This window comes from Centroberyx affinis, unplaced genomic scaffold, assembly GCF_046629955.1.
Source record: "Centroberyx affinis isolate AG114_WGS23_722 - 3 ecotype Tasmania unplaced genomic scaffold, CSIRO-AGI_Caff_v1 ptg002510l_1, whole genome shotgun sequence".
In the NCBI taxonomy this organism is placed as follows: domain Eukaryota; kingdom Metazoa; phylum Chordata; class Actinopteri; order Beryciformes; family Berycidae; genus Centroberyx; species Centroberyx affinis.
Window position 1 is genome coordinate 169,011 of NW_027280732.1, and position 60,948 is coordinate 229,958.

At 41.2% G+C, this 60,948-nt stretch overlaps 2 protein-coding genes across 2 annotated transcripts; one reads left to right on the forward strand and one right to left on the reverse strand.

Annotated features, from left to right (window-relative positions):
* Nucleotides 1-26,746: 26,746 nt before the first annotated feature.
* LOC139656679 (CD151 antigen-like) lies at nucleotides 26,747-51,666 on the reverse strand. The gene is made up of 8 exons (XM_071534286.1): nucleotides 51,478-51,666; nucleotides 48,002-48,086; nucleotides 43,792-43,983; nucleotides 32,631-32,705; nucleotides 29,611-29,715; nucleotides 28,674-28,832; nucleotides 28,329-28,415; nucleotides 26,747-28,203 (listed from the first exon to the last, which is right to left on the reverse strand). The coding sequence occupies exons 2-8, from the start codon at nucleotides 48,083-48,085 to the stop codon at nucleotides 28,144-28,146; spliced, it is 762 nt and encodes a 253-aa protein (XP_071390387.1). The 5' UTR covers nucleotide 48,086; nucleotides 51,478-51,666; the 3' UTR covers nucleotides 26,747-28,143.
* Nucleotides 51,667-56,213: 4,547 nt separating this feature from the next.
* LOC139656684 (transmembrane protein 138) lies at nucleotides 56,214-59,964 on the forward strand. The gene is made up of 4 exons (XM_071534294.1): nucleotides 56,214-56,331; nucleotides 56,697-56,868; nucleotides 57,497-57,572; nucleotides 59,788-59,964. The coding sequence occupies exons 2-4, from the start codon at nucleotides 56,743-56,745 to the stop codon at nucleotides 59,898-59,900; spliced, it is 315 nt and encodes a 104-aa protein (XP_071390395.1). The 5' UTR covers nucleotides 56,214-56,331; nucleotides 56,697-56,742; the 3' UTR covers nucleotides 59,901-59,964.
* The last annotated feature ends 984 nt before the right edge of the window (nucleotides 59,965-60,948 follow it).

Sequence of the window (60,948 nt, forward strand, 5' to 3'; positions counted from 1 at the left end):
AAACAAAAGCCTTCCTCCCGTTCTGAACATCACACAGTCTGCGCCTGGGAGCTCAGGCTTTGCATAAAATGAGCATTGATAAATTTAGCAGTGCTTACGTAACTCACGCTCAGTTTGAATCTTACTGATGAGGCAGAAAAAGAGACTTATTTCATTTCAGAGTTCCTCTGCTAATGAATTTTGCAGTAGAGCTACAAACATGACCGACAGTGACAGCAGCACTTGACATGAAGCAGGCATGGGAGCCGCTAAGCTGACGAACTCATACTGTTATGGAAATGTTGTAGAAATTTAGGAATGTGAAGGAATGTCCATAAACCGCAGAGAAACGGTCAATCTGCATTTTGTTTTACCTGCATTCAGCTTTGACTGTCTTCAGTAAAAGCATCTGGAAGAGATTTCCAAAAAAGTTGAAATGCACATTGTTAATATTCAGAGAATGTCATTGAAGAATAGTTGCTGTACAAATAGCTTTGACAGTAAAAAGAATAAACTCTGTCAGTTCTGTAGGATGTGTTCTTTTCTCTTCACTGGGTCTAGAGGCAAGAAACGCTCAAATGCACTGGAGCATGATGGTAAGAGATACCCATCAAAGACTGCATTAGCCGAGGAGAAACTACCCTCCATCACTTTGGATGAATTTGAATAGCATTGTAGACATCCTCTTGTCACAAGCCTATACACTGCGCTATTTCAAGAGAGAGTTGATGCATTTCAGTCAAACGCGCTCTTGACCCGGCTTCTGCGCTCACTGGAGAGGGTAGAGGGGGGGGAAATAAACAGGACGAGTGTCAATCCGTCTCATCACCAAGAAACAATTGCCTCGTCCTGCACTGTTGCTGAGCTGCTTCCCTGCCCCTCAGATCGCCCAGCGACTTGAAGGGAGAACATACTGAAGGGCTGCAGACAATCTCTTCCAATGCTCCGCTGGCAAAATGACCATCCAGCCATGCCAAATGTGGATCAGGAGCGAGAGAGATGAGCATAACAGAGGCACAAGGGATTCTGGGTAATACAAAGCCAGCGATCGGCCTTTAGATACTCCTCTGTCCGTTTTGCTCAACGTGAACAGACACTCTGACGGTTGTAGGCCGATTGAGCACTAGGTGGATGGAGCGGCTTCTCCACTGCTATCTCTAATGACATAACACCAAGAGAGTAGTGTGGCAGAAAGAAGTGCAGGGAGCGGAGGTCTGAAGCGTCGCCCCACAGATACTGTTACGCCGGTCGAGCTGCAAATGAAACTTTGACGGGAGAATTATTAAAATGACAATCGTGCAGTATAGAAAAATGTGTGTTTTATTATTTATTAGATGCAGATGGAGTGTATTATAATAGCAAATAATAGAGAATATTTGTAAGATTATGCAAAGTTCAGCATAGTTCGGTTCATAATCTGTTTCAAAGCAACCATATTTCTTTGTTTGTGCAATTACAATTCTTCTTATATAGGCAAACAAAAACATTTTGGATGAATAGGAACTACTGAATCCATATTTCAGTATTTTTAGCAAGCTTTGAAAGCATATTTACCCTTATTTTAAAATAACAATATCTGTCTTTCCCTAACGACCGCTGTGCTCGAGGTACTCTGCACGTCCCTCCAACTGATCAGGTAAATAAATGATGAAAGAAAGCCGACGCACCTGTAGCCAGCCATAAAGCAACCTGGGACAGATGTTGTACCTTTCACACAAATTGCGTTTTTAATACACTCAACAACCCCCCCATATGCTGGATAAACTTGATTCCATGGAGTAAATGCAATGACAGGCAGCCAGCGCCTCCGCCACTCCAACTTTCTTCTTCTTGATGAATAGTGAAGGACGAGGTATGTCAAATTGAGGCAGATGGGATGCACGGTCCCTAAAGCCCACTTTCCTAATTAAAGTCTAATGATATGTGATGTTGGAATCTCCTCCCCTAGCTATTTCTCACCACATGTTTGGGTACATAAGACTCATGACCTCTGGCTCCCGCAGATGCTGCTTCCAAACGACACGGAGTGGCCCGCTGCCCCGTTTTCCTCGCTGTATGTGGATGGCGTTAAGTGAACACTCGCTATCGACTTCATGCTGTGTGGCTGCGCGGTAAGTGTTTGTCCCATTTTCGCTCACTGCAATCCAATCCAAGTATTATTACATTGCTATTGCAGCTATAAAATATCAATACCAGCGGCCTTTCCCTCATACATTCAGGGCAGTAAGAGTTTGAGAAGAGCTGAGTACGTTTACATGCACATCAATACTCTGATTATTGTGAGTAATCGGCTTAAAGCAATATTTCGATTACAACGTTTGCATAGTTCAAAGTAACGCAATTTCTCTAATAAGCTGGTTTACGTGGATTCATATAATTATTGGTCTATAGGTCTAAAGGAACCGATGTAAGAACCAACTTTCCCAGCACTTCCTCTCCTTTCTCGTCCGCGTCTTGTAACCTTTGAAGTGAAAAAACAAAAATAAATCTGGCAAAAGGGGCGTCCTGGTGGCTCGGTGGGTCAAGGCACATACCATGTAACTGCAACGTCCTGGGCTTGAATCATTTGTCGCATGTCATCCTGCTTTCTCTCTCCCAATCTTTCCTGTCTCAATACTTTATACTATCTAATAAAGGCAGAAGTGCAAAAAAAACTTTAAAAGAAATCTAAGGCCTTTACATTCAGTTGAAAAATTTAGCAGAAATCTAGGGTAGGTTAATGATTATGCATACTCTGCTTATGACCTCTGAGTAAGATCATCATATGAAAGCGTTTACATGACAATAGTCAGAGTATTGCCTTAATCGGGCCAAAATCAAATTATTAATCTGCATGTAAACATATCACTTGTTGAGTTGTTTTCATTATGTATTTTCATTCAGTCATTGTAACCTTTGAATAAATGCCTGAGGTTATAGAGAAGTAGGTGGTTGAGGCAGAATGTTTCATGTCTCAGTACATTGCATTTGAAAATACACAACAGTAAACTCAAGAAACTATTCTGTTTCTTTCCAGGAGTCTTGAGGATTGCGTCCTTTCAAGCCATCCAAAGCACCTGTAATAATTCAGAATTTTTTAAACTTACGTCATTTTCTTTCAATACAAATGCATGTAAATATTCATAAAGAGCGTCTCAGCCAAAAAAGTTAGCTCTCCTGAAAGTTTAATGTTTATGAAATGATCTACTGTGTACTGAATTACTAATGCAGAAGGTGCAGCAGAGAGTAGATTAGACACCTGGTAGACAATGTGTTGCCGTGTGTGAGAGGTTTCTGGGAGAGAGAGAGAGGGAGATAGAGTGAGTGTGTGTGTGTGTGTGTGTGTGTGTGTGTGTGTGTGGGAGGGGGGGTGATTGCAGCATGCTGTATGCCTGAAGCGAACATGACCCTCCCTGTCTAGACTTAACCAAACACCAATACACACCAAGTCCCCTCTGGCTGGAGGCTTTACAGCATGCACATAAACAAATGCAACCGTTGACTGGTTATTTGGAGATGCTGAGCTCTTGTTATTGTGTGCACATTTACCCCTTGTTTTATTATTTCTTGTTTCTACCTGTATTTGTCTCCTTTTTTTTGTGCTTATTTTCATATTCTAGTTGTGTGCGGCGAGCGGATTTCCCCATGGGGATCAATAAAGTCTCATCTCATCTTATCTTTTATGAATTTACACACATGACAAGATCATCAGTACCATGATAGATACAAACAGTGGTTCTGAAAGCGTGCAGGAGGCCTTGAGTGGGTCTTCAAAAAGTGAGGAATAGTTTGTTTTTCTATTATTTCACTTATTAGTTATCAAAACTGTAAGGTGAGGAGTCATCAGTTTTTGTATTCATAAAACAAAGACTATCTATTACAGTGGTTGGGATCCCTGCATGAAAGAAAATTGAGAACCTCAGATGCACAACAATTAACTTTTTTTTCACTTGGTTTTGTGTTAAATTAAAAACAAAATCAGATATTAGAAATATTCAGTGCTGTAGAGACCAAACGATAATTAAACAATGACTAATTAATCAGACAAGCCACACACAAAAAAAAAAAAAAAAAAAATAGGATTGGTAATTAACCTTATAATCCTGTGGACAGCACTAAAATGAAAGGAAATGTCAGAAAATTTTATTAAATTAATGATTAAATCATTCAGAAGCCACAAGGGGAATGAACTTGAACTGAGTCTTTTTCAAACATAAAACTCAATATGCTGAGTTTTTGGCAATGAACTCTCTTGAAACTCTCCTTTCAAGTTTGATAAATGCATATTTCTGTTGCAAGTGTTGTTTCATGGTTATGTTTTTGAAAGCACAAAGCTAATGATCAACATTTTAAATATGGCCAAAGAGCTTTCTGAACTCCAGAAAAGCCCTGATTTACACACAAAGTGTCTACCCAAGTATCCAAGATGTCTGCAATTTTTCCATTGTGCTATCTTACATTTCACAGCTAACTGTCACTTTATCTTATCTATGATGAATAGTATTGAGCAGAGGCCAGGTAGATAAAAGAGCAATAGAAGAGTACCAACCAAAATGAGCTGGCACTCTACAAAAGTTTGCGAAGGCAAGTTTCCTGCTGCCTTATGTTCACTGCTATTGATCATCAGAGGAGACAGACTACTGGCAGAATCCAGCATGGTGTGCTGGTCCAGGTCTCCTGGCCGGCCCTGCACAAGAATTAATGTCTCTACTGCTATATATGCATAGACCATCTAATGAGTTATGGACTGATCCTTGTTTGAGTTATGTTTCTAAAGCTTAAGCTGTTTTTCTTGTCGTCTCCCCAGTACGAATGTGACTGCTCACAGATAAGATCCCAATGCTTCATCTGGGTGTGATATAATGCAACACAATGAATATTTTAGTGTCACCTCAAAACATAGTAAATATTTAATGTAAGCTTTTCCAACAACTTTTGTTTCTGCATTACGTATACAGCATTTATGCACCATACATCCTTTAGGAATTAACACTGATACATTACACGTCCCAAACAATATATTTTAATGCCGCTGGCATCTCAAAGCACAGAGTTTACTGTAATAATTATTGCATGTTTTAAAACACACTGAAATTATAAACAATTCCAACAACTTTTGTTTCTGCACTACAAAGCATGCACAGCATTTATGCTCTACACATTAATTTCTATTGTAACCAGAGTGTACAAATGGACACACTGAACCACCCTAACTTCTATGGGTATCTATGGGTTATGCTTAGTGGTGCAGTATGTCTAAAATCTGCCCATTACCTCAAATGGTAGCTTGTTTTTCTCTGCTCATAGAGCAGCCGTCACAGCTGCTATCCACCCACAAAATCACCACAGAAATAGTTTTAAATTTCAGCATGTGTGGTAGCCAAGGCTGAAAAACTAAGTATAATCAAATAAATCCTACTTTATCCTACGTTCTTATAAGTGTAATTTGTGGCCAAATATGAGAGCCTCTGCCCTGCTCCATGACTACACATTACTATGAAGCTTTAGAAGGTTAATGTCATGAGCAAGGGAAAAATACTCTGTCCTCATAGGAATAAACTGGGTTGTCGTTTAGGGCAGAGGAACCGGAGGCAGCCACTTGGATATGAAAGCCTCTGATCCCCTGGTTTTACATTTGTATCATTTCACAGATAACCTGAAAAACAGAAATGAATGGATCTCAAGAATATGGGTGGATATAGGTTCACATTTTAATATATTTTGCTTATTATCGCTAGCTAACAGAGCCTCAGCTCACTGTTAGCTAACAAACTTCCCTGCTAAATTCAAGTTGTTGTTCCCAAGATTGCTAGCTAATTTGATAACTGTTGGGTCTATTATGTATTTAAGTAACATTATGCCAATCTTCCGAGTAGAATTTCCCATGCCGAATGTTCAAAATGGCCACTATGTGAATAAGGTTAATAAAAGAGGCATTGCAGAAGCAGTCTCCACTAGCCGCCATGTTGGGAGAACACCACGTAAATCCAGCGCAACTGCCTAGTCTGCTGTCAACACTGGAAACACCATAGTCAACTTTGGTTGTGTGGTTGGCTGTTTCAATAAGGCAGCAAAAACCGCAAAGAAATCATAGACTTCCAAACATTGCTGCCTATCCCTGTACTAAAATACATTACCCACACTGTGGTGGCAAAGTGCAAATACCAGTGCCTTGGTAACATCTGCAGTGCGCCACAGAAGCGTCCAATGAGGAACGTCGAATGACACTTCAAAACTCACGTCCAGTGCGTCTGGGCCTTTATCTGGTGGGTACTGCTAACTAGGAATAGCTTTTAATATAAGGTTTGCTATACAAGTAAGAGTCAACAAGAACTCAACTTAAGAGAAATAAATGATTGCTAGCATACACATCATCATCATCATCTACTGCTTTTGCTGCTAAACAACACAGGAGTCTCTTCCTATGTTCTGCCAGCTTCAGGCCGCTCCTACGCACCTGTCTCCTGGTAAAGGTGTGAGAAGAACCTAATATCTTCAGTTTGCTGCTAAGTAACACAAAATAAAGATCACAGATTTGTTTACACAGCTGTTGATTTACCTAGCAATACCTAGCCTATCTAGGTAGCTAGCAAGATTGGTAAGGCATGACTATAATGTTACCTTCCCTGAACTTTGACTAAAATTGCAATTTTTCTTAACACTAATCAAATAACAGTTTTTTATTTTAAAGAATGTTAAAGACAAACTGGGATGGGTGTCATAAAATCGCTTGTGTTGAAGTTTTTCATGTGTTCATGCAGATTCACCAGCAGTTCTCTATAATGACGAGGTGCTGGTGTCTCACTAACTTGTTGGTCTTCCAACAAGACGTCAGGCAAGGTTGCAATAAACAATGACAAAAGAAGTTTAATACAACACTGATTGGAGTGAGATGAACTGACACTGAATGACTGTCAATTTATTTGGACCTCCTACAGTGGAAACTCATTCAGCGTTCCTCACTCCCACTCCCTGGGCCTGGCAGTACTTGAGCGGTAGCCTGCAAAGCACCAAAGAGGTAAACAGCGCCTGTCAAAACCTGCTTTTAGAGGAGCTCAACAACAGGCAGAGTGAAGTACACTGTACCGACCGACTCCCCACTCAGTGACTAAACATCAGTGACAGGAGTGCCCACTGCTACTCCCAACATCACAGCACACTAATAGTGTGAAACATAGCTGCTGAAAGATGTAATAGGAGATGATAAGAAAACAGCTCAGGTGGTAAATATCATGGAAAAACCCACTGGAATACATATGGTGAAAATAGTTTTTTTTTTTTGTATGTATACATTACAATAACACATACAGTTTTTCTATAGTAGGTCACATTCAAACCGGGGGAAGGTATATGTGGCTGGCCAGCAAGGATTTTTACTCCCACAAGACTGTGCACCTGAACACAAATGATTGTTTGGAAACTGCTACAGCAAGCATATTTAGAGGAAAATGCAAACATTCACATTATTACAGTAGAAGATACGACGTCCTGTAAAATCTGCAGTAATCATTAACAACGTAAACAGCCTAGTGAGACTGAGATAATATTTTCAGGTCGAATCGTTCTCTTCCACATTATGCATCTTGATATGAGAGGTAGGCAATAAAAATTCATTCAGTTCATTGCAGGAATATGAACTCTATCAAAGACAAAGATGATGGTGAAAATACAAACTGAGATGTTGAGTGGGTTTGGATGTGTCATTATGTGCTATTGTCTGTTATTGTCTGGCTACAATCTTCATACCCAAATCCACCCATATATTCTTATGCATTTAAATAACCGCCTCCACCCCTTATGCCAGGAAAAGGCTTAGCAAATATTCAAGTCTCCCGTAGTAAAGCTACTCAGTAAATACTCCAGACTGACATGAACTACACCTTAGATAGCGTACCTGTTTTTTATTGAGGTTGGGCTGAAGATGAAAAGAATGCATTGTAGTTTGGATGGTTCACCAACGTTAGAAACGCTGCTGGTTGATGTCACATGGGCCAACCTGTTTCTTTTTCTTTTTTCATCTTTTCTCTTTCTGTTTGCCCCCTCGGTTATTCTCACTTTAGAACAAGGGTGAACACAGTAACTTGCATGAATCAGCATTTGGAAAGACAGGAAGAACTGCATTTTTTCCAGCGCATCCTTCAACAAAGACATGGTATTTGTTGCCTTGTTTTTTGCTAGTATTTTTGTAAAGACAGTTGTCATGCTGTTGAAATGAGGGATAATCTGTGAGCTTGCATTGTGTATCTTGTGTACTTAGTGTCTCTTGGACACAATAGATGAATTAGTTGCAGTCAACAAAAGCCAAGACTTGTCAATGGGGAAAACGCAACGTCACTAATAGGCTTTCAATGCATTTGTTTGAATGGGTCCGCAGCTGCTTGGATTTTCCAACCACAGTTGCTGTCATTTCATCCAAGAGGACATGACAGATATAACTTTCCAATGAGATAAACACTACTGAGGCATGTCTTTTTATAAATGAAATTGACATGCCGTAGAAAATTATAAATATCTAATATTTTCATATCATAATACAGCTGACTGCCTTAATCATACACCAAGGTTTGAGTAAACTAAAAACTATCACTTACTTATTTAAAGGTGCTTTGTAGAGCATTTTAACATCAATAAATCATTACCACATTAATTTTGACACATTGTTGTCATTACTGTAAACAAACAAGATTGGCAGCCTCCACCAGCCTCTACACTGCATTATGCACAGTGTGACACTGGGTCGGATCTGGTGAGAAATCTACTGGATTGCTTCATGACAGAAAGTACACAATTTTATTCCAGTTCCGCTAGTTTCATCTTCATATTAGCTTACCTTGTCAGAATGAATATTGGGTGTTATCAAGGCTGTTATCACCTCTTATCCTTCTTCTTGCTCTTCAAAACAAACAGAGCGTCACCAGGAGAGGGGAGGGGAGGGGGGGCGAGTAGCAGCATCCTCTTTGTTCAAAGAAACAGTGGCATTCATGGGAAACAAAATGAAACACACGTAGCAGCTGCACTAGTCAACTTTGCATGATGGCGGCCCCAAATGGCAGCAAGAGTTTTGAGACAGTTTTGAGGACTTGAATACCCAGAAATCATGCAACGTGACATCAGTAAACTCCTCGGGCCTAAGTTATTTCTTCCTCTAGGGTGGTGGAGTGGAGGTGGTGAAGAGGTTTGTTGGTGCATCCAGCGACAGAGCGTTCGCTTCACTTCCGGTGTGCAGAGAAGTTTTTCCACCAGTCACCTGACAGCAGAAATGAATCAGGCGAAAAAAGGAGAATCTACACCGTCTCAATTAGTGGGGATTTGACGCTCCTCTCTGTTGCAGCCCCACCTCATGATGTACGCTGATAAGACCGGTGTATTTTTACATAAAAATCTTGCCCTATGCAGCTTTAAACAGTTTCGTATGGCAAGAGCATCTGCTCAACTTCATCTGTGCGTCACAGTGGGACTTTAAATGCAGAAAGAATAAACTTGCAAGAACTAACTAAAGCCAAGGGGCAAAGCAAGCCAGCTCAGGAACAAGACCTGACAAATATTTGCGACAACGCAAATGATCCAGTTGTGCTGCTACTAGTTTATCACACCTGTTAAAATAAATCTGAAATTATTATTATTATGCAATTAGCATGCAAAAAACTGAGGTTTGTCACAGGTAAGAGCAAAGCTGAACTATGTTAAACAAGTCATGCTCCACACAGTCTGCTAAGTAATGTAGCTAACAATCAAGCTAGTGCAGCAGCCACAGGCAACATGAAACCACTATGCCATTTCTTATGAGAGGATAAAAGGCAAATGACAAAGTGTGCAGAGAGGGCCGGGCTGTTACATTTCTGTACTCATTTATTATGTAATATGGTTAAAATTTTAGTGGAGTTCACAACATGCTTTAATAATCCCGACCTGTTGTCACCCCTGATGAAAACCCAGAACAGCAGTGAAGGGAAAAGGCAGGCCAACCTTTGACAAGACTTTTCTTTATAGATCAATTTCGTACATTCCCCCAAAGGTAACAAGAGTAAAGAAATCGTACATCTTAAGTTTTCTATGTGTCTATAACAACAAGTAATATATGAATGAACAGAATGTCAAGCAGGACCAAAAAATGCCAAGAAATATACCTAATCACAAATGTAACACAACACACACAGTCTAACAGTAACAGTCTTCTTAAGAAAGAGTGGGGTGTGCCAATATTGACAATTATTTCTGAGAGATGTAAGCTCAGAAATGGCACCTTGGTTAATATATTAATACTGTGTCTTGTTGTGGGAGTGCTTCAACACCTTTGGGCCCTTCAGTTCAAACCTCAGGAGGATCCAACATCTACATGAAATGACTTGCCAAGCAGCCTCATGGGAGCACAGGCCAGAAGAAATATGATTATCAGTCTGGCCAATAAAACTGACCCATATCCGTCAGCTGCCAATGTATCATTTGCTGAGCGAACAGCACCAGCTAGTGATGAATGGACCTGCCTCCTCTGCTCAATATGATGCTGGCTGGCTGGCTGTTCAGTGCCGGGATGCCTGACAAGAGCAACTTTGTACAGGTCCGCAGTTTGGTAATGTCGTGCTCAATTTTTTTTTGTTAGCTATCCCTACATTTCACCTATGTGTTGATATATTGTGTTTGGCATTTCCCTGTGTCCATCTAGCGAGACGAGTTTTCACCCTTTGAAGACAGAGAAACAAAATCCAGAGTGGTTATTGGGGCCGTGGGGCAAAAATAAATCAATGACCTTGAATTAGAAGGGCTTAGATATTGGCAAGTATCCAGGATGCTGCAGTTCTCTGACTGCCTTGTTGGTGGTCGGTTAGTAATATTGTACAGCATGTTTCTGTATGTTTCAATAAACTGGTGCTGAAATTAAAAATATAGTTAACTGTCTTCATGTAAATGTACAGATATTGCAGTGTAGCAGATGTCTGTCACAAAGCCATAAAGGTATGCCAAGATTTTGAACTCAAAACAGAAGTTCATGCAGCAAAAAAATAATAATTTTTTTTTCCCCCAAACCGGTTTGAGGATATTTTTGAAGGAAGAGAACTGAGGCCATTTACTGTGAAAGCCCATCAACCCAAACTTGCTCATCCTCCTCATCTCTTAATACACTGTAGCTGAGCTGCCTGTTGGATGAAGTGGATTCCCCTTAGGTACTTTTTCTGCAGCGTGACTAAGTCCCTGTTATTTCTTCCCCCAACTACAACAATAACAGCATTCGTTTGCTGTTTTGTACATACAGAGAGACCAGGGAGGGCAAACTAGTGTCTGGTGACAGTGGATGATCTCTGGATCACCTGCGGGTGGGTGGGTGGGATGGTGGGGGGGGGGTGCTTCCTTGTGTAATGTTTTTTTCTTTTCTTTTTTGGCTCTAGGACCTCTCTGTGCGTGACATGGCAAGCCAATGCTCTTAAAATAACAACCGCCACAAAGGCTGCTGGTAGAAAGTCCCAAAAATGACTGAGGACAAATTTCCTCTCATGTTATTGTATGTCAGGATGCAGCAGAAAGATTGGCAGCATTACATTTTGTGCATCACCTTCAACTCTAACACCACTCAACTAATTACAATCCTCAGTTTTACGCTAAACAATACACATACAAGATGATCAAAGAATTGACTATGTGCCTAAAGCATGTCATTCAGCCATCCTGGCCCATCCAACAGTGAAATGTGAAATACAGCATTTCTGGTTAGGCTTGCTTTTGGTGGATTTGTAAATCTAATGTGACGCACCGTTTAAAAACTAAGCTCATCCTAAGCTCATGGCACATATGATGAAGGGACAATGAAAAAGTGTCAAGTTATTGTCAGTCAGGCACACACACACACACACACACACACACACACACCGGCTAGCATGTGAATTAAAAGGCTGTGGTGAGTTTAAGTAGCAGCTACCTGGTTACATTGACATAATTTAGCCACATCTGTAAACATGTGAATGCACTGCTGCACCTATTCCTCATGCTCACAAATCACTCCAAATGCTCTGAAAAAACAAAAATGACACTTTAATAAAACAGGAATTTTAACAGTGCTTTGTCAGATTGACAGTTTACAAATGCACCCAATATTTTAAACCAAGAGATAAGAAAAAAAGGGATGATATCCAACCAGAAAGCTGTCAAGTAATACACACAGGGTTCATTAACTGCAATGAATGAATGATGAATGATGTTAAAGCCTGAAGTTTGGCTTAATAGGTTAATGAAATATGGATTAATAAACATATCCTGATCCATCAATATCTTGATTTTTTTTTTTAAAAACCTTCTCTATATGAGTGAAGGGACAGACTCACATTGGCCAAAAAAAATCCATGTACAGTGGGAATACTGGCAAAGGAGGAGGTTGCTGGAAGAGAGCTACATAACAGAAAGTGAGATAACGAGTGAGGGATAAGCTCAGGATTTTAGGATTTAGGAAGTTAAAAGTTACACAGATGCTTATGTGTGTGTGATTTAGTGTTTAAAAAAATGGTTTCTATGCAGTAGTAGGGCTGGGCGATATATGGTTGAAATCAATATCACAATAATCACAAGGAATTTTTTCTGTATCGATATATATATAACGAAATGTACGCTCACATACGCAAAATTAATGTTCATCCCATTAAACCGAATGGTAATGTTAGGTGTGATGTCAAAACAAAACTGAAATTTTCAAGTAATATTCCTATCATACCTCATTTTGTCAGAGTTTTGAAATAAAATTTGCGGAACTGTGTGTCACAATATCCCAAAATCACATCATGACGATACGATTCCACTGAAAGACAATAAAAGATAATATTAAATTATCGCCCGGCCCTATAGTCATATTAAAAAAAAAATAATTGGAAACTATTATTTAAAGCCAACTAATGTCACATCCACCAACTGCATGCCCAAAGATCTCCCGTTTCGCAGCGAGTCGTCCCGGAAGCGCCGGCGACGCCCTACATGCCCCAGAATCAGCATGACAAGCTATTAATCACATCCAGTCATTTATCTGTCACAGTCCGCCCAAGTGTCACAGAATAAGGATGGACGATTTCCCTCAACACAGTCACACGGCACCTCTGGCTGTCTGCTCGCATGGCTGTCGCTGCCACCAACTAAACGCTCCCACATTCCGCTCATTCTGAAAGACATTCTGACTCACCTCTTGTACTTCGGTGGAGGATGATGTCACTCAGCTGATTTTAATGGAAGTGGTGCAGTCTAACACAGAGGAGTACTGTGATGGTGTGTGTGTGTGTGTGTTGGTGTGTGTGTGTCTCAGCTCACCTCTTGCTTCCATTCAGTCTCTTTAGCAGCATCAGCACCAATGCAGCTTTTTTTTTTTTTTTTTTTCTAACAAGTTTATTTTTACAGGCATGCACCTCCGTTGGGAAAAACAATCTGATCTGCAAAGTGAGCACAGTGGTATTTTGAACAAAAATCAATGCACCATGCTTGCATGTGATTCTGGACAGAAAAATATATAAACGGCAGCAGATTTTAGACAATCAGACAGCGTGAAGAGCTCAGCGGCAGGTTAGTTGAGGCCGTTACGCGTACACTACTAGTGCAACATTTCATTTACACACACACACACGTTGGTATTTCCATAGTTGTGAGGATTTTCATTGACTATATTCATTCTCTAAACCCTTACCGTTAATCTTAACCCTAACCTTAGCCTAACCCTAATCCTACTTCTAATCTTAACCCTAAACCAAAGCCCTAAACCTGAACTAACCTTACCCCAACCTAAACCTAATCTTAACCCGAAACCCAAATCGTAAACCTAAAATAGCCCCTTGTAGAAGTGAGGACCGGCAAAATGTCCTCACATTGGAGGATTTTCATCAGTTTGGTCCTCAGAAGTACAGAAATACAAACACACACACACACACACACACATGCATGTAAACAAACATCAGATTACATTATTTTGATCTGGGAATGACTCAAAACTCTAACAAATGTTCATTCAAACACTTTTTCTGTAGCTGCATAAACACTCTTGCGTTTCCCCCTCAAACAAAATGAGTCACTACCCGTAAATAAAGCGCTGGTCCAAAATAGTTAATCATAATTATAAATCTATGTATAACTCAACACAAGTCACTGTTTATCACTTCGGGAGGCTGTTGGCCCAGGGTAAAACTGAGATGACGTTACATCAGGAAACAGTTCCCACAGCAGGCAGTGGTGTTATGATCCACCAAGAAAGGTTATTATACTAAAATTGAAAAAAGACGAAAACTAGGTGTTAAAAACCACTGTTACTGTGATAAAAATAAAAATGAAACTGAACTAAAACTATTGGGTCAACTATTGGGTAAAACAAATAAGAAATATTTGTAGTATTCGTCTTTTTGTTTATGTGCGGGGTAAAAAATAATGAATTTTAAACCTGCAATTAGCGATTTCAGACCCTGTAACCAATCCTGAAACTAACGTGCGCTATGTGGAGATTTCCGTGAGACGTAATGATATAAACAAACACACGCAGACCAGCTGTGTGGTTGTTTTCACCTCTTTCTTAAAGCGTATTGTCAAAGTCGGCCCGAGTAACGGCGAATCGATGAAGCGAGCGAGTAAACGTTTTCAACTAGTAATCTTGCTACCTGCCTCTTCACTTGTCATTGTGGGACATGTGATCTTCAGCGGGAGAAAAATCTGTCAAAGCGAGACTGGTAACCGGTGATATTTCTCCGTAGGTACGTTTATTTTAGCCATTAGCCTTTATGCCTGATTTGTCCTTAAGGGCTTCCGTCGCCCAGTAGCTTTGCTGTGTGTGTTTACAAAATGTGTTGCGGTTGCTGTCACCCTCTAGTGGTCAGAGAAAATCGCTTAGTGTAGCTTTAAGCGGAGAATTTTTGGCTATTTTTACTGAAGGCTAACTGAAAATTGGAGATGAATACATAAATAAATAGAACTTACGATTTATTGTTTGTATTACAAAATATGTGTTCCAAACTTCTATCATTATACCTTTAAAAAGATAATACAACGAAAACAATCAAAAAAGACTAACTAAAACTAAACTGAAATTGAAATAAAAAATGTAAAACTATACAAAAAATAAAGACTAATGAAAAATCCAACCCTGTTATAACTGTGCTACCAAGCAGTGCTGCAGAGAATATATATGAGAAAAATAGTGTCATGAGAGAATATTTAAGGAATCCTCGGATCATTCTGCAGAGCTGTTTGGTCTGCAGAGAGAAGCGATCGGCCTCAGCAGCCTCCTAACTGTGATCCAGAACAGGACAGTCACACCCCATTGGACTGTCTGTGCAGGCGTTTGCTCTGGCCAAATACCAATTGATTTTTGGAACGACAAAGTGGCCGGCACCCAGATTGTTATATCATCATTCATTGTTTCAGACCCATCCAGATTAATTTGATCACAGCAGGATAAAATCAGTCAATCTAGCTCTAATGTAGCTGTAATATTGTGTACGACATCATGTTCCAATCCCACAAAAATAGGCGGGGAGGAAGAGAGGAGGAGGAGAGGGAGGAGGGGGGGGGGTACAATGTGGTAACAGGAGGCGCTGGGGAAAGAGCAGTCAGAAGTTTCACCAATCAATACATGCAAGTGAGGTTTTGGTACAATACTACAGTGTTTGCTGACAGTGTCTCAAAACAAGTGTCATGACTTCACACCAGGATAAAGATATGATTTGCCCAAGGGTGTGATCAAATAGGACGCTTTTTTGAACGTGCCTGCACCTTTTTCAGTTATTTTCAATGGTTTGGTTCAGCAGGCGCACGTCTCCTCCCAACTATCCACCTGCCATGTGTGAGGAGCCACATTTTGAGGTGCAGCCCTGGTGCTCCAACATGTCTCAACTGCACATTACGCCCTGCACATTACGTCAATACGTCTGATAGAGAATAAATTAGCAGCACCTCTCGGGAAGTAAGCAGCCTCTTACAGTTTCCTGATGAGTAGCATTAATTAGCATTAACTTTAGCTACATCTTCCATTTGAAATAGGCTCCTCATCCTCTTCTTCCAGAGCAAGGACAGCAATTGCTGACTTTCTCTTGTCACTTTTATTTTCAACGTTATCCCCTTTTTACTTAAGGTTAGCTAGCTAACATTAATTAGATAGTTGCATAGCAAAGTCCCGTAAAATTTTGTGAAATTACGTATTGTGGACATGAATTATGTGAACATTATGTTCCTCCACCACAAATTGGATTATGTGACAATAGCATGAATTGGACACAACATTTTCATCTGTTTGTCATGTGAAAAGGTTAGCTAATGGCTACGTTTAGCCAGGTTTGGTTAAGGTTATGGTTAGGTTTAGGCAAATAAAACTTTAATGTTAGGGTTAGGTTTAGGGTTAAATAAGAAAAAAATAGTTGTTGGAGTTGAAGGGAAATGTTTACGCCCATCCACCACCCTGACAACACCCTTACCTTCCACCACACTATGTCTATGTCAGACCACTGCCTGTTTGTAGTCGTGCCTCACATAATCTTTCATGGTGGAGAAAACGTATTTCTCTCACTTTTCTTGCACGGAGCGGGTATTCGCATTTTGAGACATTGTACTCATTTCACAACATTTCAGAAGATCAGGCTCCAACAAGAATAATAGAAGGCTCTTTGCGCCTTTATGCTCTTGCTATGTTACTAGCGCGCTCACAGCTGTGCCTCATATTTGAGCAGGAGACAAAACCATGCTATATGATAATGACCTAAAGGTCCACAATAAAGTGTCCCACCGCACAGTGAAAAGCTCTAGACCCGTATCCTCCATCGCTTTGCCACCAGACTTCATGGCTCAGTGACCACGATGTGGGATACTTGTGTGTGTGGGTTATTGTTCCTGCTCCCACCGCCACCTGAGACGAGCTCCACTGTGTGCAGGGCATCTACAACCCATGATGTGACAATAAGGTGGTTGAACAGACTTGTACTCTCTCCTGGGAAACCATCTGTGTTCTCCGAGAGTTCAACTCCAGCTTCTACTATGCTGTGACATAGTGCTGTGACTCTCTTTCTATCCTCACTTATGATCTGAAAACCAATATAGTGAAGAGGACAGAGGCCTATAATGGAGCAAATGTTTAAAATCCTATAAAAAATCAACTGCATGTCCTAAATGCTGTTAATGCTACTAGGCAGAACTGTGCTTTTGCTAAGTTAAAGCATCCCACTGGGCATCCCACTTGTTTGAAATGCATCTAAATGGTTTATGGATATCTAGGCTAAAATTTTAGTGAAAGTTTAAAAGTGACTGTTTAGTAAAACATCGAAGTCTTCTGGGGTAAATGACAAAAATAAAGCATTGTCTTGTACACATGGACTTCTCTGGTGCATATTTTTGATAATTACAGCTGTTCATCCATTCTTTAAATTTGTAATAATGTATTTACTGCTTTGTGTAAAACTGGGCTATACCTAGCCAAAAAAAAGAAAGAAAAAGAGAGAAAGCTAAAGCATAGACACAACGTTGAAATGGCGTCTAGTGCTCAGAGGGATAACTCCGCTCATTTTTTTTACCATTTTCAACCTGGACCCTATTTTTCTGTTGTTTTTCATCATATCAATCGATTCTAACCAAAATCTTGTCAACTGCTTCACTACAGAGCTACTTAACGTCTTGCTTGCCTGGGTGCGGCTCTCCAGTACACTCCTATAGGGACAAAAGACTCTCCAAAATTCAACCCCAAAGCACCAAAAGCATGTCTTTTTTTGGTCTGAATTGATTGAAGCTCAAAAAATGGACAGTTAGGCTTCGTCAGGTTCAAACAATGATGTCAAGTCCCATCCAGCTCAGTGGCCTTGTGGGTAGACTTACCATCGCTGCGACTGAGAGTTTGTGAGGTCAGTTCCTAGTTACATCACCGCCTGGCACTCAACCTCATAAAATTGCCCTAGGAGGAAATCGGTCCAGCAGACTAGGGCTCTGCCTGGGTTTGTACGTACAGTATCATGTAACAACAGATAAAGACCAACACCCGTGTGCATACACTTCATAAGGTCTCCAACTTTACAGTGCAAAGTGCTGGCAAATGTTTGAAATCACTTAATTCGGGGTTTCAAGACATTCACTTAAATGGCTTTCCAATGCGCATCACCATGTGTCGGAGCTTGTGCCACAAAGCACCGTTTCTGTGTGTAAAAGCACTCAACAAATGTTACTGTTAGGAAAAGTTCAGCTGTCACAACTATTCGGAATACGAACACTCGTCTGACAGCGCAGCGTCAGTGGGGAACAAAGTGAGTAGAAAATACTACCGCAAATTGCACTCACTGTCATGTTGGGATGATGTTAATGAGCACGTCTGAACGAATATAAAACAGTCTACATGCTGATCGAAGCTATGGCCACGTCACCGAGAATCGCAGCGGGCCAGAACAACACTAATATCTTCAGATGCCTCTCAATTGAGTCACTGATTTAGCCCTAACCCATTTCCAAATGAGCGTCTGGCAGGACCCTTGTTGTCAAGGCAGATAGGATGACTGCACAGAGTTGTGGACAAACGGTGAGGGCGTTGAGCTGCAAACAGAGTGAAAATGACCAAGAGAGACAGAGAGAGATACCGAGAGAGAGACAGAGATGGAAGGAGGCACTGCACCGGTTTATGCAGCTCTCACACACTTGGCATCTCCGTGTTGTCGTTTTTGTTTTGCAAGGATGATTCTGCTATGAATCAGCCTGTGACCTACATCTAAGCACCCGGGCTTAGAGAAAATTGAATAGATATCATTAGTTGCCTGCTCCCATCCACTTGTTCCAAATTACAGCCATTTAATAGCGCTCCTTCAGGGAGGCTCCAGCCTGGCTGCTGAGGTAGAATGCATGTGATTGTGTGTGTGTCTGTCTGCCTGGCTGTAGGTTTGCCTATACGTGCATGTGTGAATGCAAATGTGTGTGCATTTGACTGGTCACAATGTACACATTATGTATACCTTAGTGAGTTGGAGAACTATGATAAAAGTAAAGCATGAAATTCTTATTTTAGACTCTTATTTTTTCTATTTTTAACACATTTTAGAAAGGCAATTGACCCAAGTCAATTGACTGAAATATCTCGCCTTTCCAAATGTCCCTCCATGACTTTTCCTAGACCCGCTTCTGTCCAAAATCATGCAAGGAAATAGTTATAATTATAGCTATAATTATATTTACCCTCTTCAATTGATGGCTTGTTGGCCTTCTCCTAATCCTCTAAATCCATTGGCCTTTCTAGTGTTAACTTCAACTCACTTGAAACCCAAATCTCTAAGAGACAAGAAAGAAATGTGTGTGGTGGATTTTGAGCTGATTTAAATGCAGAGAAAGAAGAAAACAAAAGACCAAATCCAAGATTAAGTTGATCCCAAAAAGATCGTAGCACTTGACCCACTGGGTTTCAGTTCATAACAGTTCACCGATAAATAGAAAAATCAAAGTTACATTAAACTGCTGGGAAAGGCACGCTAACCCTCAGCCTCAGGAACTGAGCGGCACATTTTCATTTCAGGACCAATGAATTATCATAATGAGCCATCCGTGTATGATGATGTGTATGGATGACAAACATGCTGTTGCAAGCTTCCCCGAGGCGCTGTGTAGATACGCTGCATGTCTTCGCGTGAGTACGCTTTATAGTTGAGTGAATGATTCTGTATAATGCGCACTCCTAGAAAGACAATTTTTTTTCCACTCGATACGGGGGAGGCAGCCGCACTCACAAAGCCCAAGTTCAAACAACAAAATTGTACGTGAACCCATCTAATACAGTTGCTGTTGTTCAGAGTGAGCCTGTGGTCTGAAGCCCAAGCACAGTGCTGGAGTCCAGGAATGGAATAAAATTGAATTTGGGGGAACTGTGATCATGTTTCCACAGCACTTCCAAACACTAAACTACCACTAGATCCAAATATAAACTCACTCTCTCTCTCTTCCTCTCTCACAAACTCTAGTTCTGGCTTTTTCTCTTACTCACATACATTAGACACACAAACACACACACACATACACACACTCTCTCCTCTGCGCTGCATTCAGTCTGAGCTGGCAGCTTCTAACCCCCCAGCTATTAAAGCGACAAGGGGGGCAAACAACAACAATAACAACACATCTCTGCATATGCAAGCAAGGACCCTGCCTGTCTCCATTGCAGGCCGCTATAGGATGCGGTAGCCATTGTCGTGGGTTCCTGAGCTGAAGAGTGATTGGTGACTGACTTGTTCAGTGTTGCCCAAACCTCTGCCAACACTGAACAACTCCAACTTGCTGTTAAAGCCAAAGAAAACCCCCAAAACATCATTCCTATCACTCAGATTTTAAGTTAAATTGATACTTGATACCCTATGGATTTGGAATCACGTCACACAAATGGTGGTGATCTGGATCTGGCAGGAATCCCAGATCCAGATCACCACCAAAATCTAATCAATTGTTCCTTGGCCCAAGGCCTATCTGTCCACCGTCCACCAAATCTAACAGAAATCCGTTCAGAGGTTTTTAAGATATCCTGCTGACGGACAGACAAACAAACTAAGTAACTGGGACAAAAACATAACCTCTTAGCGGAGGTAAAACTCAAATAAATAAATGACAGGAGAAATTGTGTGTGTGTGTGTGTGTGTGCTATGGTATAAAAACTGCAGTGCTGTATAAAAATTAAATAAAATTACCAAACTTCTGAAATATAGTTGAAAAATCACTGAAAACAGCTGGAAAATCAAATTGGATCACGTGAAAGTTCAACAGACAAGTGACCGAATTGAAACGCAACCCCACTTTCCTCAACCCTACCACATCGGTTACAATTTGTTGTGGGCGGGTTAGTTGATATTTCCAGTTGGTTAACAAATGGTAGCAAAGCTTCCAGTAGAACCACAGTAGAATCACATTAGTATCTGTAGGTTCAGTGATGGAAGATCTTTATTTTCTGCTAGATACAAAAAAAAAAAAAAGGAGAGCAAGAATAACACATAATGACCTTTGGAAATGATACTCTTTGAAGCAATCTGCCACCTCCATAATCCTCAAATGAGCAAAGTCAGGATGCAATTGTGAATAAGAGGAACTGAGCTTGCACCCACACACACAACACACACACACACGCACAGCACACACACATACATGTCCTTTTCCACTCCCTCAGTTATATAACCTTAATGCAAGAGACAGCTTGACTAAGACATCCCAGGCCCATCTTGTGATCGCCGTTTAATTCAGCATGCTGTGGAATTCATTCATTCATTACCATGTTGAGTTGATGACCTGTGTGTCAGGGAGATGAATCATGTGGAAAGGAGGAACTGGCCTAGGGGAGGACCATGTGTGTGTTGTGTGTGTGTGTGTGTGTGTGTGTGTGTGTGTGTGTGTGTGTGTGGTGGACGCGAGCTGTTGCTGCCCGTCTCCCTCCCTGCCTGCCGTTTTACATTTACTATATCCCTGCAAACCCACACACACACACACACACACACTCAAATACAATACATAGACACCGTATTCCTGCTTATGCATCCATCTCTCTGTTTGGTGTGTGTGTGTGCAGCAATGCATGTACTTTTGTGCAGCGCGTTAACACAGATAGTAATTGTGATGCCCCCACCCCCCACCCCCCAACACACACACACACACACACACACACACACCCCGCCCTGTGCCCCCTGCGTTGGGGGGGGAGCAACAGGCGCTCAGGTTCCTGCGTGGCAGATGCACGCGGCGAGACGCAGGGCTCCCAGAGGCCTTTGCCGCGGCGTGCAGGCAGGCGGGCGGGCGCTGACAGCCGGGCGACCGAGTCGACGGTGACAAATAGTAGTGGACTTGTTCCGCCCCAGCAACTCGCATCTCCCCCTCCCCCACCCGCATCTCCTCCTCCATCTCTTTTCCCTCAATGACACATACACAGAGATCGGAGGCGCGGCCCATCAACTGCTCGTGGCTGGAAAAAAACACACACACACACACACATAAAAAAAAAAACAGCAGAAATATTACGCACTGTCACTTTCCACCCTGCCTGAATGTGACGAAAGAGGGGAAAGTCACGAAGAACTAGAGAAAGGTGAAGCGATATGGCGGTAGATTCCCCTGGCTGTTAATTACAGTGTGTGGTACAAGTTCAGTATATTGATCCGTGAACGACCGGGGATTAGATAATTGTCCTCTTAGTGTGTGTGTGTGTGTGTGTGTGGCCGCTCATGTAGTTATGCATGCGATTGAGAGTCAACCCCGATAAGATCAAGACCAAAGTTTCAGAATCCCAATGCAATTACCTCTTCAAGAAATAGAGAAATCCATGAAAGAAATATATCCCGTTCTGAGGAGGGAGAACGCCCCAGAATATTGAGTTCATTATTTTGCCAATATTGTAGCCCCTGCACACACCCCGAGGGGACTCCGCATCACCGCTGCTCAGTCAAACAGAGAGATTAGAAAGAGAAGGTCCACCAACAGTTATAACCCTTACATCTGTTGACCACAAAATAATCAAATACAACAGTTGAATAGCATGTTGGTGTGCTCCATCTACACTATTGCCTGAGTTAGATATCCTATATAGTTTTGTATTGTGTTGTACCATGTTTTTCATATCAGATAGAAGATGAAGTGATCGTTGTAGTACTTCTCAAGTGATTTTAGTCATTTCTCAGCAGCAAAGCCTTTCAATGACACCTAAAATCCATTGATGAACATTTTTATTATGCGCTTTAAAAAGCTTTACATATGTATATATACTGTATATAATGTATCCTGGGCTCTCACACGGTCTAGTTGACTTCAGCAAGATAAATCAAGTGCACCACCAGCATTTAAATTATAAATATTTAATACCATATTTTACATAGGCCTACATAAATTTCTACAAGCACACACACAGGACTTGAGCTGCCTAATGTCCTGCCATAACCACCGTATTATATTAATCATAACCAGTTATGCTATTGAGGTCATTAATAAAGCCAATTGATGCATTAATTATCAAATATTTATATGTCAACATTCTTGTTTTCACATAACACATGAGTGGTATTAATATCAACTCTGCATCTTAAAGCATCGAGGAGATAAGGATGAGTTTACCTCATTAGTATGCAAATGTATGCAGCAAGGTGCTCCAGAATGTAATCAGATCATCTACTCTATAACGTGTGGTGTAAGTGTTTAGTTTCTGTCGTGTATTATCATGCATCATGGTGTTGGGACATAACAAGAGGCCTCAGAACTGATGGATTAGACTTAAAAAGTTAGGCAAAATAAAGTGAAACTCTTTTCTGTTCCTAGTTTCTACCATATTTTGAGTTCCTGATGTCTAATAAACCATGAAACCATGTACCAAGGTGGCGGGATGGAAAAATATAGTTTTTGCCCAGGTCACAGCCTCACCAACTGCTTTTCATTCCCCCTTCGTCAAAGCTTCACATTTGGCCACCCATCTGTGAATGTAACCTGCCTTCATCCACAATGAGCCACACCCTGAACGCCCCCCCCCCCCCCCCCCCCCCCCCCCCCCCCCGCCTCCCCCCCTGCCTCCCCCCTTTTAGACGAAGATCAAAAAAACCAGCTGGTCAAACCACCTTGGAGAAGGTCTGAACACCTGCGGACTCACAATCTCCTGTGCCTGGGACGTGACCCGGAACAGGCTGGGATGGAGAGCCAGATGTTGAGGCGCTACGCTTCATGAGGCGGGCAAACATGAAATGAGCATGAGTGAGCAGGCGAGCGACTGAGTGAGTGATGTATGCGATGTACGCCGCTGTATTTGCATGCAGAGGGATAAGAGCCTCCGACTCTCCTGTCAGCATAGGAGCTTTACCCCGAAGTGCATCCTTGTAGTCGCTTCTCTACAGCGGCACCAGTGACATCTTCTAAAAGCTGAGACAGGGAGGTAGGCAGCTCAGTAAGAGGTTTTATTTCATAGCGCTCATGGAGCTCCTCAGTATTAGTCGGCGGGGAGCTTGAAAGCTGCTCAAAGTCTCTCACTTCGCTGAGCCAGTCACTCTCGAATTGGAGAAAATGTAAATGACTTACATAATCAGCAAACCCCCCTCCCAAAAAATGTGAAGTCAGCACTTAATAACAGCCTTGATAACTGTGTAAAAATAGCCAAATATAATCAGTCATGTTCAGCAAGTCAATTTACACTTTGACCAAGCGAGCAGAAGAAAACTGACAATTTATGCATCATCTTTTGCTGCATAATGAGGCTTATCCCTGACCAAGTGTCATGTTCATCATGTGCTTTGGGTAGTGGCTCCATTTTTCTTAGTGTGTGTTAATCCATTTGTGCGTATTGTGGATTTCAATATGGTGAAACCCATTATAAGCGAGTGTATTGTAAAAAATGTATAGTGTGTGACTATGCATACTTTTGGCCAATATATGGATGTACAAGGACAATATTTCTTATAAGGGCAGACAGTGAGAAAACCCTCCTGATAGTGTGTAGATTTATTTCGCGATTACAGTGGAATTTTATTTTCTCCACGCTGGATTTTTCAATTAATTTCAATTTCAGCTGGCAGACCTTGACAGCCAAAACAAAAGCCTTTTTCCATTTTATTGAGACAGATTGGCCAAGAGTGTTGCTGCCATCTACAGACTAAAGATTACAATTGTCCACACACACACACACACACATATACACACACACAGAGTAATGTAAACAGCCAAGCTCTTGAATGAAAATGAAATGTCCTGAGATTTCTGTGCACAGTAACACAGTAGAAACAGTTGAGATGCAGAGTATGAAGAGCGTGCGGATAAACATGAGAGCAGATTAGGTTTGCAGCCGCAGAATTCACCTGTAGTGGCTTACTGAAAATCACAGTTGTAGCTGAGAAGGTTTATGCATAGGGTTCAGAGCACTAATAAAGTATTCTGCACACAGAATTACCTATAGTCCTTCCCCGAGAACACAATCTCTCTCTTTTTCTATAGTACACACACACACACACACACACACTGCTGTACCCTTGGCTTCCTCTGCCTTTGGGTGACCCTGGGACTGAATGCCTGCGTGTTCCTCCTGTCACCGGCTGCAGACAAAGTATACCGCTGTTCCCCACTGCCTATTTGTCCTGTAGCCACAGAAATCAAATCACCTCCCGGGGAAAAAACGGGGAAGGTGAAGGGTGTGCGAGGGCCCCCACTCAAAATAGCAGACCTCGCCGCTCGCCGGGCCAGCAGGCCAAGATGCGGGGTTGTGTGACATGTGCATCGAGCGGGACAACTGCTGAGCGAGAATCGGGGAGATATTCTGGAAATGTCGTGCTCTAGCATTATTAGCGTGCCGCCTGTGTCGGCCCGTACGCGAAGTGTCACGGTAAGCTGGCGGAACAGGCAGCGAGGCCTGGCTAGCAAGTTGGACAGAGATTTATGAGGGTTTTCACCAGCAGGACACAATTGCTTCTGACACACCGGTCGTTTAAAGGCTCGTCATTATTTCTGTCAGCTATTTAAAGGCAAATTCAGGCAACAAGCAAAGGTGATGACTGTTTGTGTCAAGAGCGGGGCAGACGACTTGCATTCCACAGATGTCTGTACCTTGGAAAAGTGCCCTATTAAACTCGCCATGTGTTGAACTACTTTCACTCCGATGGAAATGTTCACTGCTGAAACCCCCCCCCCATAAAAAAAAAAAAAACTTGCCCGCTCATTTTGCAAGGGATGACTCAGCTTTCACATGAGGTGCGCTCGTGAAAGCACCTTAAAGGGATACTGTGACAATACAAATTGATTTCTGTCATTTCACTTCACCATACGCCTGTTACACAGAGGGAAAATGTTTTTACACTGCCACTAACCAAGAAATGGCTTGTCTGCACTGTTAGCAATCCTGAAGGAAACCAATTAGCAGTCTGTAGCTGCAAGCTAACCATTTGGTTTGATTTCCTTTAGGATGGCTATAAATGCTGACAAGCACATTCTTGGTTGAATGAATCGTCTATTTTTTGCTACCAAAAGTTAAGTAGCCAAGTGAAATTTGTCACCGTATGCCTACTCACAAGACATTTTCCCTAAATGCATGCCTTCTCCTGGACATTATGGGAAGCAACATAGTTAATTTATGCATTTCTGCCATTCTCATTCAACTAACCAGAGGGAGGGGTATCCTTACAGGCCTATGGGTCTTTAACACACACTCTTACCAGCTGTTTTCATCAATGTGCCTTCTGAAGACAGCGTGGTGTTGCATTGATGAAAGCCTGGCGGGTGCTGCCTCCCTGTGTTTACACAAAGTAATTGCTGGTAATACTGACGTGATGCTACTGACGCACAGCTAACCTCAACAGTACGAGGGGTCAGATGAGCCTGCTGTACACTGAACAGGACAGTAAGTCCTGTTACAGGCCATATATCAGTCATGGTATAGGTGATACTGTCCAACAGCTCCAGCAGCTACTGTAAGGAATATGGCTCTCATCCCAAACCTACATCACCACAGTACAGTAACATTAGGGAATTGACTTTGGGTTAATACACTAATGCACCTGTAAGCTGGTGCCAATTGTATAAGGGCCACTGGTTAGGGGCACAGGGTTTTGTCCTAACACAATCATTTATTGTGTGTGTGTGTAATAACATGACCTGATAACTGTCAGGTGAAGGACAGTGCTTGTTGCAGTTGCATTTGTGCAGTGTTGTTGAAATATTCAGTGTATTTGTCTGTATTTTTAAATGAATCTTCAGCACTCACATTGGATATGAAATTGTTAGTTAGATACAGTGAAGACATTGTTGAATTGTCCATTTGTCATCTGACTTTTTTTTCTTTTTTTTTAAATACAAAATGTACCTTGAGGTAGAGAACATACAGCATGGGCAAAGTATATTGTGTTGAATGATGTTTATTCAAATTAAAATACTTCCTGGATTATCACCAGGACAGGAGTACAGCAGATTGTTTGATTAATTTAGTGGTATCTTTGAGGCACACATGGAAAAGATTCATACTAATAGTGAGTGACAATCATCTCCTCCCACTTTGTCTGTTAAATACAATAAAATATTTATGGTCTATAGAAAAGTAAACAAAATCTTCATTTTTGAAACAATCTAAAAAGGTAAAGAAAGACATCAGTAGATATGTGGAAAAGGCTGGAAGGAAAACTCCCTTAGATACAGTAGATCGTTACACAAAGTTACTGTTGACAACTTTGGCATCAGTGGATAAATCCCTTGTATAAAAAGACGGTAAAAATTAAATAGAGGCACCTTCTTATGAGCAATATTGGTAGCATTGCTTTTTGTATCATTAACACAATCATACGCAATAAGGCAGAATAATCACTTTCTACCATCAGCTGTCATTCCTCATAGAAGTCAGTCTGATGTTTGCTTGTTTAAATCACTGAACTGGTGGAGTAACTGTACATTGGATAGCAATGCCAGCAATATGCCACTGAGCAAGACATTTGTGTATCTCTGCTCTGGCTGTAACTGTTTACTGTGTTACTCTCAACATGTGTTTTGGGTTGTGATACGAAAATGACAAAATATTAAGATGTCACCATGAACACTCATAGGCAATAAAGGCAAGAATAATAGCTCATAAGGAAGCACCTCAAGTGTTACCAAAAAAAAAATTGTCATTTACAAAAATATAAAAACTAACAGTTTAAAAGCTTAAGAGCCACTATAAAACAAATATTTAAAATGCATGATTGGCTACTTAACATGGAAGTAAAATATTGTTGTTGTGGTTGAAGTGGGCCCCAGAGGTGGACTGGAGCTCGTTAAACCACGCTGCAGGGAAAGGGAAGCTGCTGCGACCAGGATTAGCAATTTCTGCAAAGTGCAGTTTTAGTCCACTGATTTTTACACCACTCTGGGGTGCGGCAACTGGTCTGTCTGCCTGTTGGTTCCGCAAACATGAATGTATATCGAGAGGATCGGCTAGGGTGGAAGAAAACTACAATGAGGCTGTCCCACATTGATATACGTAGAGAATTAGTGTGAAAATTCAAAATCAGTTTCTCTCAAAGGCTTTTTCACAGCGCTGATCTTGAAGCTGTAGCTGGGACTGTAATTTTGGTGCCTAATTACCTACCAAGAAACCTTGCAGTGTGTTTCCACCCTGAGATCCTCAGGGGCGCAACTTTATCCCTTGCCAATTTTTCCTTCCCCTATGTGCATGGCAAAAAAATAAACCTAAGGGCTACTTGAGTATGGCATGTGGTGACGAAGAAAAGTTACCTCCCTCATCCACAAACTATTCTTCTTCGTCTCTTAGTAAGGCTCTGATTTTAGACTTCGGTATAGGCAGCAGGTAAACACCATCCCTATGATCTGGGGGTTGGATGGAGGAGAGGGAAAATATAAATTAGTGAGACTGCAATGTCTAAAGGTCCACATTCATTTCATCTCTGTTTATGTGCAAGCAGATTGTGATCAAAAAAGCGTTCTTTCCTCACCTGTACACAGGCAATCCCGACACCCACTGCTCCAATGATCTTCAGGTGATCCAGGATGAAGTTCTCCAGTTTGGTGATGCAGCCACCCTAAATGAAAAATGAAAACAAATTAAGTGTGTCTTCATGTTGCATCAGTCATTGTTAGAGCAACGCTGAAGTCTCATAACAAAAGAATGTGTTTGGATATGACAGCTCTTCTTTCTATCTATCCTTATACCTCTGTATGCCTCGATCTTGAAATACTGAGACATGACAGTAATATTGATGCCCGCCCGCCCAGCTGTATTGAAAATTCAACCTTTGGCACCCCCCGCACCCCTATCCCAGGGAGCCGGCATCCCTCACCTCCACCTTGTAGATGTTGGAGGGGTGGTCCCTGTGGCCGCAGCCCTCGGAGGGGCTCTTACAGCAGCTGTCAGGCACCATTCTGCCGTCCGCCTCGCTGGAGCGGATCCAGGCGCTCTCGGCCCAGTCTGACGAATTGTGGCTCCCGCAGCACTTGAACTGACAGGGATACAGAGACAGAGGAAGAAGGTAAAAGTTAGAGCTAATAATGGAAGGGAATCATCGATTTCATATGGAGTAAGGGCTGATGATAGCAACGGATCACTCGTCGTCGAACATTAAAACATGGCAACTTCTTCCAGAAGATGAATGGCAAGATGAAAAAGGTACGCAACCTCATTAAGACAAAAACAAGCGAACTGCAGTGTGGTTTGTTAGGAATGAGAATGTCATCCGAACCAACTACAGGAAAAGACACCAAAACGCAAGGGTTTATGGGTAATAATGAGACGGATGTTGACACCTGATATCCAGCAGTTCCTCATGCTTGGAAAGCCTAGCATAACAAAATGCAGTCTCTTCATGTGTTCTTGACTGGTATGAACACCAGAGAAGGCAAATTACAAAGAGCAAAGAGCTCAGACAAGTCCATCATGCTTAGCTAAAGTTACAAGGACTGGAATCGGATTTGTTTTGACTCCGCCCGCCGCCAAAATCTCTAACCTGGTGGGATAAACAAGCTACTTGTGAACCATGTGACTTTTGTTTACAACAACTGGTTTGCTTGTAATTGGGCAGTGTGAACCTAAACTAACCAAGGTAAACTTTCCCACTGTGGTTTGGATCAAACGAACCGTAGGCGTGATCGCATTCTAACACAGTACGTAATCCACAGTTAACGTTTCACAATTTGTGTCGACAAAAAGGATGAAGTGAACGTTCTTCGACCCATCACACTGTTGGTTTCATCCATCCATCATGGTATGGAGAGTCTTACCTCCTGCTGCAGCTTGTCCACAGCTCTGGTGACGTGCTCCTGGTCTTTCTGCTGGTACTTCTGAACCATGGTCTCCCTCAGATTCTGCTTCAGCTCTGCATTCAACTGTTAAAAGACACACACACACACAAACACACACACACGTATGTATTAGCAGCCCCACTACATGGCATACAAAAGACCTCAGGCCTGCCACGAACATGACCAAAAATTATAAGTGGTAAATTAGTTGGTTTTTCATTACACAGGATCTAACCGCCCTCCTGACGAGAAACGTCACGGACTGCAGTTCTAAAAACAGGGGAGCAGAGGAGGAAGACGGCGGGGCGAAGGCAGAGGAAGTCTGTGTTTTTGTTCTCTAGACCAGTGGCAGAATACGCTCACTGGGGGAATGGGAGGTCTGGGGGGCTCAGTTTCTATGGCAACAAGCCAGCTGGGAAACCACTGTAAATCAAAGCGTGAAGGAGAGATCAAGGGAATGAATGACGGAAAGATGGAGGGAGGACAGAGAGAGAGAGAGAGATGAGAGACAGGAGGTGAAGAGAAAGAGAGGAAGAGAAGACAGGAGGGATGCAGAGAAAAAAAAACCCAAAAAAAACATTGGCTTTCATTTTACCTGTTGACAGTATGGGAAAGACTGCGGCAGTGAGGCGAAAACAGCAATGGAGAGAGAGACAATAACTCAAGATTTAAAACAGAGAATAAAGTGGAAACAGGCAGGTGGAGCAGTGAATATATGTAGCATTGCATTAAAAGCAAGTAAATGCAAACTTTAATTCTAGCTTCCAATCATGTGATTCATGCAATTTGAAAACACACAGCAAGCTGATGCATGGCAAGGGGAAAGCAAAGCAAGGCAGATTAAGAAAAATAAGAGGCTAACGTACAGTCGTCACAACTCATAACCAGAGGGGGGAAAAAAAAAGAGGAATAATAACAAGGGAGGAAGAATAGAGGGGAGAAGAGGAGAGGCTTTGAAGATTTTAGAGAAACTTAATTCGTAACAGTCTGCAGAAGAGAGCGAGGGAGAGGGCTTGAGGTAGGGAGAGAGAGAGAGAGAGAGAGAGAGAGACAGAGAGAGAGAGCGCGCCATGGAGCTCAGTGACTATTCATGTTCAGAGGAGTTGTGTATTATGAATGAGGCAGTTATAATGATAGCAGTGCACCTCCAGACTGAGGAAAAATCCTGTTGCTGAGCTACAAGCCACCAGGCCTTAAGACTTGTCTGGATGGGACTGACACCAGCGCTGGTGCAAGCAATGTCATGTAAATATAATGCCTGCCAACACTGGGAAAAAAATATTCTTCTCATTTGCAACTGCTTGCAATGCAGTCAGCCTAAGTCTACACCATTAAAACTGAAACTGTGAATATATTGAGGGAGATTGCCTGTTTCTGTTTTTGTACATGAGCCACATGAGATGAGAAAATACTTATGTGATCGCCTTTCTCGACAAAATTGTGTGTATTTATTGTTTAGAAGTGAGTCCTGGTAGCTACATTTCATGTTTTTTTATTCTCTTTAGTCATTCACCTATGTTCTTCATTTCTTTGTTGGCTGAGGAAACGAAAGAGATAAGACGTCCAGCTCTGTGTGAGAGTATTTCACTTGAAAAACATATGAGGCACGTATTGCTAAGATTTTGACGCAGTGCCTTTATCCCTGATATGTGTGCAACTGGAGACATTTTTCATCCCATTTGGACTTGTAAATGTACCGCAAGCAGTATGGTGTGATTTTTATTTTTTTATTTTTACTAGACTGTCTTGCATTTCTTCCCTGCAATACCATTTATGCTGGTTTTGTCATGGTTGAATTTGCAGGACTACACATGCCATGCCCATCGGGGAAGTGAAGCAGTTGCCTGTGTTTACATCGTTTCTGCTTGAATGTTCAGATTATGGAGGCACAAAATATTTTTCAATCATGCAATTTCGATTTTTTTTTTTTATATATAGTTTGTCATAGTTGTAGCAGGACTTTTCAGAGGTCCAACTATCATTTAAGTAAACAGCAGAGCGCAAATAGGCCTTATGTTCTCATTTTGTTCTTTCTTGTGGCCATTCTGCTCTATTGTGCCTGCTGGTGTTAACTGAATGTCTAGATCACATTTTCACTGGGATTTTGGGGAAAATAGACATCAGACTGTTTCTTTTTTAGATCTGACAAAATTTGCTATATTGTACTAGACTGACTACTGAACATAGTTTTCATTTATTGAGTGAAAATCAATTTAGGATATTATTTCAGATCCATAGCCACTGTTCATCAACACAACATGATGATGCTGGGGCCAAAAGCTTTTGTCTGGAGCAATGATAAATGCCATCGCTGGGCTAATGAAGTCAAGGTATCTTGACTTCTATAACTGAACACAATTCATGTACTATTTTATGTGAAGGAGCCTCAGCAAAGTCTAGCAGATAAAAGATTAGGACCAAAACAACATTCACGATTAAGTTAACACTTACCTGCAAAAAGGGGGAAACAAATGATAGATTGAAAAAAACAGCATGCATGATGTTAAAGTTGGTAAATTTCCCAAACTCATGGTAAGCTCCCACATACTGCAGTATGCCGATGCTTTTTAATAATTGTTGAATCCATGGTTTACTGTCTAAAGATGTTTCTATTATTGAACTAACTGACACAGACATCATAAGAATAGAGAAAAAGAGAGTCACTCTTCTCTCCCTATCCAGACAGAAGCCTCTGGTATTGAACATTTCAATAGGTGAATGGAAAACAGACAAAAAGAGAGGAAGTCAGCTCATATGAGACTTGCTGACTTTTGCATTTCGACAAAAGTCCAACACAGTTCAATTAAGACTGTGTATTTTTTTCATTTTCATTCAGACTCAAATCTTAGCTTCTGTCACTCATTCTATTTAATTCACTTTTTTTGTCATTTGAAATGGAAATCCACTGTTCCCATATCTGTCAGTCACTCCCATGTCTCCCTCCAATGTACAACATAACTTTTATAAAATACATTAAAAATTAACCATTTTTTCATTACCTGCTGGTAGTAGATGTAAGCCAGGACGCCAGCCAGGATCTCCAGCAGGAAGATACACAGCAGCAGGACAAAGTACTGGGGACACAGACAGGGACACAGGGAGAAAATACAGTTAGAGTGGATGGTAATGTGATGAACGGGACGGATGGCTTCAAATTCTGGCTCTTCTGCTCCATCGCTTAAAAGGACAGCTTGGACAAAATAGATGTAAATGTTACATGAAATTGCTCTTTAAATTGTGGCCTTGGTCCTGCTCACATTCCACTGAACTGAATAACGAAACACTTTAATTCGAAATACAAATTCTTGTCCATGGAAGTTTTGAACAGGCATTCAATAAAGAAATACCTGAGAATGAAAATTATACTGTTAATAAATCCATTGCTATAAAATGTGGGCTTCCTCCACAAGTCCTCTGATGTTTCTCACATATGGTACACAGTGTCTAAGGCACAAAGACATTGGTAGGAGGCTTATGAATATTGAAAATGCCATAATGAAGTACTGGCATTAAAAGTGGCACCAGCTCTCTTTTTAGCTGGAAAAAAAGAAACATAAAACTTGGAACTAAAGGATTCAGCAGTCTCAATCACTTTTCCTTCCAAGTGGGAGACAGATTTTGTGGCCTTTGGTTGTAAACATAAGTTTCACTTTTTCATCATTCAGACAATTTAACTGACAAAAATGTAAACTGTACAATATAAATGCTAGTTCGGAGTTTCTCCAGGGCAGTAAGTTTGCAGCAGGACAGTAAATGTTTCTGTCATCAGCATAGAGACGATGATGAAGATTTCAATTTGACATGTTGTGGCCGAGACTATCAATATAGGAGGTAAATAAGTACAGAAATAAGAGACTGCTCATATAATCCTGCTCATCTATCCCTGAACACTGAATGATAAATGATGCCCAGTGTTGGCCAACAAGTCATTTTAGCTGACATTTTGTGCCTATATGAACTTATTTCCACTATGTACCACGTGTCCATAATCACTATGACATATTAAACATAACCACTCATGCTAATTAGGCAATTAATTAAGCTAATGAAGGCATAATTAGCAAATACTTCTATGTCAGAATACCTGTCTTCACATAACAGATGGGTGGTATTAATATGAACTCTGCATCTTAAAACATTAAGGAGTTATAGTAGTTTCAAGAAAATCTGTTTTTTCTCCATTAATATGCAAATCTATGCAGCAAGGCGCTCTACGTTCTAATCAGATCATCTGCTCTATAAGTGGCGTAAGTGTGGAGTTTCTACCATGTATTATCATGTATCATGGTGGCGGGACACAAAAGAGGCCTCAGAACTGATTGATTAGACTTAAAAAGTTAGGCAAAATAAAGTGAAACTGTTTTCTGTTCCTCGCTATGATATGGCAGATCATTTTCAGCCGTTTGAAAGGCATATAAATGCTCACTGACGGCTGAAACTGCAAAACAATCAGACAGCCACTTCACAATAGCACAACAGCTCACACACTGTGCCTTTAAGCACAGGGTTTGCTGTCCCGAGTTTATCGGCGATATCTGATTCGTGACCAGGCCCATCAGAGTTAGGGGGAAGGTCTGCTTTTCATGCCAAGCTCCTTCAGAATTAAGGACAAGAAGAGATATTATCTGAAGAAAACCTTGACCCAAATTCCTCTGGCCCATTGCTATCAGGGAGAGAAAATCAGCCCAGTAAAGTGGACTCGGGCTTTGATTTGATAGCTTGAGCTGATTACATCTCCAAGTGGCTCTGAGCTTGAATGCTGAGCGGAGTGTAAAATGCATTTTGATGCAGAGCCGAAGGTTTGGTGGAGGAGAATGGCAATAGACACATAAATGCACTCGTATATCAAAGTCTGATTAAAGAAACTAGTGCAGTGCCGGTTCAAAACATGCCTGTTCGGAACGGGCCGATTGCTTGGCCTCCGGTATTGTGGCTCGCAGCTTTCTCGAGAACTGCTCATCCAAACAACTTCACACTCGACACTGCGCTTCCAGTCGCTTGCTTTGAGCCCCGCTGCTGCACAGAGCACTTGTTTATTCAAAGTTTATTTATTAATATTGAACGTGTCGCGTGTCCAATCCGACACTGCACGTCCTTGGGTCCCCAGCAATACACCCGCCAAGTGTGAAGTAGATCGGACGAACGGTTCTCGAGATATGCGAAGGACACACATACGGACAGAGCACCTTCTCGCACATCAGACCACACACACACACACACACCCACACACACACACACACACACACACACACGACTGCTCCATGACAGTGACATGGTGTGAAAGAGAACCTATGTGGCTGTTGGAAACTCAGTTAGTGCAAGGCCGACTTCCGTGACTCCTACCATACTTATGGACTATGGTCTTTCTCTCCTACTCACACACACACACACATACACAAACATACACAAGCATGCACCACACACTGATACCACACTGACACTCTTGGACACACACAACGGCTTAGTGACAGTGATGTGTATAAGGTGCGACAGAGAACCTATGTGAGCTGGGCCGGTTGAGTTACTGACTGCAGTGACTCCAGAAGACCTCCTGGTCTTACTCACACACTCACACACACACACATACACACACACACTTTACATCTCGGCAGGCATTCTTATCCAGGGCGACTTAAGGCCAGGGTATACGGTGTGAGGTGGAAACTGATTTCGGCAGGTTCGTCCGGACAAAATGACCCGACTGCGGGGAAACAGAAGTCCCGCATTTCAGACTCCACAGTGTGCACAGACTTCCTGGCCGAAGTTGTCGAATTTTGTGTGTGACCGTCTGCAATTGGTCCAAAATATCAAGTGACTGGTTGTGTTGCCTTGTGGAAAAGCTTCTCTATTTCCTTTTCCGGTTCATCGCCTTGGTTTACATCTCTAACATCTGGCGGTCAACTCTTCAAAATGAATTGTTTTGAGACTCGGCTTGCTGAGCTTGTTAGAAGATTTCTGCACCGATCAAATGTTTTCTACATCCTCATACTCCCTCATATTCCGCCTTTGTCACTCTTTCACTGCAGCCATTGTTGTTGATTTTGTCACTGTCATCCCCTTTAATCTTCATGCACTCCCACTGACATGGAGTGGAAATAAACAAACAATACAAAGCCGCAGCCGAGTATACACAAATTTGTATGCAGCGCCGTGTTCAACTGTGTTTCTATTTTAAGTTCGACTTCATTCTAAGAATACCGCCGCCCTTACAGTGAGTGAGCAAGCAGGGGTTCAGTGTCACGCTAAAGGTGACTTTGACCGGACAGATAGCTGCTGGACACATGTTGGTTTTCGCAGGGGCTCGACCTGCAAACTTCTGGTTACATAACAGTCTCTCTGACCACCAGGCCACCATACTGCCTCCGCATTGTCTCAGCTGGTGCCAAACACAGACCTTACTAATGCTGCATTCAATTCATGTTGGATTTACTGTAAATATGAGCTGCCAACTGGGAAAAAAAAGTCAGTCTCCTAGTGGTAATTACAAGTAGGACAAGTGGACATTTTTTTATAGGCTCCGATATCTTCCACTTGGCGTCATGAATTGTGGAAGTCAACACAAGCAGCAAACACTGCAGCAAATCCACCGATATCAGCAGTCAAGATTCAAGTTTCAAGATTACTTTATTTGTCCCTAGGGAAATTTGTCTTGGACATAAAGGCTGCCACATAAAAATACATATAATTATAGTGCAGTAACAGACACAAAGTGCATAGCACAAACAAGTGCATTCAAGTACATGCAACACAGCCCCTCATTTCACACCCTCCTTATGTCCTGAGTTTAGGAGATTCACTGATAGAAGGATGAAAGAATTTTTATACCTATTCAGGTATCTTTTCCTGTATTTAATTGGAACCCTGTAGCGTCTACCTGATGGGAGCAGTTCGTATTCTGAATATAGGACATGGGAGGGGTCAGCGATAATTTTCCTAGCCTGTTTAACTATAGTCTTCTCAAAGAGCATTTGGAGGGAGGGATGCTCCCTCACCCCCATCATTTTCATTGCTGTGTGGAGTGTGTGTTGCAGTCTATTTATTTGTGATTTTAACTTAACTGATATGTTACCAAACCAAGCGAAGATTCCGTAGCGTAATATACTCTCTATCACAGCATGATAAAATAACATCAATACCCTCTGTCCAACCCCAAACACCCTGAGTCTTCGCAAGAAGTAGAGTCGCTGTTGGATCCTAGTGCATACAGAATTCACATGGACATTCCAAGACAGATTACAGTCAATATGTACCCAAGTATTTGTAAGAATGAACCTGGGTAATACAAGCATTATGGACCAGTAGTGGAGAATGATCCCCCAGATGTCCTGGATCAAAAATCATTTCTTCTGTTTTCTTAGTGTTTACTATGAGATGATGGTCATCACACCATTGTACAAACTGCTTAACCTCCAAACTATAGCCAGAAATGTCAGTGTCTGTATCCATGAGTCCCAAGATGGCAGTGTCATCAGAAAACTTGACAATAAAAGTGCTGGGGTGACTGCTTGTACAATCATTTGTATATAATGTAAACAGAATGGGAGAACTCACACATCCTTGAGGAACACCTGTGTTGATGACTTTAGACTCAGATAATGGTTCTGGTTCGCTCGGACCTGCTGGGTCCTGCTGGTCAAAAATGAGTGATACCACCTGATGATATATGCGTTAACAGACATCTGTCTGAGTTTACTGAGAAGGATTAAAAACAGAGCTGAAGTCTACAAACAGCAGTCTGGCGTAGGCCTTGGGGTTTTCAAGGTATTGCAAAATAAAGTGTATTATGGTTAGTATTGCATCATCAGTGCCACGATTGTCTTTATAGGCAAACTGACAAGAATCTAACTGTCCATTTATGTTTGACTTCAGCTTCCACACCATCAAATTTTCCAGACACTTCATTACAATAGAGGTCAGGGCTACTGGTCTATAGTCATTACATTCTTGAGGAACACGTTTTTTTGCAAGAGGAGTAATGATTGCCGTTTTCCAGAGAGATGGAAATGTATGTGAATCAACAGACCTTTGAAAGACAGAGACCCAGGCTGGTGTAAGTTCCTCTGCACATGTCTTCAAAAGGAAAGCTGAGACACCATTGGACAAACAAAGAACAAACACCATTGGTGTTTGTTCTTCTAAAAAGTCTTGTGACTTCCCTGGGACTAATGTCTATCCTTGGAAGACAATCATCAATCGTTACGGTGCTAATGACACTGTCTCGTTCTAAAGAGAAATCATGTGAATCAAACCTAATGTAGAAGTTGTTCAAATCATTTGCCATGGTATTGTCATCTGTTGTGTGCAGTGGTTTCCTGGTGGGAGTCATATTTGTAATGGATTTCATAGTGGCCCACAGTTCCTTTGTATTATTTGCACAGAAGTCCTTCTCAATGGATTCCTTGTATTGTACTTGTATTGCACTTGGTCCTTATTCCTGAAGGCAAGCCTCTTGCGTTTGATACAATCCTTGACGTCCTTAGTAATGTAGGACTTGTTGTTGGGATACATTTTTTTGTCTTTTGGGGTATCACAGCATCCACAAAGAAGTTAATATAAGCTGTGATGACTTCTGTGGATTTGTTCAAATCAGACTCATGGAAGATGTCCCAGTCTGTGCTCAAGTAACACCCCTTCAGAGTTTCAATACTCTCGGTAGACCAGACTTTAACTGTTTTTACAAGAGGTTTGCTCCTCTTAAGGACTGAATGGTAGATGGGAATGAGCTGGACAGTGTTGTGATCAGAATTGGACAGCGGTGGTTTGGCTCTAGCTGTATATGCGTTCTGGGTATTTCCATAGCATTTGTCAAGAATAATAAAAAGGTCCAAGATAAAAAAAACAAAAAATCAGTAATATTCACAGTAATACAATCAACTCTACTCATAAATAGTAAGCAATATCTCCTGCAGTTCATTTACAGTTGATTTTAAATTGCTAAATAAAAATTATTTTGGATGTAGGCGTTCCAACAAGTTAAACACTTGAGTGCTTCCAAGTTGAGATCATCCCTTTCTTTCGCTTAATCCAATATGCCGTGAACGCAGCATAGCAAACACACTCTCTCACACAAGCACAAACACACACACACAACTCCATTATATTTCCCCTCCTTGGCAATCTCTTGCTAGCCTCCTTCGCTCCTGACAAGTTCATTCCTTCACTGTGATTCATTGCCGTAATCTTAACTCTTCAGGATGCACAGTGCATCCCAAAAACACACAAGACACAAAGAAGGTGTGCACAGATCCCGATATAAACGGCGTTACGACGCTATAAATCAAAAACCTTGGGACCAATTTCCAAAACATCATGATGGAATCATTTTCTCAACATTGTCATTCATATTCCTACATATATACACAAACATACACACACACACGGGCATGTGCACAAATGCAATAAGTAAGAAAGGGTTATGTATTTTTCATTCCATATAAACGATCCTCAGCCTAGCCCTATTTTTATGCTATCAAACACCGTGTGGAAATGAATTTAAATGAGCGGGAGCGGGTTTCAATATCCGCTTTGTCAAAACACTGGTTAATTATTCATGACACAACACTATGTTAGCAACTTTTTGTCTAGCTCTTGTGCCCTTGCTGAAGCCCCAAGGGTTGTTTTAAGAAACTCCGCCGTGCAGCTGAATAACTGCTCGCTGTTGACGAGGGATGGTCATAACTAAGTCATGAAAGACTCATCAGGTTGCAGAACAAGCAGACGGCAGCATGACATAAATGAACTATGAAGCAGCGAGCCCTTTAATCTTCTCTTCCGCTCGCAGCTCTGTCAGCCTGTTGCCTGAGAGAAATAAATTGCAGCAGAGAGACAGAGAGAAAAGAGAAATATGGTGAGACAACTGGTGTCAGGGCGGGAGAAACAAATACAGAGAGAAAGAGAGAGACAGAAAGAGAGAGAGACAGAACGAGGGAGACAGAGAATCAGAGACAAAGAGAAAGAGACAAAGAGAGAGAGAGAGAGAGAGAGAGAGAGAGAGAGAGATGAACCCTGAAAGCTGATGGTAAAGCTCCCATCACAAAAATCAAAAGACCAGAATAAAGCAAACTATCAATCTGTCAACAAAATCTGTAATTGGAACACTGGAAAAATGAAACAAAAGCCTATAGTAGACTAAAGTGCTATTTGGCCCTAAATAGAAAACATGAATTGGCTGAGTATCTCTACTCCGTCAGAGATACGGGGCAGAGACGAATCCTGAACAAACACAGGCTCAGTGACGACCAACTGACTACAGAAAAAAAGACAATATAAAAACACATGGCTACCGTAAACATGGGGAACATGTATGTGGTCACTGCGTGGCAGGGGAGGTACAAACAGAAATGCTCTTCCTCCTCCTGCAGGAAACAATCCAAGATGAAATTCAGAAACTAGGCTATTGCCTATTGAGACTGATCTGACTCCATAATTGCCCGAATTTCCTCATTTAAGTGATGAAGGTAAGTTCATTATCTTCACGGGTGAAGGATAAACCGCCCGGATCGCCGCAAAATCCGTCATGCCCTGTCACAAAACTAGAGGTTCTGGGTAACTGGACCTGATTTTGAAATATTTTACCAGTTCATCATTCTATACTTGTATACTATATTTGACCCATTGTCATTCTATATAATCAATATACAGTGTACATAAGCTACTGTCACTCTATATAAGTGGCCTGTTGTAACTTAAATGTTGCATCTTTACCCATTATTTATTATTTAAATGCTGTTTTGAATTGTATAATTGTGTTATACCTTATCACTTTGGCAATATTGTTAGTTTAATGCCAGTAAAGCTCACTGAACTGAGAGAGAGAGAGAGAGAGAGAGAGAGCGAGAGAGAGAGAGAGAGAGAGAGAGAGAGAGACAGAGAGAGAGAGAGACAGAGATAGAGAGAGACAGAGGGAGAGAGAGAGACAGAGAGACAGAGACTGAGAGAGATAGATAGAGAGAGAGAGACAGACAGAGAAAGAGAGAGAGAGAGAGAGAGAGATACTTGTAATGTGGCCAGTGAAAGTGCATGAAGTCAGTTTCTCCACAGGTGGCTCCAGCCTCTGGATGCACTGCTTTCCATTTGGCTCTGTCATTTGGAAGGAAAAAGGTTTTTCCCTCCACTCCCTGCACAGAAGTGCTACACTGTTCTGTCACTTTTCCCCTCCAAAACAATGGAGCCGTGTGTTTGCGGACGCATACCACACCCCTCCCACCCATGGGAGAATGAGAACTTTCTTCTTCCTCTCTCTATCTTATCGACCTTACTCACACTTTTCATGGACATCAGAAAGACCTTCAGGAAAATCTGATATGGTCTTATTAAAAAAAAAAAAAAAAAAAAGCAAATCTTAAATCTTATTAACTGTGTGCAGGTATAGACACTGGAGTGAGATAAGCACAGCCAGGCATCGCTCACATTTACCACACACACTTTCCCGATGATGGCACGGACTGTAAGGGACGGATCAGCTTTTGTGGGGTTCAAACCTGTGACCTTGAGGTTACAGGACAGCCTCTCTAAGCACCGCTGCTCCCGTATTCTCTCAGCAGGTGCCAAACACTCGCACCAATCTTGCTCGCACACAAACACACAGCCCCTTATTTAACAATCTCCCGATAGCATCTCTCCCCCCAGACAAGTTCATTCCTTCCCTGTGATTCATCGCCCTAATCTTAACTCCTCAGGATGCGCTGTGCATTCCCAAGCACGCGAGGCACAGATAGCGGTTCACAGGTCTCCATGTAAAACAAGCAGTGCTAAACCACAGATCAAATAACTTGGATTCTTCTCTAAAAACAAGGGACTTTCACAGATATTTCACTTTAAATGTTTTATTGCCTCAAAATGAGCGGTCAGTTTTACACATCAGCTGCCCCTGGGAATCTGCAGTCAACACCCACAAAATAATAAAAAAATAGCTGCGTTGCGTGGATGCTGTCCATTTATTATTACTGGCGACTACAATTTTAAAATGAAAACAAATACACATCACTATTGGTGGTGATCTGGTCTTGAACTTACGTACATGCGCGCTAAAAAGATGAAAATTGAAAGTCGAAGATGAAAGAAGAAAGTTTTACTGAAGTGAAATGTTGATTTAAGACATCTCAGTTTTTATTGGTGATGAAATGACTGACATAAAAACATTTATGGATCACTTTTGCGCTTAGAAAACATTAGAAAAAGCAAATAAAGTGTGTGCATCACAATGAATTAGAAGAAGGGAGTTGTTGTAATATATGCATAACACTGACCAAGAATATAGATTAAGAGTATTTTTCTCGCCTTCCAAGACACTTAAGGGGAAACTTAAAGGAAATTAAGTGCCTCGTAACTTTGTTTATGCGATACTAACCTCGTCCCCAGGCAATTGTTTGCTACTTGATGAATGCTGCACATAAAAAAACACCTGCTGGGCACTGTGAACATTACGGCCTCTGCCCTCTCTCAAACTGAAAATATTGGGCTGCGCCGCATTCGCTCTCTGCAGTGAAAAGCGGATAATGCCAAAGATGACGCATGAATCGGCATAGATAATGAGACACAAACATTTGAGCTCTGCATACAATAGTGCGCCTGCATAAATTTCCCATGTCGAAATGCCTGGATCTGTACTGAGCTGAGCTGCAGTGGGTGTGTGTGTGTGTGTGCATAGTTGTGTGTTTATGCCTGTGTGTATTGTGAGCCGTTTCCAGTGCCATGCAGGTGTCTCTGTTGGCACAACCCACTGCTGTGTCTGTGGACACAATGTGCCAAATCAACCATGGGCACACACACTCCTATGAAAGGTTTTGTTTTATGCCTGGCAATCGGACGGCTCTCAGTACATGCATGTGGCACCTGGGGTGTTGCAGTGGGGGAATAGTGATACTGATTACCAAGGACCCCATGCTGAGGAAATGCCCCTAAAGTTTGTTGACTAAAATGCCTTTTGTGGCTCTCAAGTGTATGAAAATTTTATACTTTTGGTTTTAAAACAACCTTTCTCAAAAATATGACACGGCAATTGTTGTTTTATCTGAGACAAACTTGAACAAGCAGGAATAAAATTTGTCTAGGTTTTTCCTGTGCAAACTAAAACAAAACTGTCATCTGAGACAGATTTTGAACAGGGGCCTACTGGTGAAAGTATGGTTATGAGAGCCAATTAACACTATCAGGGTAGTGACTAAAAGTCATAATTTCAATTAGACTTGTGTCCAACAATTGATCAGTAAATAATGTATGGAGTTTGTTTGAGTTGTGGATGGGTAGACAGAGATGTTTGTCATAGTTGGAATAATGGTGCTGGTGGGACAAGAGGAAAGTGGAGGGGGGCCCAGAGTCACTTTCTATCTTCATTTTCCCTGTGTGCCACTGCAATGTTATTCTAACCACTACTTTCGAGAGGTGTCCAAAATTAACTTTCTGGCTCACCTGCCAAGGGCTGGTTAATGAAAAACATTTTACCTGCTGAGAATCATTTTTAGTATTTTTCATGGAAATATGTCATCCTACCCGTTTTCAATGCCATTTCATCTACAGAATCAGGTACTGTCTGAATAGATTTAGAGTTTTAATTTAAAACTTGCTCACTCACTTCTACAATAGATGTTTTTTTGTCCTGGCCTTCATTTGTCTTTATTAGTGGCCTCACACCTGCTGTGTGTTGCCACATGGGAATAACGTTATGTTTCTGCAAACATTAGGCTGGTTAAGCATCTGGCAGAAGGGAAACAGGAGGTAAAGTTTGCAGAAGTTTAGCCGCTACTGCTTTGTGTAGAGCAGCACAACAGGTATTCAATCAGCAGCCTGTATAATACAGAGCCATTGTTTTGCTTTGCTCACGGTCAGAGAGAATGTACGGTGGCCAGCAGGGAAAATGTTTGAGGACAGGCAAAGACCGAAGACTGTATTGAACCGAGGAATGCAAATGTTATCGTCTCAAATAGAAGTAATAAGTTACAAATTTTACTGGCATTTGGCGCTTGGTAATTTCGAACCGTGGCTGTGAGTATGTCACATTTCATAATGGTATTACGCATGCAGGGCAAATGCTTACTATCCCACTGCCTGGTTTAGTTCTGTTTAACCTGCATAACACAAATGCTTACAATTCTACACACTTTGATGTATTCACACTGTATGCAGCTTCTATTATCTCACTCCCCGGACATGATCTCTTACCACTCGCAGTAGCCTCCTCTGCTCCTTGAAGGTGGCGCAGCAGCCCAGCACGCCAGTTACCATGACGATGGCTCCAGCCAGGACCAGTATGTAGGCGGAGGCAGCGTAGGTCTTGGAGGAGAGGAGGCTGATGTAGTCGCTCTTCTCAACCAAGGTCCAAACACCCACTGCCATCACAACACCCCCTGCCAACTGGGAGAAAACATGATAAGAGTCACATCTCTGCCAGTGTCTGGCCTGGCACAGTGGAGCCAAGACTCTGGCCCATAAAAGAGTAAACACTGCTAATATAGGACTTGAGGGAGACAAAAGCAAAAGCTAAAAGAAACTAAAAGGGTTTCAATTATTAAATCTAGTCTAGTCCACTGCACTCAAGGAGAAGCCAGGCCAACCATAATTTATAACATTACTTTATTAGACAGATAAAAAAATAGCGAACAGTGCGTTTTACCAAGGCTTCGTCAGGTTCGGTTTCAATTATTATTTATTACCCTTCAAAGTGATAATGGAGAAGCCTGAAATTACTACCTTTAAATGGATGAGTGTGGCCTCCCTGCCACAGGGATTTACAATTGTCTAAGATATCAATTCTTGGATCAGCTTACGCTGCAGGATCATTGCGTATTGTGAATGTATTGAGATGATCTGAGCGGCTCTGGCCACTGATCCTCGATCATCACTACTACTTGAGAGGCTTGAGAAATATAAAGCTTGATTCTGTTTTCACAGATGTCAGTTATGGAACGAGGCCTTCTTAAAAAGTTTGTTGAGATGCCTGACTTTAATCCTACAGAGCAATTATATGGCCTGAATTTTGATGCATTGTAAAGCGCCAAGCCTCTTTAAGCCCACAGGCTTTGATGGATGCACTAATCGGCATCAAAACCAACAAGATAACCGTGCATAGCTTGAATTCAGCATGTGACTACTGGCCGTATCTGATGGCATACTGCGACCAGAGTATATTCCATCTTCTTCAACATCATCTACCGGTTAAACAGAATATGAGGAATGATTAAATCAATACAATATAGCCATGACGAGTCAGCAGATGGTGCAGCACTGCAACAAAAACTTGTCACCACGCCAAACCAATCAATCTAACAGCCCACCTAATTTAGATTTAATTTACAAGGGATGAAGTTGGCTACAGATGCTAGACAGGCAGGCAGGCGGACAGGCTGGAAATGTGGGGTGCAGGACTGAACCACACCCAGAGACAGTCTGCCATCAAAACACATAACAATAATGAACAATGCAAGAATGCATTGCATATTGACACCATGCATATGTATGCATAATACGCTAATCACATATATAGATGTACATTCTTATACACATACATAAAATATTGTTGCTGTCAGGTGAAAACCTTACATGTCCAAATATTTTTGAAGTTTATCCAAAGTTTGGGGTTTTCAAAGGGTTTTATAAGCCCAAGGGTTGGTAGAATTTTCTCAGCCTACACAGAACCATGAAATCCTTCAAAAGTGAAAATCAACAAAACTGGAGTTGCCAAGTTTTCATGCGACAACAGTGACATATAGATGTTTATTCCTGATCTCATCATCCCTGCTTAACCCCTGCTCCTCACCATTTCGATCTGTTTCTTTTTAGTAATGGAACACACAAGTTGATCTCTCAGCTGCATTACAGTTCATTAGTGCACTCCTAACCCATTTCACAGCACAACATGTCCACAAACTTGCGGTTAGAGGCTCGCAGACTGCAGGTCTATCTAGAAACGGGTCAATTAAGTGGCAGACTTCTGTTCCCTGCAGTCAGAGCCACTGGAATATGTGACTCCTGTGCGAATAAACTTGAAAGCTGCACTAGACGACTTTACAACTGGTTACAAATTAAAAAGGTAAGACACACATTCATAAAACATAAGAATTAGACATATATACACATAATCATGCATAAATATTAGTGAAGCGCTTGACCCTTTTTGCACATTTTTGTGCTACAAAATAATTTAAAAAAGCAATTATTTGGTGTTTTCTTGAATGAGATTTTTTCTGCTTTTCTAATTCTAATTTTCTGCTTTTCTTTTCAGTTTGATAGGAGAGGTTACTTTTTGTAGATCTGCAAACTAAAAAGCATGCCCTTGTGTTCATTTTCTCTTGTCATTTCAGGCTGTGTGAACCCACCACCTCTCCAGCACCTCTAATGTGATGCCCCCAAACAGAAGGGTGAAATGAAATCCATCTTGTCCTGCTGCAATCCCAAGGAGATTGTGTCGCTAGAGGCCACCAAAGATTTAATTTAATAAACATTCACTTTTAGTATTTAAGTAGTACTAAGTAGTACTAAGTTCTCTCTGAATCAAATTCTTTCAAATCTATATCAAGGGAAAATGGGACACTGTGATGTATGTTACTTCTAAGGTAAACGGACAGCTGTCATTCAACAAAATACTCACACACTACAGTGGGTGTATGGTTGGGTATCTTGCAGTGTGTTGGTTCATTTTGGTCTCTGGAGTTCAGTCCAGTAATATTTTGTACTTGCCTGCAGAAGTGTGTTGCAGCATCATTGGGATGCACGTTCCTACATTAAATATTTTTCAAGAAACTAGCAGTTCCCCTCCGATCGTAAAAGTCCCATGCACTGTTCCTCACTGAAATGCTTTTTCCAAACTGCCTGATTTAGTAGTCATAAGGGGCTGTACGCTCGACAATTTAGCCATGAGGTTCACGTTTTCTAGTTCGACGACAAATAGCCTCTTTCACAAAGGTAACCCTTGGGAAATAACTGCAAGGCCAAGGTTGAAAGATTTGATTTGGTCCCAAAACGTTCATATGGTCGTAACTCTGGCATGTGGCACTCAGAAGGCTCAGGATTGTTTGTCAGCCAATTTGAGACAAATCAGATCCTTTGGCAGACAGATGATTATCACATATGGGCAAAGCAGGCAGACAGAGTGCGAGTTCACACACTAGAGTGAGAATGAGACAGACATCCGCTCCCTATCCGTACGCTAAGGCTGCCACACTGGTGCTCAACTCTTATGTTGGGTAGCACATCCAAGTTGTGAAATCGGTTATTTGTAGCGCCTTCCCCCTGGAACGCCAAGTTTTTGTCACTGGAAAGTTTTGTGGAATGAGGTTTTCAATGAATCGTCTGTGTCCTCTGTAAAAAAAAAAAAGCACTTGCCTTTAATTCTATGAACTTGAATGGCAGGAGGCATTTTGCTGCTGCCCGAAAAAAAAAAAGCCATTATTGAAGGCTTCATACAAAGTTTTGTCACAGCCGATTTTTTTAATTAACGTCATGTAAAAAGTCAGTTATTCACAGGCATATGTGCACATCTGCGATGGTAGTGTATGACTGGCCTTTCTTTTGTGTATGAATGTGAAAGGATGCATTGTATTTTAGGGCCTTAATCTGTTTTGCCTTGAAATAAAGGCTCATCTTTCCCAGAAACCATGTTTTCTGAATTGCGTCTAGCTTATCAAGAAATACTCAATATCTCAATTAAGGCTGCTGGGGCTTTTGACAAATGATCTGGGCCTATTGTGTTGGCCCGCTTGGCTTGTTTCATTTTAATACAATAGACAGGCTAAATTGATCTGTTTTAATTAGATTTAAGTGGAGGACTTGGCACACACAACAGCCATTGCTGACATTGTCAATTCATGCAGACAGTCCAATGCAACACAGACACATAGATATGCAAATGAAGGAGTATTTTTCATCTTCAGTGATCCGCATCAAGCTATTTGGATAGCCTGAGGCTATCTATAAAATGACTTGCAATGATTAGTTGATCTAACCCAGAATTAAATGAAATGTCATCTAAGTGTGGAGGAATCACATATTATGGCAACTGACAGGTTGGGAACTGTGTGTCATTTTGAAATCAAAACACTGTAAAAAAAAAAATAAAATAAAATGAAAGGAATTACCTGAGAAGTTAATAACTTCGAACCAATCAAATTGGCTTTTCATATTCACAACTCATTTTAGATGAGGGCCTATTATTACACAGAAAAGTGTTGCACTTTTCTTAAAAATACCACTAAGTTCAATAGACTTCACACAGCCATAAACAATTTAAGTTGTAAATCTAAATCACAAACGTTTTGCGACACGCCTGCACTTAACACAAAGCATAAGTCTCAGGTCTGAACACCAACATGTGCACTTCTGATATTAAATCCACGCTTTGCTTTAACTCTGAATCACAGCCTCAATGAAAACTTACCCAGAAAAGAAAGTTGAAAGTAAAAAGGAGATATTTCAGGCAGACGGTTCCACATGTTTCCTTTTTCTCTTCGTATGCCCCCATGCTGTAAAAGATAAGAGTATTTCAGAACAATTATGACAATTTCATACCAATAAAGGAGTCACTTTCAGTTATATTAAAGTGGAATACCACTAAATTTAAAAATTAATATGCATTATTCAGTCTAGGACAATCTAGTCAATATATTGAACTTCCAATTTACTTCCAAGAAGTAAATTCTGGAGCCACAGAGTTGTGAAAGATGGTAAACAGGGATTCTTCAGGGGATAAGGGTATATTGTTTTGTTCAGAACTGATATTAGTTCAATAGAATAAAACTCATTTCTGCATAAAAGCTCCATGTGTCCATGGAACAACTCCAGATTTTAGTTAGGTTAGGTGACAATAACACAGGTTTGGAAGAGAGTTGAGTCGTAGACCATAGGAATAACATACAAAATCTTAAATTAAATGGTATCCCTTTTAATCTGTGTAGACTAGGTGGAGCTGTAGACTACCTCTAACAGCTCCACCTATATGGGGAAACAAACATTTAAACAAGTGCAAAGCAGGCTAGTGGCACGTTTGGTGTATGGGATATAGGATTAGAGAACTGAATAACAGATAACCTTCCTTTTGTTGTCAGGTGCCTTTAGCAATGAGAAGTTACAGGGCTAATGCAGACCGTGGGGGAGTAAATATGAGATCAGCAGTGTAGGCATAGTCAGTGTGAGCCAAAGCCAAGCTATTACATGTGTATGCAGAGAGATCCATGACTAAGCACTGAGTAGGAGCGGAGAGACTGCCAAAGGCTGGGAATTATAACCACCCACTTCCCTGGTGCCCGGTTGCAACATCCAACGCTTCTACAGGCCAAGTGACATCTGCTGTTAACAGTGACATGAATATTTCAAGAAGGATGTGTTTTATAAATCAAATGAATGGTAGCTAAAGTTGAAAACCACGCCTTGTGCTCGCATTGTAAAGCAAAATAACGTTATACACAACTTTTGTAAAAGAATGAAAAGCGTTATTCTAACAGTCCCAGTATTTAAACCACAGTACGTGCGACTAGATTTAAATCTGACAGTGTTTTCACCACACAGGCAGACAAACACGACTCCCGCATAGACCAGCGAGTTTGAAGTTTGTCTGAAAGATTTATAGAGCACATCGCAGAACAACACAAGCTACTACTGCCTTCATGTAGTCTTTGTTCCCCGAGTGTAACATCCTTTTTTTTTTTTTTTTACCCCACAATTTTCTTGGCTCGCTTGCCAATCAAGTCCGGGCTCGCCCTTCTCTGTCTGCTTCTTAGTCATCAAACTCTAACCTTTTTTTCCTCCTCCTTCTCCCGTCGGCTCCCCCTCTCCCACATACACAGCTATGTCAATTCAGATGCGTGTGTGTGTGTGTGTGTGTGTCTGCCTGTCTGTTGACCATCTGTTGTGGTGGGCCCCGTTAGTGTGTTCCTGTTAATTAAATTCAAACAAGGCTTAATTGGCAACTCCTTATTCTACCTTTTAGACACTGACAAAGCACAGCTGAGTCACGGCGATAATCTATGATCTAAGGTCAAAAATTTAAAACAACACAACGAGAAATATTCCTTTGGTAGCCAGGTTTTATCTTTGGAGAACAATCAATTTGCACAATTACTGGTCTCACTAGGCTGTAGTTAGATTGGGAGCATGACATCTTCACTCACAGGCCCCTTAAACAAGATGTAAACAAAACCCAGACGTACCACCATAATAGACTCACCACCATAGACTGCACTTAATAAGCTAATTGCTGTTTTGTTATATGAGATTGTGGTGATGAAATACTTGGCACAGGTCCTTAAAACTCTCTATTGTTTCCGCATAAGCAACCGGCTTTACTTGAATGTTAGACACTGCCATGGAAAAAAGGTAGGTGAGGTGTTTTCAGGTCTATTGGATGAGCAGTAATTGACTGCAGTCCTTTTAGAACACGATTCGTCTACTGTCTATTTCAGGGTACCAAAAGTATTAGGACAGATAGATTTCAGTTTTTCGATGAAACTGTCATTTTCATCTACCAATTGTGATTGTTAGTTTGATTGGTTATCAGAAGAAATGGAAAAGTAATGACTGTGAAAAGTCTGAAATAGCCATCACCGGGATAGGCCTATTGATCTCCTTATGTCAGTTCCCTTTCCATGATTTTTGCATTTCAGTGTACGTTTATGAGGATTCAGCTGTGACTACACTTGGCCCTACATTACTCTAATGCATGGTGCAAATTAGTGGAGAAAATGAGAACAACGAAGTTAGTGAGTTAACGCTCTAGCTTCAAATGAGTCATCATGCCGGTTGCAGGTTGTTTAGTTATGCTTAGTTACATGGATGAACACAATATTTTACTTTTTATACTGTTAGCTAGGCTATGTATAGAAATCATTTGTGTTTTATTGAAAAGAACAAAATGATTTCTGTACATAACTAACACTATTTTACACCTAGCCTACATAATGTCAAATGATCTGAACTGTTAAGACATTTTGATCTGTAACGGTGTAATGAACAATGAATTTCTCTTCAAACTTAATTGATTAAATCGTGGGAACACCCAGTTGAAAGGCGTTATAGTTCCGAGCATCAGTTCTGATTGGCTGAGCCACGTTCGAAGCCGGTTTTAACACACCTGAGACCTCATAACAGTAATAAATTGTAGTATTCATGCGCTAATCGAAAATCACTGCTCGCTTAGCAATCACATTATTTAGCTGCCGTTCTGCTTGACGGAAGAATAACAGTTGATTATTAGCCTACTGATATTAGTATTATCATTACTTGCGTCTTTAACGGCATTTAACACGGATTAAAGGGAAAATATGTATTACACATTTGTGTTTTCATTGTATTAAAACGATGTTAGCACCTTCGTTTCGCTTCGTTTCAAAAACGCCTATTAGCTATGATAAAAATCAATGTAAAGTACGTCCTCTCGTGGCTTGTTGCTAAAATATATGGTTTTGAGTTCACCTTAGCTGTTAACTGTCTGTCAGCCTCTTTTTAAGTAGAGTATTCCTGGACCCCGTTAGGCTACTATTCATGAAGACCACCCAGCGTAAACATCCTAGTTTTGATTGTTTGCTAGACAAAACTCTGGAATAACAACGTTGTGTGATTTACAGATAGCCTACAGCGCATCTTTTCGCTTGTAAGGCTAACCGGTATAACGCGTGTACTCGGTTGTCCTCTGTGCTGCTACAACCAGCGCTACCATCGGGGAGAACATCGAAATGTGTCTGATTTGATGAACTGTAAAAGCGTAAAAAGGCAAACAATCGTATATAAAAAGCTGAAACATTAAATAGTATGACTCTAACGATAAAAGAAAAGACGGCAATGCTAAGCAATGCGAAGCCGCAGCGGCCCCAAACAGCGAGTTGAAAAGTGTCGAGTTACCCACTTCCTGCTTTTACTTACCTGCCGTTTCTTTTATCTTCTGTCGATAGAGAGAGGAGAGCAAATGTGTAAAAAACGTAGGCTTAAAGATAGCTTGTTTTCATTCCCAGTTCACTGGATAAAGGTTCCCGGACAGCCGTATGAAGCAGGAGGGTAGGAAGGCAGAAAGGCTGTGTTCACGTAGACTGGAGGGTCTGGGAGCTGACTCCACCCCAGGCCACCTTGTCTGTTGTTTCTTGTGTTTTTTTTCCTGTCCTGGGGCATTTTCTCTGCCTCCATGTGATGCAAGCAGTCATGCGAGGTAGGAAAATGGTGAGGCAAAGTGGAAATGATTTTAGGTTTTATTTGCATTGGTTTATGGCCTGGTTCCTGTCATGGCTCCCTCCATTCCTCGATCTGGCTGAGAAATTCAGTTCGCACAGTCCATCAGTTTGGATAATTTTCTGACTGAAAGTTGTTAGTTATGAACAACTTCTTTCTCAGACTATTACAGCATTCGCATTGTTTCATGAGGCTCATTTAATCTGTAATGTATCAGCAAGTAATTGGTGTAAAACCAAATTAAGTTAGAATTATAATAGTTGATGGCATTATTAATTTGCTAAATATCTTGAGCATCCTATGTTTCATGGTGGATGGAAACCGTTTTTTTCAGGCTGGTTAAGAAGGTGAAGGGTTTATAAAGTTTGCTTGAGTAAGCCAAGGATCCTTCCAGGTTGTTCCAAGAGATAACACACAGAGTTTATATAAATATATATAAATTAGCCAGTAAAAGGGAACAGTTACTAGGCCTTCTGTAATTTCTATGTATCAGATGACTGCTATGAACTGTACCTCGGGAAAATTTCCACAAAACCCATGGATAGGGTATAGGACATAGAAAATCACTATATTCCTTTAATTTTCCTCGGTACTTATAGTGAGTATGCCATACATACATACAGTTGAGTTTACAGTGACGTTATCGTACTTTATAATATCTCCTATGGCATTCCTATAATGTCCTGAGGATATTAGGCTATAGGATATTTATAAAGTTTGTAGTTTTGCTGTATAATAATATCCTTCTAAAATATATTTTTGGATTATTAGTTATTTTCCATAAGGTTCCCACTGGACACACATACAAACAGTCCACAACCTGCTGTTCCCTAGCTGGGCCTTCCATGAATCTGTTTGAGACAACTTTGAAAGCATCTAGGCTTTGAAAATGGGCCTTAAAACATGTAAACCTTTCTGCATATCATTCATTTTCAAAGAACTTCTCGCAGCAAGTGATCAATACTTGGCTATACACATTTCATAGGTGTTAGGTGTACACAGATAACATACCTCAGAAAAAGCAGGGGGACCTCTGACCTCTTCATAAAGCCTAATGGTGTTGGTGTGGTATTGGTGTGTGTGTGTGGTAGTAATGCAGATTAACCACTAGGTGACATTGGTTCTTCTCTGGAATGGTTACAGGCAGCCGTCCTAGAAGCATTACCGTAATCTTGAAATGAAATGTGCCTGAAAAAGTACAGACAGCATCCACTGATTACCTGTCATCATTTTCTCATTGGTAGCTCCAGTCTTAACCTGTTGTCATGTGTGATAAAAATCAGCCCACAGTGAACAGCTTTTCCTTTTTTTTAAAACAAAGCACACAAAGAAATTCAAAGCCTTAAAAGTTTATTATTCAGTATTTACTTTCAACTACACTTACAGTATACTGCCATGAAGGTGTACATAATGGTAAAATATGAAAACAAACAAACCACAGCTCATAATATGTCATGGCAAAAACATTGTGCCCCTCTATTAGGGATGTGGTGGGATGAAAGCTGTGACCGGGGCAGACACAAGCTGCAGATCTGTGTTGCGCACAGCCTTGTTTGTGGATACTCATGAGCGTGCGTAATTTGGAGAGATTTACGCAAAGAAACTTCAGCCTCTGAAATCAATCTTCATTTCACAGACAATCTCAGGTACACATAATCTTGTGTTTTGACAATAGTTTGACGGTAGTTGTTGATATTCTGGAATACTATATTGGTCAGGATATCACTCCTGTGCAAAGCAACAAGCTGTTAGGGGGTTTCTTAAGAAGATTAAGTCGGGCAGTGCTAAGAACCACAAGATGGTGGCAGAATAACAACCACAAATGCTTGACTTCTTATTTAGATCCCCTTTGTGGTCAAAGGGTTAATTAAATATCTGATAAACTGGTACATTTTGCATTGAACTGAATAAAAGGAGAGAGGGGGAAAAGGTGACTGTGATGTGCCATCTTTTTCCTCTCTCCTGTGCCATGAGTACACATTATGGCACTGGCAAAACCTTAATCAAGATACAGTGTTTCACCTTTAACGCATAGTTGTCTCTCTCATTCTCTTGTATTCTTTCTCTTTGTTTATACACACTGATCTCATCCAGGTTTCACCAGCAACCCAGTAGTGCTGGTAACCCGGTCTCAGTGGCACAGCTTCAAGCTTCAAGAGTAAGGCGGTATTCAGTCTCGTAGCTGAACCTCCAGTCCTCCTCAGTGTTTAAAACTGGTCCTAATCTTCCTCACACCTGCCACTGCCGTGCCAAGCTATAAATACGTCTGCAGTATATGCGTCTGGGGTCATAATAGGATCCACTTGGTGTCACCGTGAAGAAGCCTGTAGTGAGCCTGGCTCACAGGTTGCCCTCGGAGCCAGGTTGGACTTACCTGCTTAACTAATACCTCCAGTGGCGGCAGCAGTAGTGAAAGGGCTTGTTTTCTTTTCAATCTACCATAAATAGTCAAGTGGAGGAATGGTTTCTTTGTGTAATGGATGAGAAGTAACCTGAAGGGACACCTCAGTGGCTGTTTTTGTTTTTCCTTTTTTGCTTGGATATCATGCGATCATCAGAACAGGATGTTCTCTTGAGGGAGAAGCTGTTGGTGAATTGTCAAAATTGCATTGCTGGTAAATGGTAAACTTTGATTTCATACATCTTGGTGTAGAGTTAGCTTTAATGTAACCCAATTCAGTGGTGGAGCTTAATTTGGTTTTGTGTTTGACTGTGATATATCTGGACATTTGGAAAAAAACCCTCAATGTAGAATGGTTTAAGAGATTAAGGTTTGTTATGCGTATTTGTCAAAAGCATAACAAACACACAGCATAACATTTGTAGTGCTGACACTGTGTAAACTGTAGTCCTGTTAGGTTTGGTGTTGTGCCGGTGCAACAAAATGGCATTTTGTGGGATAGGAGAGTGCTTGTTAAAAATGGTCAAATCTGCATGAAAAAATCTCACATAATGAGGAATACAGCAACTCGTAAGAATAGACTGCCACAGCAAATATTCCTTTTTAATTCCTTTCCTCTGCTATCTCACCTATTGAAACGTGTCCGTTTGAAGCAATAAAGTGAACATTATGTAATAAAAAAGGAAGATTATGGTGGCAGTCTATTCCTGGGAGTTGCTGTCTTCCTCACTATGGTGGGATTTTTCATATAAACTGTATTCATTCATCTCCGCCCCAGTCTATCTTTGACTCCATGTTTAGTGGTTCTGTTAGAGACTTAGAGGAATCCAGGTTACTCATTCCTCAGTCACTGTTGGACAAGCTGTTGCTAGAAGCACTGGGGCAGTATCCCAGGTCTCTGCCTCCATAATCCTCCCGCTGGTGTGAACCGCACCGAGAATAACCGTGATTCACAAGGCAGGAGGTTATTTGGTCATCCAGTTCCAGTAATCCCTTCGTAACGTAGGTATGGTGACCAAATATTTGATTCTATGGCAAAGTTCTTCAGCAGTTTTCTCATTAGAAGCTATGCATTGAAGTAAAAAAAAAAAAAGTGTTCTGTTTTTCAGCATTGATAAATGGGTGACCTACTGTGCTTGCAGGGTGTTCACATCACTAGGTCCAGGTAAAATGGATCGCTCCATGTGAAATAATGTGCTGCAGCTAGTTTGGCGCCTCCTCTCTCCATTATAAATTACTATTACTGCCCCAAACTTGGCTCTTGCATAGCTGGAAGTGAATCAGGAGAAGTTATATGATGTTTCTGGGTGAGTTTGGTTGGAATATGCAGAGTATCTCTTTTTAGGTTCAGATGGATGCAGTCCAAGACGTGTTGGGGGCATGTCAGTCTGCCACAGACTGTGAGTTACACTGTAAACTTGGTTTCCTCCCAGGCAAACAAGAGCCGACATGATGTGTTTCTCCAGAATAGTTGTCTAATGTGTTTCTCCTATCTCTTTCCACAGAATCTCTGTTGGATTTTCCTTTTGGAACTGATGTCTCCCTGTTATTAATATGATGCTCGGAGAAAACGCAGTACACCTTCGCTGTCACAGCTTGCCAATGCTGAAGGCTATCACCATGACATAAATTATAATGCGCCACCACTTCTCTTTGAGTTGGAAGTGTGAAAGTCAACACTCTTAGCATGCTGGCATCCACAATTTCCAGGCAACTCATCCCAAAACCCAGCTCTGCTTCACATTTAGAAAGGACTTCACTACTTTTGAGTGAACAGGAGTAATTTGGCAGATTGAAAATGGAGCCCTAATACAAGGTTGTAGCCCCATTTGCTATCAGACTTTACCCTCATTTGGACAATCAAAGTGGACCCTGGAGACACTTGAACGCCTCACGGAGATCCAAAGCAGCCCGCACTGCTGTGTGCGGATTGATGTTTCTGTGTAATGTGTGTGTGAGTGCAGCGCAGCCTTGGATCCATCGTGGAACCACAGTCCGCCCGGGCGCCCAGCCTTCGGGCCGGAGACGCTGCAGACCAGCAACTACTCCCTGGTGTTACTGATCCAGCTGAGCCTGCTCTCCTTCGACCTGTTCGTCAACTCCTTCAGCGAGCTGCTGAGGGTCGAGCCGGCCGTCCAGCTGGTGCTTTTCATGTAAGGCAACGGTTCCCTGTGGTGCAGATTGGGACGGTTGTTACAAGAGGGAGTGCTGCTATTTGGCTGTTTGGCTGCTATTCCAGAAGCCAAACATTATCTCAGGCTCAAGGGGAAAACCAGGCTAGAAATAGTATGCTGGAGCCACTGCTGTAATAAAATAGCATGGCACTGCCCACAGACAGTAGATTTTTTTAATGAAATCATTCTTTTTCTGTTCGCTTTATCTATACCATCACATTTACTCTCTTCTCTTCTCTTCCCTTTCCTTTCCTTTCCTTTCCGTTCCTTTCCTTTCCTTTCCTTCCCTTCCCTTCCCTTCCCGTCTCTGTCTCTGTCTTTCCCTGTCTGTTTTCCTCTGACAGTATCCAGGACATTTCCATCCTGTTCAACCTGATCATCATTCTGTTGATGCTGTTCAACACCTACGTGTTCCAGGTCGGCCTGGTGGCCATATTACTGGAGCGATTTAGAGCTCTGCTAATGCTCTCTGCACTATATTTGACCCTCAGCATCATCCTCCACACCTGGATTATGGTACGTACGTGCAGAGATGGGCAAAAATACATTAAAGTGTATCTTGTTACAATTTAGAAATATTCCTTCCGCACATAATATCAAAATGCTGTGTATTAAATAAAAATAAAAATGTATTTCGTATTTTCAAAACACTCAAAGGACATCCTTGAAAGAGGGACTCTGATGAGGAAACAAGATCTTCCAAATCTGATAAAATCAGTTTATAAGGTGATTGACCAAAAACAAGATATGACACTGGGATAATTACGCAAACTGCCAGATGTCCAATTTCCTATTTCTGGCTAGGATAGAAAAATCAGAGTGTCTGAAAGCCCTTGAACACAACATCTTGCACCATCTTTTCCTTCAGTCTGATTCCAGCGATTCAATCAGAGGCTTTATAATGTAGCCGTGATCAATTATCTATTTATTTTTTACATTGAATATAAACATCAGCCCACTATCACAGCATTGAGCTGTTCAGTATGTTCAAATACATGTACTAGAAGTGTGAGAGTTAATTGGCTTACATATTTGTTAATACAGTAAATTACACAATGTAGTATTCATTTTTCATATCAATTGATGATTGGTTGGTCTAAGAAAAGCAAAGTGACCTTTAATGTTGTCTTTATCATCTTTACAGAATCTCCGCTGGTTAAACTCTAACAGATTTATTTGGACAGACGGACTTCAAGTGCTGTTTGTCTTCCAAAGAATTGGTAAGATTTCATGTTAAAACTTGTTTCTTCTTAATGGCAACCAAATACATTCATTTTAATGTATTTTCATATTATCTAAACACAATACCTGTTCAGTTTATATTGTCTTTCTAGAGCTTCTAAGGACAAACTTGTGCAGATGATTTGTCTTATTGCAAAATACTCTGTCAGTGTTTCAGAAAAAGCAGAGTTGTAATCTATGTATCAATATATTCTCGTTTACGTGTGAATTATTTATTCTGTTCACATCCTCCCTTGGATCAAATGAGAGAAGTAATCAAGAAGAGATTTTAGAGACAACACTGTTGGGGATTAGTTTTGGAAGGCAGAGAAATGTCATGTTCTCAGTGTACAGGAGACGTAAAACAGAAAGATGAGAGAGAAATAACTTTGATCAGCAAACAACAGAGCTTTTCCATTTTTGTTTGTCCTTAGTTGAATTTCAGAAGTAAGAGACAAAGTCTGCTGAGGCCTCATTTTAGTTTTTCCCATGAGCAAATATGTTTAGGAGAGAAGTAAGTGAGCCCACTTACTAAATACGATCTCATCTTGAATTCTGCTTTTTAAGTACACAGATTAAACACAATTCTTATTCAAATTAAGGACAAAGTACAACCGTATCAAGATCCATCCATCCTCTTGGTTTTCCCTACTTCTTTGTATATTATTGCAATTCAGCCTTTCACCAACAGGCTCCATGCAATGATCTCAGACGGCCATATGGGTGTGATTTTCATACACCTAAGCTCATTAGTGGATAAAAGGATTTGTCTGGTTCCTGTTGTTCTCTGCAGTTGATGTCTTATTATCCAAAGGAAAGTACCGGTGTTATAATGTTTTGTTTGTTTTGTCTCTGTATTTCCTCTGTCGCTTCAGACCCACCCAGACTGTTGCTCAGTGTGTAGAGAATGTTGTGAGAGATGATTCAGTGTTGCATCACCACCTGCAGTCTACAACACCTCATTCATTTTGAAACTCCACTACATTATGCCACTGTAGACTTCGGTTGTATTTCTTTTTATTTTGCACATAATTGTAAATGCTGGTAAAGGTTGCCCACTTTTCTCTGTTTTTGCATGTTTTCTTCATTATCTTCCAAGTTCAACTGCATATGACCTTTCAGCCGACCTGACCTAGCGACCTTGTTCAAAATCATAACAATGGAGCCATTCACTGTGAAATGGCCTTGAATAATGTAAGGATGAAGGGGCATTAATTAGGGGCAGAGCTGGAAAGAGGTTAGGCTATGTTTTCACCCATCTGTCTGTCTGTTTGTCAGCAAGATATCTCAAACAAGTTACAAACAGATTTGGCTGAAATTTGATGCACAGATTGCCTTTCGCCCAATGATCAGTTGATTAGATTTTGGTGGTGATCTGGATCTGGTGTTTTCCACCATTAGACAATTTTCTTTTTTTCAGCCATGACTATTATGCTGCGTTCATGTTCTGATGGGAAAGTCCAACATCCGTGACTTCGAAGTCAGCTGTTGAACAGTAAAACAGAAAATTAAACCTGAAAGACAAACAATAAACAAAAACATAAACCGTTACAGAGGCTGCAGCTATGCAAGTTGGAGAATTGTTCAATTAAATAGTTGCTAGTGGGTTGCGCTTTACAGAGTGCCTGACTGACGACCAAGAATGGCAACAACATTGACAGCTCTCTGGCACAGCCTACAGTGGCCTGTAATTGACAAAAATAATTGAAATTCAGTTTCACAACCAAACAAGTAAACTAGCTAATCAGAGCAGAGATCCAACAGAAACGTCTAGTGAAGAGATAATCTGACACGATGCAAAGTAATACTGCTTTGTCATTTGCTTCTTTGGCTTGAGAACAAAATGTCTTGCGATTCTGATTGCTCACTCATAGCACCGTCCTCCACCTTTGAGCAGTTGAAAATGTGAGAAGGTTGGTGGAGTGGGGAGTTTTTGCTCCCAAAACAGAGTATGGGTCAGAAATTGAGTTTTGAAAGCCAGAAATCTCAGCACCTGACCAAGTAATTGTTAAGTCATTGGTATTGATCAACAACCCTAGCAACTCCCTGCAGTTATATTATGGTCATTTTTTGCTATGGGGCAGTACAAATCTTACTTAATGCACCTTTAAAATGAGAGAAATAACGTTAAAAAAGTGAAGACAAGTGTATTTTTCTTTAGGCTTTCGGTGTTTGTTTGTATCAAAACCTCTTGAAATATTTTCCTCTTCACAGCTTCTGTGTTGTACTACTACTTCTACAAGCGGACCACTGAGTACCTGGGCGACCCTCGCCTCTACGAGGATTCACCGTGGCTGAGAGAAGTCTTCGCCCGGACCAGACAGTGATCTGATCTCACACTGTGCTGCAGCTGAACGGGGCCGAGTCAGAGGGTTCAACACTGAAGCACACACCATGCTATAGAGGCCAGAACTAGTGAGGCACAGTGGATGGCTTGATGGATCGTTGAGGACTGTGCCAAGATCTGGTAAGGCACTTTAGACTGACAGGACAGGTAAAGAGGACTGCTACTGTGAAGGTCTGGAGATATAGGACATGATGATCCATGATTTCATATTGTCTTGGTACCAGTCACCACATGCCCTCTTTTCTTTTACTTTGTAAATACTGTACATTCAAGAATATATTGAGATTGTTTTATACAAATGAAAGACTCTCCATGTTGTGTCCAGTTTGTTTGCCTTGTCTGCACTGACCAGGTTCAGCTGTGTTATTGCCCTGGCTGGCTTACATCCAGCATGTCGACTGTCTGTGTAAGATCTGACTCAACTTGTGTGGTCTGCATCTGAGCCAGCAGTGTTTCACAATCTGGCAAAACTGGCCATATAACAGTTTTTTCTATCTCCCAAGAAGCATTCTGTTTTAGTAGTTACAATTAAGATTATATTTTGTAATGCAAAAGATTTGGATAAGAATAACAGTGAAATTTCCAGCTGCCTTCTGTTTCTACATTTTCTTGCACTAGTGTTGGAAATAATTCAGAATTCATGAAATGCAGGTAGCTGGCTAATCAATGAAGACCAAATCATATGAAGCCATGGCTCGTTCCAGGCTAATGGACACAAGGCACTCTTGGTTTTACAACCAAAAAAGCTGGAAAACGAGGAGGGTCAATTTCCTTGTCTGCTTTTACTTTGTACAAATCTTTCAAGATCTGGCACTTCAGTCATAGAAATGAAACACCAATGACTGAAAAGTTTCTCTCAACGTTGGAACTCAAGAAGCCATACATAGCTTCACCCCAGTTTAAGATTGGACCCGGTTTAGCTGACATTCAACCACTAAAATCAGAGATGTCAGGCTTAACTCTTTGATATTGAGAGGTACAGCCACATTGTCATGTAGAATATATCAGGAGCAGAGGTGCAACCATAA

What these genes read in the sequence shown, in the direction of transcription:
- LOC139656679 (XM_071534286.1), bottom strand. Translation starts at nt 48,085, where the DNA reads ATGGGGGCATACGAAGAGAAAAAGGAAACATGTGGAACCGTCTGCCTG. An exon ending in CTTTCAACTTTCTTTTCTGG is followed by an intron (nt 43,984 to 48,001) that starts GTAAGTTTTCAT and finishes GTTTTCTCCCAG; the next exon opens with TTGGCAGGGGGTGTTGTGAT. An exon ending in AGAGGAGGCTACTGCGAGTG is followed by an intron (nt 32,706 to 43,791) that starts GTAAGAGATCAT and finishes CTGTGTCCCCAG; the next exon opens with TACTTTGTCCTGCTGCTGTG.
- LOC139656684 (XM_071534294.1), top strand. Translation starts at nt 56,743, where the DNA reads ATGCTGTTCAACACCTACGTGTTCCAGGTCGGCCTGGTGGCCATATTA. An exon ending in TCCTCCACACCTGGATTATG is followed by an intron (nt 56,869 to 57,496) that starts GTACGTACGTGC and finishes TCATCTTTACAG; the next exon opens with AATCTCCGCTGGTTAAACTC. An exon ending in GTTTGTCTTCCAAAGAATTG is followed by an intron (nt 57,573 to 59,787) that starts GTAAGATTTCAT and finishes TCCTCTTCACAG; the next exon opens with CTTCTGTGTTGTACTACTAC.